At 46.1% G+C, this 72,089-nt stretch overlaps 3 protein-coding genes across 3 annotated transcripts in view; 2 read left to right on the forward strand and 1 right to left on the reverse strand.

The window, feature by feature from the left end:
• The first annotated feature begins 8,847 nt into the window (after positions 1-8,847).
• On the forward strand, positions 8,848-22,032 carry LOC120924617 (gamma-crystallin 1-like). The gene is made up of 3 exons (XM_040335611.1): positions 8,848-8,938; positions 19,541-19,783; positions 21,712-22,032. The coding sequence occupies exons 1-3, from the start codon at positions 8,930-8,932 to the stop codon at positions 21,976-21,978; spliced, it is 519 nt and encodes a 172-aa protein (XP_040191545.1). The 5' UTR covers positions 8,848-8,929; the 3' UTR covers positions 21,979-22,032.
• An 18,214-nt stretch (positions 22,033-40,246) lies between these two features.
• LOC120924618 (gamma-crystallin 1-like) lies at positions 40,247-46,650 on the forward strand. Its single transcript, XM_040335613.1, has 2 exons — positions 40,247-40,355; positions 46,323-46,650. Exons 1-2 carry the CDS (start codon positions 40,305-40,307, stop codon positions 46,611-46,613), a joined length of 342 nt encoding a protein of 113 aa, XP_040191547.1. The 5' UTR covers positions 40,247-40,304; the 3' UTR covers positions 46,614-46,650.
• A 22,830-nt stretch (positions 46,651-69,480) lies between these two features.
• LOC120924612 (gamma-crystallin-3-like) overlaps positions 69,481-72,089 on the reverse strand; it is a 6,436-nt gene continuing 3,827 nt past the window's right edge. The window contains exon 3 of the mRNA XM_040335607.1: positions 69,481-69,808. Coding sequence (XP_040191541.1) covers positions 69,533-69,808 — 276 coding nt within the window. The 3' untranslated portion in view covers positions 69,481-69,532. The remainder of the gene's footprint in view (positions 69,809-72,089) is intronic.

Here is a 72,089-nt window from a genome sequence, read left to right on the forward strand (position 1 = left end):
AGAGTGCGAATCGGCAGCGGCAATACACAGTCACATTTAACCCTGTCTTCGACCACTAGCTGGGGTTTAAACCCCCCCCCCAGCAGCCGAATAGGATGGATGGTGTCAGTAGGGCAGTGGGCGGTGTCAGACGTTTTTTTATTTATTTTTTTACAAATTTATTTATTTTTACATTTTTTTATCAGTCTTGTTGGTGGGCTTTGGTGAAATATCAGGGGACTAAACAGACCCCTGATAGCTCACTTTTGAAAAATAGAAAGGGACTGAGTGTGAATTCTCCAGTTCCTTTCTCTGAGGCATAATAAACATAGTAAATTGGAACAAATATACTCTCTGTGTACCAAACTTTTGCTGATTCCCTCAATCTCTGTGACTGGTCCCCTGCAGCTTCTGTGAAAGTTGTGACAGGCTGTGGTGGCACTCCATCATCCTCATTGTACCATACAGGGTTAATGTTCCTGTATGGTATGCAATGATGCTGAGGCTTTGGGTTGAGGAGGAGAGCAGTGCGGATGGCTGGAACATGGAAACATAGAAGTACAAGTGGTAATATCCCCCCAGCAGTGCAAGGGTGGAATTTTCCCTTTCCTGGAGGTGGGCTGTATTCTGTATGTCTCTTTATACTCATGACAATGTCAGGAATATACTGGGACTTTTCAGGTTCTACATAGAAAGTATTCCACATTATTAAAAATAATAATTTTTAATAAGATATGGTGTGTGTGTGTGGAATGCATCCATGTGGAGCCTGAAAAGTGCAGTCCACTCTGACTTCCAGGGGGGGGCAATTGACCCCCCTTGCCCTATGGAGCGGATGCCCATGCTTGTGAACTCTATAACTTTCACACAGACCAAATAATATACACTAATATGGGTTACTTTTACCAAAGATATGTAGCAGTATAAATGTTGGCACAAATGTATGAACAATAACTTCTTATTTGCAAAATTTTATACTAGAAACAAAAAAAAACCTTTTTTTTTTTTTTTTCAAAATTTGTGCTCTTTTCTTACTTATATCGCAAAAAAATAAAAACCCTAGTGGTGATTAAATACAACGAAAAAGAGAGCTCCATTTGTGTGAAAAAAAATTATTGTTTGGGTACAGCGCCTAAATGCAGCCTATGTGCCCAGCTCCAGTCTATGTGCCCCTAAGTTTGATTTGCCTAGATGCAGCCTATGTGCCCATTTGCAGCCTCACCTTCTCTCGTGGAGTGAGGGAATCACCGAGCCGTCATCTCCTGTGAGTGAGGGAATCACCGAGCCGTCATCTCCTGTGAGTGAGGGAATCACCGAGCCGTCATCTCCTGTGAGTGAGGGAATCACCGAGCCGTCATCTCCTGTGAGTGAGGGAATCACCGAGCCGTCATCTCCTGTGAGAGAGGGAATCACCGAGCCGTCATCTCCTGTGAGTGAGGGAATCACCGAGCCGTCATCTCTGTTCATCTAGTTCATTCGGCGGCAGTCACATACACAGTCCCCCCTCCGCCATCGGCATTGGACCAGCTCCTGTGATTGATAAAACACTGGTCCAATGCCGGTGGCAGAAGCGGGACTGTGTGTGTGACGTTAGAGCCGAGTAAACAGGAGAGACGGCTCGTGAATTCCGGCGGCACTCGGCAGCGGTCGTCCCCCTTCTTCCCCTCCGAGCCTAAGGTACACTATCGGCGTATAGCGCGCACCCGTGATTTTCCCCCTATTTTCAGGGGGAAAAAGTGTGCGGTATACGCCGATAAATACGGTAATAATAATATAATATAATAAGTAATATAATATAATGCAATACAATATAATAATAATAATAGAAACTGCAGTTGTCACATACAAAGTGCAATAACCCATGCCACCAAAAAGTTGTATATCAGAGGTAAAATCCGATCCACATAAATGTACTAGTTTAGGAAAAACATTAATTATTGAATGGGGGAAAAAAAAATATGAATAAACAATAAAAAAGTATTACATAAAAAAATAAAGGGTTTTATACTAAACAAATTAAATTACAGAGGCAATAAATTATAAAAAATTAAAACAAATATATAAAACAATATACAATATATAATATAATATAATATCATATAATTATTGTGTAGGTTGGCCAATACCGACCATGTTGCTTCTTTTTCCATAATAAAGCGATAAACTTCTTTGTTCAATGTTAGACAGCCGTGACAATAATATTATTCTTGAAATCTTTCAATTACACCCCACTTTGTAGGCACATTTTGTCTCAATTTATTTTTTTTATAAAAAATATATAGCTAACCTCATGTCACTGTTTATAGAAGTCAAATACTACTTAAATTGTGGGTTCCTTTTTTTTCCCAAAGTTCATCTAATGCAAAATTAAAACATTACAGTTGCACATCTTTTTTGTTTCATAGTGAGGTAAAAATATTTTTTTAGTAGAGTTATTCATATAGTTACAAGATTTAAGAATTTCCTTTACAATTATCAATCGATATTTATCAGACGTTCATTCGCCAACTAATTTGCCAAGTAAAGCTAATTTTTTTTTGAGAAAACAAAAACAATCCCCTCTGGGTGATCTTTGTACTATGCAAGAATATTAATACTGTATATGGATGATTTAAAGTGGAACGTTCGTCAAGAAATGAAGTCCTGTTACAGTAGGTCACTTCATGCTGCCCCCTTTTGAAGGTATAGGTATGTAACACATTATGCCGCGTACACACCATCGTTTTCTGCGATGGAAAAAAACGTCATTTTCAAAAACGTCAATTTAATTGACCGTGTGTGGGCAAAAACGTCGTTTTATGTCTTCTAAAAAACGACAGAAAAAAATTGAAGCATGCTTCAATTTTATGTGTCGTTTTTGGCCGACGTCGTTTTCTGTGTTCTAAACATTGACCGTGTGTACGTAAAAACGTCGATTTAAGCCCGCGCATGCTCAGAAGCAAGTTAGGAGACGGCAGCGCTCATTCATGTAAAACGACTGTTCAGAATGGAATCAGCACATTCGTTAAGGTGTTTTTCAGCTTATAGACAAGAAAACGAAATTTAAAGCACAGTCACTGAAAATCACGAATCGTATCTCACCAAACTTTTACTAACACGCAGCAACACGATATCAGCAAAAGAGGCCGTCTTCCGCATGGAAACGACCCTTTATAGTGACGTCGTGCGTGATTGACGGAACTGCGCTGTGCTAGAGCGTTGTGAAAAAGCGATGGTGTGTATGCTACGTCGTTGTTCAAATTGAAGTTTGAAAAATGACGTTTTTTTAAAGCACATAAAGCGTCGCATTTTTCCATCGCAGAAAACGATGGTGTGTACGCGGCATTAGAGATAAGTGCCTATACTGTTTACAATCCAGTAATGCACTGTCTCACTCTGCTCTGCACATGCTCAGTTGCTCCCAATTCTCGGCACTGTGCCAAAAATCTGAGCTATCAGAGGCTGATCAGCTGAGAGCTTTAAGACTTACTGTTGCTGTAAGGGAAATAAATCAACAGGAATGCCAGGGACTGTGCTGAGGGAACACAGATTAACCATTTCCCATCCGCTGTATGCAGAATGACGGGCCGCAGGGTGGTTCTATTATCCTGACTGGGTATCATATGACGTCCAGCAGGATAAGGTGCAGCAATAGATGTGTGCGCTCTGACACACTGCACCTCCGATCTTGGTAAAGCACCTATGACGTAGGCTCTTTACCATGTAATCAGCTGTGTCCAATCACATCTGGTCATATCATAACCAGGAAGTGCCATTTATTGGCTTTTCCTCTATTCGCGCTGACAAGGCGTGAGTAGAGGAGAGACGATCAGCGACTCTCCTGAAAGGGGGGGGGGGTCTGTGCTTATAATCAGTGAATTGATTATCAGTGCAGACTCATCAAGGATGCCCACTAGAGCCCACCAGGAAAGCCCATTGGAGACCACCAGGCATGCCAACCTGTGCCCACCATCGATTCCTCTCAGTGCCCTTTAAGGATGCCAATCAGTACCCAACAGTAATGCCTGTCAATGCCTCCTCATCAGTGCTGCCTATCAGTGCCCATCAGTGCCACCTACAGTAGCAGTGCCACCCATGAGTGCCCATCAGTGCCATCTATCAGTGCCCTTCGGTGCTGCATACTAGTGCCTCATCATTGGTGCCCATCAGTGTCCGTCAGTGAAGGAGAAAACATACTTATTTATAAAATGTTATAACAGAAACAAAGAAAAAATATTTTTTTCTAAATTATCTGTATTTTTTTATAAAAAAAAACAAGTGGAGATTAACCACTTGCTGACGGCCGTACGACTTTGTACGGCCTCAGCGCGGCTCCCAATTTCTAACAGGCCGTGTTTTTACGGCCTCTCCTTTACACGTTCCCCGCGCGCGCTCCCGAGCGCGCGGCGGGGAACTTCTGTACTGGCCGTGTCCCTTGGACACAGCCAGTCACAGATCGCCGTGAACGGCCAATCGGAGCGGCCGTTTCCTAGGCGATCTGTGCGGCCAATGAGAGATGATCTCATATGTTTACATATGAGATCATCTCTCATTCCCGGCTCTCGCAGACAGCGGTGCTGTCAGGGGAGAGAGGAGACGGATCTGTGTCTCTTGTACATAGAGACATAGATCGGTCACCCCCCCAGTCACCCCCCCTTCCCCCACAGTTAGAACACTAATTAGGGTACACATTTAGCCCCTCCCTCACCCCCTAGTGTTAACCCTTCCCTGCCAGTCACATTTATACAGTAATTTGTGCATATTTATAGCACTGATTGCAGTATAAATGTGAATGGCGCCAAAAATGTGTCAAAAGTGTCCGATGTGTCCGCCATAACGTCGCAGTCCCAATAAAAATCGCAGATCGCCGCCATTTCTAGTAAAAAAAAAAATTTATACAGTAATTAGTGCATATTTATAGCACTGATTGCAGTATAAATGTGAATGGCGCCAAAAATGTGTCAAAAGTGTCCGATGTGTCCGCCATAACGTCGCAGTCCCAATAAAAATCGCAGATCGCCGCCATTTCTAGTAAAAAAAAAAAAAAAAAAATAATAATAATTCTGTCCCTTATTTTGTAGGCGCTATAACTTTTGCGCAAACCAGTCGTTTATTGCGATTTTTTTTTTTTTTACTAAAAATATGTAGAATACGTATCGGCCTAGACTGAGGATAAAAAAAAAAACGTAAAAAAAAAAATTGAGCTATTTATTATAGCAACAAAGTAAAAATATTTTATTTTTTTTCAAAATTGTCGCTCTATTTTTGTTTATAGCGCAAAAAATAAAAACCGCAGAGGTGATCAAATACCACCAAAAGAAAGCTCTATTTGTGGGGAAAAAAGGACGTTAATTTTGTTTGGGAGCCACGTCGCACGACCGCGCAATTGTCAGTTAAAGCGACGCAGTGCCGAATCGCAAAAAGTCCTCTGGTCAGGAAGGGGTTTAAGTGCCCAGTAAGGAAGTGGTTAAATACCACTTAAAATAAATCTCTATTTGTGGGGGGAAAAAAAGCATTATAAAAATTCTGTTTGGGGACAGTGTTGCATGACCGCGCAATTGTCATTCAAAATATGACAGCGCTGAAAGCTGATATTGGCCTGGGCGGCAAGGGGGTGAAAGAGCTTTGTATTGAAGTGGTTAAAGCAGAGTTCCACCCAGAAATGGAACTTCCACTAATCAGAATCCTCCCCCCCTTTTCCGGGGGGAGGGGGAGCTGATACTTGTTAAATCCAGGTATTTGCTCCCACTTCCGGCAAAAGATCACTGCACATTCTGCAGCAAACTACGCCATGTCCGCCCCTCCTCCCCCCCCCCCCCCATCTTCCGGGAGACACATAGGTCCCAGAAGACAGCAGGAATCTCTCAGGATGCGCAGTAGGGAACCATGAGTGAAGCCGAAAGTCTTCACTGCATTGTGCCCCTTACAAGGAATGGCGGCGGCAGCACCCGTGATTTGATCTGAAGATCGACTTCGGGTGCCGACATCGCGGCCTCCCTAGACAGGCAAGTATTTGTAGCTGCTGACTTTGAATTTTTTTTCCAGGCAAAACTCCACTTTAAGGAAGGAGAAAAAAGTAGGAGAGGGGAAAAAGGACAAACTCTGCTGCCGGGAGACACAGAAGAGTTAAACTTACCGGGACAATTTTTTTTAAGGCACTTAAAAAAGCAATAAGTGATCATTTGATAAACAAAACTGTGGGGACGGTGACACACTGCATCCGATCACAGCCTCAATGAGGAGGAGAGCTGGCTGGAGCAGACAGAGAGAGGATATATCACTGCTTGGAGCTGCGATGTCGGTGTCTTCATGCTACAACGTCCCACCTTCTGGATCTGCTTCTATGATAGACTTCACAATGGTCCAATTTCCCGGAATTTGACTATTTTGCTGTCTATCATAGGAGCCGATCCAGGAGGCAGTATTTTGTTTGGCAGTGGCCATTGTAGCACCAGCCACCAGATCTGAGCCCCCCTCCCCCTGTCAATGAGTATGGGGTACATAGTACCTCTAAGCATTCACCAAAAAAGTGTCAAAAAGAAATAAAAACACACACACACACAGTTTTTAAAGATTCCTTTAATAAAATAAAAAAAAATGTCCCCCAATGTAGATCCATTACCGCTGAATCCCCCCAAAAAAGCTCCACCGCGATAAAGGCTAATCACCATCTACCTGCTCCGCCATCTGACAGTTCTTAAATAGGCAAGGAGTGGAGCCACCGGGCGACATCACCTGGTTGGAACCGTTCCATGTTACGTAACCAATCTGTGCATGCAGGGTCTGTGACATCACATGGGGGCAATGCCACCAAGTGGCCCCACCACTTACCTATTTAAGAACTGTCAGATGGCGGAGCAGGCAGTTGGCCCTTAGCCTTAACCGCAAGCTGTTTTTCTTTTTCTGTGTCTGGCGGGGTGGCGAGTGTAGCGGATTGCTGAGAGGCTGAGTCGGGCATCAGTCCAGGCACCTGGCGGATCCAGACTTTATTGTCGCGATGACGCTGTGCCTGGACTGTTTTCTGTAACGTTAGAAGAGAGCGGACTTCAGACCATTCTCTGCTGAAAACCAGTCAAAGGAGTGCAAAACGAATTGCACTCTTGTGACCCGTAGAAGAAGCCCAGCCAAATGAGCTCAGGCTGGACTTTGCCTTTAACCACTTAAGCCCCGGACCATTATGCAGGTAAAGGACATGGCCCCTTTTTGCAAATCGTGACTGCGTCGCTTTAACTGACAATTGCGCGGTCGTGCGACGTGGCTCCCAAACAAAATTGCTGTCCTTTTTTCCCCACAAATAGAGATTTCTTTTGGTGGTATTTGATCACCTCTGCGGTTTTTATCAACCCTATATCAACACTAGGGGGCGATCAAGGGGTTAATCGTCTTCCCTCTGCATGTTCAAACTGAAGGGGGGATGGGACTGACTAGGGGAAATGACAGATCGCTTTCATACTTTGTATGAACACACAATCAGTCATTTCTCCCCTGAAAGAACCAGGATCTGTGTGTTTACACACACAGATCCCGGTTCCCGCTGTATCACAATCGATCGCGGGTGCCCGGCGGTCATTGTGCCCGCCGGGCACTCGCATCGGCTCTAGGGACGAGCAGCAAGCGCGCGCGTGCCTCTGGTGGCGTGCGCGCGCCCCTAGTGGCCACAGGGCAAAGCGACGCAATATAAGGTTGTTTCGCCCAGCCGAGCCATGTTGCTGCAGTAAAACTGCGGCGGCTGGTCAGCAAGTGGTTAATGTGTTGGGTTATTTTGAGGGGACGGCAAATTTACACTGTAATACAAGCTGTACACTCACTACTTTACATTGTAGCAAAGTGTCATTTCTTCAGTGTTCTCACATGAAAAGATAGAAGTTTATATTTACAAAAATGTGAGGGGTGTACTTACTTTTGTTAGATACTATGGGCTAGATTCAGCAAGCTTTTACGGTGGCGTATCTCCAGATACGCCGCCGTAATTTCAAATCTGCGTCGGCGTATCGTTACGCCGATTCTCCAAGGCAGATACGTCTAAAAAATAGGCTTCCTCCGCCGACGTAACTTGAATGCGGCGGCGTATAATTGTGTGCATTCTTACGCTGGCCACTAGGGGCGCTTCCGTTGTTTTCGGCGTAGAGTATGCAAATTACCTAGTTACGCCGATTCACAAACGTACGTGCGCCCGGTGGTAGTTTTTTACGTCGTTTGCGTAAGGCTTTTTCGGCATAACATTGCTCCTGCTATTAGGTGGCGCAGCCAATGTTAAATATGGACGTTCCCGCTTCGAAATTTGAATTTTTTACGTCGTTTGCGTAAGTCGTTCGCGAATAGGGCTGGACGTAATTTACGTTCACGTCGAAAGCAATGACGATTTGCATCGGAATTTCGAGCATGCGCACTGGGATTCTTTCACGAACGGCGCATGCGGCGTTCGTAAAAAAACGTCAAAAACGCGGGGTCACCATAATTTAAATAAAACACGCCCCCTCATCATCTTTTGAATTACGCGCGCTTACGCCGGCCCCATTTACGCTACGCCGCCGTAAGTTACGAGGCAAGTGCTTTGTGAATACAGCACTTGCCTCTCAAACTTACAGCGGCGCAGCATAAATACGATACGCTGCGCCGCCGTAAGAAGGGGCGCAGCTACGTGAATCTAGCCCTGTATATATATATATATATATATATATATATATTACACACACATGCACAAAAACATACATATACACATTCTAGTCCATGTGTGTCAGCATTGTCTCTGTTCATGTATGGCAAATTTGAATGCTGATTCACCCAGAAAGGTTCAAACAATAGAAACCAACTAAAGTTCAACACAGTAAAGTGGAAAAAGCCATTCATTCGGCACACAATGCTCAATGTCAGCATGTGAGTGTGTAGGCAGCAAAGGACATATATAAGGACCAGTTTCAATGAGGCCGTTACTGGTGCAGTGTGGAGCACGTTGACAAATCAAAGCAAAATGGGAAAGGTAAGAGACTTAGGGCCCCAATGAGTAAGTGGAGGACGGGTATTACCGCATAGTTACTCCACATTTTTATGTTTCATTTATAAAAGATACCTCTTGCAGCCATTTCCAGCTCTCTCCGGCCGTGTGTTCCGCGTGGAAATTTTTTTCTGGTTTGTACTTTGAGCTGTGGATTCAGCGTCGGCATGAGTTTGCCACTCAACCCAAAACCATTCCTTAATGGCCTTACCGGTAAGCCAGTAATGGTGAAACTGAAGTGGGGTATGGAGTACAAGGGATACCTGGTCTCTGTGGATGGCTACTACTTTCGTCCGAATTTTGGGTATTTTCGTTATCGTTTTAACAAACGAAAACGAACGCGCAGAATCTGAAATCCAAAAGATCCGACATAAAAAAATGCATTATTTTCGTTGCTACAACAGTTCGATATAGATAGGAGTTTCGACATGACGATGACAATAGCAATCTGTGTCCATTGAATCTGTGGTCCAACGTGGAGAGGCGTGAGAGTCTTGGCTTCCCGGAAGAAGAGAATAGATGCCGAGAGAGGACTCGAGTGTAACTAGGCGGTTACCTTGGTGCAGCCTTCTCTCTTTTGGGTTACACTATGGAGATTGAGTGGTCTGATCTGTGAAAGTGAAAAACGTACCCTGGAGATCCTGGAAACTGTCTCGGTGGTTTTACTTGGCTACATGCTTAATTATTTCAATTATCTGGTAAGCAGCTAGGTTATACTGGTGGAGGACACTATCATCTGTCTTACAGATTCACGGGATACTGCCAGGATACTTTTCACCCATTTGGAGAATTTTCTTCCTTCTTTTTGATTTTCTCTGCGATTTCTCCACTCATATGGACTTTGCACTATTCATTGGTTTTTCTCAGATTTCACTAGTGTTTTGTGCATGTAGCACCTATTTATATTTGAACGTCACGTTGATATTGTTTCACATTTTGTAGCGCAGCTCTTTTCACAACCATTTGTATTTATGTCCATCTAACATATGAGTTGCAGCAGCTTGTTTTTTTGTTTTTCACTAGTTATTTTTATTTTGTTATTTTTTCATGTTTTTTATTCATTCGTGGCTGGTCTCATACCATTTATGTTTGAATTGACCAGCGCAGTATTTATTCCTATACACGTCCAATGTGCCCAACCTTAACTCTATGGGCTAGATTCACAGAGAGATACGACGGTGTATCTCCTGATACGCCGTCGTATCAATGACTTTGGCCCCGTACACACGAGAGGATATCCGCTGGAAACGGTCCGCCGGACCGTTTCCAGCGGATAAATCCTCTGGCGGATTTGGATCTAATGGCTGTACACACCATCAGATCGAAATCCGTGCGGAATACATCCGCAGTGACGTGTCGCGCGGTCGCCGCGACGATGACGCGGCGCCGTGCGCGACGCTGGAAGGTAAATACTTCCACGCATGCGTCGAATCATTACGACGCATGCGAGGGAGGGGAGCAGACGGACTTATCCGGTGAGTTTGTACAGACGACCGGATCAGTCCGCTGGACTGGATTCCAGCGGATAGATTTCTTAGCATGCTAAGAAATTTGTATCCGCTGGGAATCCGTCGGCTGGATTTTTATCCGCCGGGAAATGTCCGCTCGGACGTACACACGACCGGATCTATCTGCTGGAACTGATCCCCGAATCAATCCCAGCGGATAGATCCGGTCGTCTGTACGAGGCCTTAGGCTTTAGGCCTTAGGCTGGTCGTATCTATGCGCCTGATTCATAGAATCAGTTACGCATAGATATGCCTAGGATCCGACAGGTGTTACGCTCGCGCCGAAACCACTGACGTCCTAGCGACGTCAGTGGGAGCAATGCACGCTGGGAAATTTCACGGACGGCACATGCTCATTTAAATTGGCGCGGGGACGTGCCTGATTTAAATAGTACACTCCCTCTAGCCGCGGAATTTGAATTCCGCCGGGGGTTTTACGATCCGCCGCCGCCTTTTTGGAGGTAAATGGTTTGTGAATTACCCACTTGCCTCTCAAACTTGCGGCAGTGGATCTTAAATCACATAGATCACGTGGATCTAAAGATCCGCTGATCTATGTGAATCTAGCCCTATTAGTCCAAGATTATTCTACATAGAGAGGAAAGATTCAACATAGAGAGAAAGGATTTGACATTATAGAGACAGTGTTGGGGTAGACCAGGGGTCTCAAAACTGGGGCAAGAGGGCCAGATGTGGCCCTTTTCTAGCTTCTATCTGGCCCTTGGGGCACTATTCCTTCCACTGACGCCAACAATGGAGCACTCTTTCTTCCACTGATACCAATGATGGGATACTATTCCTCCTACTAATAGGGGCACCACCCCTATTGACCACCAATCCTGAGGCCATATTTATTCTCACTGATGTCAACATTTTTTGCCCCTGCTGGCCACAATGTTTAAAAATGTTGGAGACCCCTGAGGTAGACCATTCAACATGAACGGCGAAGATTCGATGAAGCAGCGAAAAACATACAAACGTTGAATCTGTCGTTGAAGGCTTATGGTGTCCGTCGAAAGTTCTAAGAAGATTCGACAAGCAGCTAAACTGTACGACGCCGCAATCGTACATTTCCGGTCAAATGTTCGGCCCATAGACTATAGAAGAATTCTAATGTTGGTTGACTACTACTAATAATTTATAAATATAATTATTACTAGTGTCATACAACATTAGAATTCTACTATAGCTTGTAGTTGGAACATTTGACCGGAAATGTACACTTGCGGCGATGTACAGTTTAGCTGCTCCGTCGAATCTTCTTAGAACATTCGACAGACACCATAAGCCTTCAACGACAGATTCGACTTTAATTCATTCGGATTTTCGGACGAATGCATTTTTTAACAAAACAAAATAAATAAAAACGAGTTTCAGGAGTAATTAAATAAATGTATTTTTTGGACGAAAACAAAATATTTCAGTGTGCACATGTCTAATGGCTACATGCACATGCAGCTCGCCAATACAGAAGAGTATATTGATGGGGCATTGTCCAGACATCTTGGAGGAGTTCTAATAAGGTGCAATAATGTATTGTATACAGGGCCGGCGCTAGGCCTAGGGCGCCAGGGTAGGGGGAGCAGCAAAATCCGGATCCCGATCATTAAAATACCTTGTGGACCGGCCTTTTTTAAAACCATTCCTAGTTTGCGCCAGCCGCTAGGCTAGGGGGCGAGTTGCGCCTGTGGAGACATTCACATCACCCTTACCAGTCTATTCCCAGCCGGCAGTAAGGGGAGAGAGCCGGGACAGCAGCTGGCCGGAAGTGCTGCATGATGGTGGAAACGGCGGGTGAGATAGTGACTAAAGGCTGAAGCCGACCTGGCCCCTACATGCAAGTCCTGGCTTGCCTCCACGATGTCCGATCCCCCCACCCCCCTTCAGGCCACTTGGGGATCTGTTGTGACTTGAGAAGAGGAGAGACGGGCAGCAGCAGAAGCGCAGTTCTTCAGAAAAGCCTTCACTGCCGCTGGATTGATCAGGTACATTAGTGGATACACAGGCAGGAGGACGATCAGTGCTACAGCTTTCACCAAGTCACAAGAAATAAAAAAAAACTCTGCTGTCACGTTTACAATGCACTGTGTACAGAGAGGAAACTGGTTTGTGTGTGTGTGTGTGTGGGGGGGGGTACAGATGTGTGTGTGGGGGGGGTACAGATGTGTGTGTGTGTAGGGTGGTACAGAGTGGGAACGTGTGTGTGTGGGGGGGGTACAGGTGTATGTGTGTGGGGGGGGGTACAGAGTGGGAACTGGTGTGTCTGTGGGGGGGCAGATGTGTGGGGGGGGTACAGAGTGGGAACTGGTTTGTGTGTGTGGGGGGGGAGACATATGTGTGTGTGTGTGGGAGGGGGGTTCAAAGTGGGAACTGGGGGGGTACAGAGTGGGAACTGGTGTGGGGGGACAGATGTGCAGGGGGTACAGAGTGAGAACTGGTGTGGGGGGGCACAGATGTGTGTGTGTGTGGGGGGGGGTACAGAGTGGGAAATGGTGTGGGGGGGGACAAATGTGTGTGTGTGTGGGGGGGTACAGATATGTGTGTGTGGGGGGGGTACAGATGTGTGTATGTGTGTGTGTGTATGTAGGGTGGTACAGAGTGGGAACGTGTGTGTGTGGGGGGGTACAGATGTGTGTATGTGTGTGTGTGTAGGGTGGTACAGAGTGGGAACGTGTGTGTGTGGGGGGGTACAGATGTGTGTGTGTGGGGGGGGGGTACAGGTGTGTTTGTGGGGGGGTACAGAGTGGGAACTGGTGTGTGTGTGGGGGACAGATGTGTGTGTGTGTGGGGGGGGTACAGAGTGGGAACTGGGGAGAGGGCAGAGTGGGAACTGGTGTACGGGGGGGCAGATGTGCATGGGGGTACAGAGTGGGAACGGGGGGGTACAGAGTGGGAACTGGTGTGGGGGGGGACAGATGTGCATGGGGGTACAGAGTGGGAACTGGTGTGGGGGGGAGAGAGGTGGGTTAGTGTGGGGTGTTACAGAGTGGGAACTGGTGTGGGAGAGAGGTGTGGGTGTGGGGGGTACAGAGTGGGAACTGGTGTGGGGGGGGAGAGGTGTGTGTGTGTGGGGGTACAGAGTGGGAACTGGTGTGGGAGGGGGAGAGGTGTGTGTGTGGGGGTACAGAGTGGGAACTGGTGTGGGGGGGAGAGAGGTGTGTTAGTGTGGGGTGTTACAGAGTGGGAACTGGTGTGGGAGAGAGGTGTGGGTGTGGGGGGTACAGAGTGGGAACTGGTGTGGGGGGGGGAGAGGTGTGTGTGTGTGGGGGTACAGAGTGGGAACTGGTGTGGGAGGGGGAGAGGTGTGTGTGTGGGGGTACAGAGTGGGAACTGGTGTGGGGGGGAGAGGTGTGGGGGGGGTTGTCTTTTGGCTGGGTCCAGAGGCACAGGTGCAGGCCTGTGGACCACGGCAGAAGAAATAACTGAAGAGGCACCGCAAAAATCTCAGTGAGGGGCGGAGCGAATGTCACGCGTGGGGGGGGGGGGGCGTCAAAATGAGGCTTCGCCTAGGGTGTCAAAAATCGTTGCACCAGCCCTGATTGTATATACGTAGAGTAGAAGAGGAGGAAGAAGACGGTGAGATGAGAGAATTTCCAAATGAGTTTTTTAAAAAAAAAATCTTGAAACTTCTCTTTCGAGGTTATTGTTGGAACCTCGAAAGAGAATCAGGTTCGGGCAATCAGGTTCCCCAGACGAAGAAACGAGACAGTTTCGTAACACATAGGGATTGGCCGTAGGACAAGACGTACACCAGGAGTGATGTGAGACAGCGCAGAGGACGCCACTGTTTGTTTACATGCTCGTTTTTATGGTTTTTATGTAAGCGCAACTTGTTTTCAATAAATGTCCTATTTTACTTTATACTGCACCATTGGAGGCCCTCTTTTGTCCCTCTTGTTTCCCTGGCTTGGGACCTTCCAGGTACTACATTCAGCCATCAGATTCACACCCGTTGGTATCAGGAGACATTGAGGAGACTGCCGTGAGGTGGAGTTTGATGTCTTCATATTGTTTATATATGAATGTTTTGCGCAATTACTGATGAAAGTCAGCTTCATCGGATATCTGATGAAAAAATTCATTGGATTAGATTCTATCAGATATCCGATCGTGTGTACAGGGCTTTAGAGGTGCCTCTCTTCTCTTTTATATCATGTAAAAACAATTCTTTGATATACAAGTGCTTTGGATTACAAGTATGTTTCTGGAACGAATTATGCTTGCAATCCAAGGTTTTACTGTATCTGTATTGCCGGGACCCGACAATTCATTATAACCTCGAGTAGTTTTAAAGTAGTACTTTTTTTCCTTTAGAAATGTCATTTTGTGCAAGGACTTTTCTAAATACGGGAAACATGCGCTACTTCACAGGCATATTATAGATACCCCCCAGGTACGAAATTTAAAGGGGTTGTAAAGACAAAAATATTTTCCTCTTAAATTAAAGTCTGACAGTAGCTGATAAAGTAAAAAGTAATGTTTTGCATTATAACTAGTTTGATACCTGTTGAAATCGAGCTGTTTTATTCACCTCCGTCACTCCTGAATCATTATTCTGACTGACTTCCTGGTTTGCGGTGCGCATTCATTCTTGCTACATCACGGCCTAATGGGAACTACAGTTCCCATTAGGCTTAGCCTCCATGCCTGTGAGGGATAAGAGAGCATCTTCACGCAGGGCTGTAGTCATAGGGAGGGGGTGAGCACATTCTGCTTTCCACCATGCAAAACGGCTCAGATGCTGGTGGAAAGCAAGAAGAGGAGTGACAGGAAATGGCATTTTCAAACCAGGATTACTGTATTTTGGAGGTTAAAAGGAAAAACTAGGTAAGTGATATTTAAATGCTCTTGCTTACAGCAATCAATTGATCTGAGTGAGTGAGAAACTTGTAAAGCGCAACACATGCGAACTGAATCGCCTCTGGGCGCTGTAGCCATTTCATGGGTGAGGGAAACCCCTTGACCTCAGAAGAGATGGGCTTTAATCCTTCTCCTGAAGGCCAAGTGGTCCGACTCCAGTCGGATGGTAGTTGGTAGCGCATTCCAATGCCGAGGTCCTTGGACTGCAAATCTTCGATCTCCTTTGGACTTGTATCTGGCTTTGGGTATCTGGACAAGGTTTTGATTGGTAGATCGCAGAATGCGATTGGGGTTATGGGCTTTTATTTTTTCGCATAGATATTGGGGGGCGTTGCCTTGAATACACTTATGCATTAGGCAGAGTGCATTGAAAGAGATTCTGTCTTTTACTGGCAACCAATGAAGGGATCTCAGTGAAGGTGAGATTGATTCCCATGTTTTTTTGCCAGTCACTAATCGAGCGGCCATGTTTTGAACGACTTGCAGACGAGTGATTTGGTATTTGGGGAGACCTAGATAGAGGGCATTTGCGTAGTCAAGTCCGGAATTGATAATTGTTCCCACCACGACTGCAATGTCCTCTTTCGGGAAAAAGGGCGTGAGTCTGCGTAATAAGCGCAGCAGATGGTGTGATCCGCTGACTACTGACCCTATTTGTGCATCCATTGTCATGTAGGTGTCAAAAATGACCCAGAGACTCTTGGCTTTGGTGCTAGGGGTGATAGTTTTACCCAGAATGGGCGGGGGAGTCCAGGTTGACGTGGGGTGACTTTTCCAGTTAGCGTGAAACAGGAGAAGTTCTGTTTTTGAACCGTTGAGTTTAAGACAACTGTTTGTCATCCAGTTATCTATTAGAGAGAGGCATTCCTCTAGTCCAAGAGAATGATCCTTTTTGTTGCAGATGAGAAATACAATTGTGTATCGTCTGCATAGGAGTGGTAAAGTAACTTGTGGTTACTGATGATTTCAAAGAGAGGGCGAAGATAGATATTGAACAGTACGGCGATAAGGGAGATCCCTGAGGGACTCCGCAGGATACCGTGCGTTGTTCAGAAATGAAGGACCCCAGTTTCACTGTTTGGGAACGGTTTTCCAAGAAGGAGGAGAACCAGGGTGAAACATCTTCTGCGACTCCGGCTACTTCAGCTAGCCTAGCCAGTAGTAGTCCGTGGTCTACAGTGTCAAAAGCCGCGCTTAGGTCCAGCAGTATCAGGAGAGAGGGTTCTCCTTCGTCTGCGGCCTCTAGAACGTCATCCCATATTTTGAGCAGTGCCGTTTCTGTTCCGTGACCCGGACGGAAACCTGATTGAAGCGGATCGAGTAATTTATGGGTGTCTAAATGCAGTTGTAGCTGTTGTACAACTTCTTTCTCCATTACCTTGGAAAAACATTTAGAGCTGTAATGGGCCTCTGTTTGTTTGGGTCTTTGGGGTCGAGGGTAGTTTTTTTTAGAATTGGTTTTATTGTACCTTGTTTCAGCAAGGTGGGCACCATGCCCTCCTTGAATGATTGGTTTATGAGCTGCGTGATAGCTGGTGCCAGTATATCGGCACATTGTTTCAGCAGTTTAGTGGGGATGATGTCATTGGGCGCTGTGCTGTTGCGCAGAGTCCCGATGATATTTTTAGTGGCATTGATGGAAATGGGTTTTAGAGTGAATTTTGGTGATTTCGGCAGATTTAAGTGGGTATTGGGTTTGTGATTTGACGAACCTTTAGTGTTCCTTTAAAGGAATATTTCACTTTTATTGTTTAACTAAAAGGTGAATATATGAGAGAGACTCATTATATCCAAAGCAAGATTGTTCAAGCCGTGATTTGTCATAATTGTGATGATTATGGCTTACAGCTCATGAAAAAAACAAATCTCAGAAAATTTGAATCTTACATGCAATCAATAAAACAAGGATTGTACATAGAACAATATCGGACCTCTGAAAAGTAGAAGCATGCATATGTACTCAGTACTTGGTTTGGGCCCCTCAATGTGGCGTGGCATGGAAGCGATCAGCCTGTGGCACTGCTGAGGTGTTATGGATGCTTCAATAGCGGCCTTCAGCTCTTCTGCATTGTTGGGTCTCATGTCTCTCATCTGTCTCTTGGAAATGCCCCATAGATTCTCTATTGGGTTCAGGTCAGACGAGTTTTCTGGCCAATCAAGCACAGTAATCCCACGGTCATTGAACCATGTTTTGGTGCTTTTGGCAGTGTGGGGGGAGGTGCCAAGTCCTGCTGGAAAATGAAGTCGGCATCCCCATAGAGCTCGTCTGTGGAAGGAAGCATGAAGTGCTCCAAAATCTCCTGGTAGACGGCTGTGTTGACCTCGGACTTAATGAAGCACAGTGGACCAACACCAGCAGATGACACGGCTCCCAGAATCAACACAGACTGTGGAAACTTCACACTGGACTTCAAGAATCTTGCATTGTGTGCCTCTCCATTCTTCCTCCATACTCTGGCTCCTTGGTTTCCAAATGAGATGCAAAATTTGCTCTTATCAAAAAAGAGGACTTTGGACCCCTGAGCACCAGACCAGGTGTGTTTTTCTTTAGCCCAGGAAAGACGCTTCTGATGTTGTTTGTTGTTCAGGAGACTTGACAAGAGGAATACGACATTTGAAGCCCATGTCCAGGATTCGTCTATGTGTGGTGCTCTTGTTGCACTGACTCCAGCCTCAGTCCACTCCTTGTGAAAGTCCCCAACACTTTTGAATAGACTTTTCCTGACGATCCTCTCCAGGCTGCGGTCATCCCTGCTGCTTGTGCACCTTTTTCTTCCACACTTTTCCCTGCCACATAACTTTCTATTAATGTGCTTTGATACAGCACTTTGGGAACATCCAACTTCTTTTTCAATTACCTTTTGAGGCTTTCCTTCCTTATGGAGGGTGTCGATGATGGTTTTCTACACAACTGTCAGGTCAACAGTCTTTCCCATGATTGTGATTCCTACTGAACCATACTGAGAGACCATTTAAAGGCTCAGGAACCATTTGCAGGTGTTATGGCTTAATTATCTGATTAGAGTGGGACACTTTGAGGCTAGAATATTCCACCTTTTCACAATATTCAAATTTTCTGAGATTGTGGATTTGGGGTTTTCATGAGCTGTAAGCCATAATTATCACAATTATGACAAATCACGGCTTGAACTATCTTGCTTGGCATGTAATGAGTCTATCTTATATATTAGTTTCACCTTTTACGTTGCATTAGTGAAATAAATGAACTTTGCACGTTATTCAATTTTTTTTCGAGTTTCACCTGTATATCCTTGAGAGCAGATTAGACCCCGCTGCTTAGATTTAACTCCTATCTTGGTCCCCATAAAGCCCCCCCCCTCCCCCCTCATTTTCTGTCCACATGATGGGATTCAAAATATAAAGTCACATGAGAGGTAACCAGTGGGTTCCACGCTTCTCCACTCTATTCAAAAGTAGAAAAAACTTTTGTCAACTTTTGTGAAGCCAGTTGGTTCTTTAAAGCGGTAGTTCACCCTCACTGGCCTGATTTTACCATCGAGACAGGCATTGTAGCGCGAGCTACAGTATGCCTGTCCCGATTTTTTTAACCCCGGACTCACCTTGTAATCGGACATCGTAGATTTCGGCTCCCGCGGGGAATGGGCGTGCCTATGGAGAGGGAGGATGATTGACGGCCGGCCCTGGCACGTCACTCTCCCCGAAGACAGCCGGAGTAGGTCTCGGCTCTTCACGGCGCCTGCGCACAGGCTATGCGCAGGCGTCGTGAAGAGCCAAGCCTATTTCTGCTATTTCCGGAGAAGCGTGACGCGCCAGAGCCGGCCGTCAATCATCCTCCGTCTCCATAGGCACGCCCATTCCCCGGTATCTTCGATCTACGAGTACAAGGTGAGTACGGGGGTAAAAAATTCGGGACAGGCATACTGTAGCTCGCGCTACAATGCCTGATTTTATGGTAAAAGAAAAAAAAAAAAAAAATTTTCGTTGATAGGGTGAACCCCCGCTTTAAGGGCCAACCACAACTTGAATTATTAACCAGGAATCAGATGAACGTCAAGCCATCTATTGGGACCTAACTTATCTGATTTTGGGCTTTATTTAACTCTGAGCCTTTATGTGTCCTTCTGACAGCTTTAGATATACAATATGCTGGGTATGGCAAATGTATCCAAGCAGTAAAACCAAGAAGCAGAATTCCTTTTGAAGCTCAAAAATACATTTCTATCCTTTTATTCCTCAGATCGTCTTCTACGAGGACAGGAACTTCCAGGGTCGCTCCTATGAGCGTAGCTCTGAATGTTCTGACCTGTCCTCAAACTTCAGACGCTGCAACTCCATCCGCGTGGAAAGTGGGACCTGGATCCTGTATGAGCTCCCCAACTACAGAGGACACCAGTACTTCCTCCATAGAGGAGAGTATCCTGACTTCCAGCAATGGATGGGCTACAATGATTCCATTAGATCTGGTCGTCTGAGCCCCCAGGTAATAACACACAGATTGACATCGTCAATATCCCTAGAATACATCTAGAACACTTCTTTATTACTTTTAATACATTTCAGTATGGATTAAAGAGTAAAATCATCTTGATGCCTGAAATCCACGCACATTGCTCAAACAACACAAATGGAAGCACATACACCAAGGAAAGAACTGGGATTGGAGGTAGGGGGCAGTTTACCAATCAAGCCAGTACCAATGAGATATCATAGGCTAGTGTCACAGGGCCATCCTAATAGCATCATGGGCCCCAGATATCCCCCAAGCACTCTGACCCCTCTACACCCCAGATGTCAGATATGGAGACTCCACTACATCCCTTATACCCCCTACACTGTGGTCTCTCTACATCCCTGATACCTCTAGCACTATAGCCACCCAAGATACTCCAAGCATTGCTACCCCCTATACACCCCAGATCCTCCCGCCCCACATTGTTTTCCCCCTATACTCCCCTCTAAACCCCAGATATCCCCCCCTGCACTCTGACTCCTCTACACCCCAGATATCCCCCCCAGCACTCTGACCCCTCTACACCCCAGATATCCCCCCAGCACTCTGATCCCTCTACACCCCAGATATTTTCCCCAGCACTCTGACTCCTCTACACCTCAGATATCCCCCCCCAGCACTCTGACCCCTCTACACCCCAGATATCCCCCCAGAACTGTTACAATATACCATAAGATACCCCTTGTATTGTGACCCCACTACATCCCTGATACCCCCTACACTGTGGTCGCTCTACATCCCTGATACCTCTAGCACTATAGCCACCCAAGATACCCCAAGCATTGCTACCCCCTATACACCCCAGATCCTCCCGCCCCACATTGTTTTCCCCCTATACTCCCCTCTAAACCCCAGATATCCCCCCCTGCACTCTGAGCCCTCTACACCCCAGATATACCCCCAGAACTGTTACAATATACCATAAGATACTCCTTGTATTGTGACCCCACTACATCCCTGATAACCCTACAATGTGGACTCTCTACATCCCTGATACCTCTAGCACTATAGCCACCCAAGATACCCCAAGCATTGCTACCCCCTATACACCCCAGATCCTCCCCCTCTGAATGGTTTCCCCCCATACACCCTTGATATCCCCCAGCACCATTATTCCATCCATGTAGTACCCCTTTTCCAGTGGAGATACAGTGCATGTAAACTTTTGGCTATGTGGCCACCTTCAGCACTGGACTCACCTATACCAATCAAGCAGGCAGAAGGAGGGGCGGAGGAGGGAGCATCCCTCCGGGTATTCCAAGCCCTTCGGTGCAAACAGTGCTGGACAGCTGAGCTCATTATGAGACCAAGATAACCATCCACAATGCTACTTCCGCAGGCAGCTCCCACTCCAGCTCCTACCCCACAGCCTTTGAGTCCCGAGCATTCAAGCTGCATTAGGCGGGGTCAGAGCATCACTGGCGCTCCAGCCCTGCCCCTCCGCGCTGGCTGTAAAATAATAGGTATCGTTCTGCACAGTACAGCGCACCGCTGCCAGCCTTCCTCCTCTGTGTATCCGTCACTCTCAGTGCCATCATGGGGCCCCCAATTTTGGGGCAGCATGGGCTCAAGGATCAGATGCTTTGGGGAAAGTGCAGGGCCCCCCATGCAGCTGAGGCCCCTGGGCAGTGCCCAGGTGTGCCCACTCATTAAGACAGCCCTATTTATACATTGATAACAGCAGGACACACAGTCAGTATTTGGATCTGCAAACACCACTTGGGTTCAAGGACAGCAATAAAGATGTGGGAGGCACTGAATTATTCCCTAGTCCAAAAATCCAAAACTCTTCTTTAAAATGATCTTGTTTGGTGTTTCAGTATACAGTATGACCACTTTGCCTCTGTTATTAATACTCTTTTTTTTTTGTTTTATTATGGTGTAACCTATTTTAATAGCACGAAGGATCATTCAGAATCAGGATCTACGAGAAAGAAGAGTTCAGAGGTCAGATGATGGAGTTCACTGAGGATTGTCCTCATGTCTATGAGAGATTCCGCTACAATGACATCCACTCCGTCCATGTCCAAGAAGGCTACTGGATGTTCTATGAGGAGCCCAACTACAGAGGACGTCAGTATTACCTAAGACCTGGAGAGTACAGGAGATACAGCGACTGGGGAGCCACAAGCCCCAGAATTGGGTCCTACAGACGTCTCCCTTAACATTTTTAAGTTATAGTAAGGTCACTTCCCTACAATAAACATGTAAAATAATAATGAGGTGTGTAAGTATGATGTATGTACCTATTCAGCTTGCTTCCATAAAGAAGAATTCTAATAAGCAAGGATGACCTGTATATCTTTGGCTTGGGGAACAAATCAAACCATGAAAATAAAACATTTTCTGTGGACTAAAGAAAGTGTACCATGGGGCCGCTCTGATTGGTGGACATGGTGAAAGGTGAGCATTACTAAAGGACATGGTATATTGGGACACAACTTTTCAAATCTTCAGTATCAGACCTCTTTGTGGATGGCATTCATTCACATGACATCTCAGCAGGGCCGATCCTGGGCTGGTGCATGGGGTGCAGCGCACCCAGGAGCCGTAGAGGTGGGGCCGCCAAAGCTCCAGAGTGCTCCCCTCCCTCCTCCTCTCCTTGTCTGTGTCCAGAGGCAGAGCGCATGTAGCAGGTGCTGCAGATCCTCATCCCGCTTGCTCTCTCCACTGGCAACTGACAGGAGCATATCAGAGGAGGAGAGACTGTGCCGCCGCCGCTGTTATCAAAGAGGGCGCTTTGTGTTTTCTGCCCATCCCCCCTCTCTCCTCCTGTCAGAGGAGGAGCGCGAAGCAGCCAGAGATCAGAGCGTTCGCGTTTTGGAGTGGAGAGAGAGCAGCTGCAGGCTTTTCTTTCCCCCTCCCTCTCCTCCTCACGCTGCTGTACTTTACTAATTGTAAAGGGGAGGAGTTAGTAAGATGACCACTCCCATGTGGGGGGGGGGCAGAAATATTTCTGCACCCAGGCATCTGTGACCCCAGGATTGGCCCTAAGGAAGCTAGTATTCAGAGTGTAGAAAGGTAGTATAATGTGTACTGAAGCACTGATATGAAAAAAAATTAATATTAAAAGATGAATAAATGATTAAAGCTGCAGCTATTCAAAAACATAATGCTATGTGAATAAAGTAATATTGCGCTAAAATTAACCTTCCAATATTGCACGAAACTGTATATTTCCCAATGGCACAAAAAGCAGTGAATGTAAAAATAAATACAATACTAATGAGTAACAACCGTGAAATAATAAGTGAACAAATAACCACCAAAAAGTAAATTTCCTGCCCATCTAGAGTTAAAATGGTGAATGCCAAGAGAGGAAAAGACACACCTATCTTGATTGAAAATGAGTCCACGGGGTGGTATCACGATTGTAGCTTCACATAAATAACTGGTAATCTTTATATAGGAATAGGTGATTCTATCTGAACTTCTCCTTATGCTTTGGTTCTCAAAAAAATGTAAACATCATCATTGCGCAAGATTGCTATGATAAAAATGAATCAAAAAGGCTTGGATAGCTACACTCACATCCTATAACGCATATAAAGCGGTCAGTTGCAAACAGCAGGATCCTCCTCACTCCACATCCAGCACTAACAAGCACCGTGGGTGATGTCACTGGGTCCTCCCGACGCGTTGCATCACATGATCACGTGACTTTCTCAAGGGACCCAATATTACTTTATTAACATAGTATTCAGAGACTCCTATATGGCAGATGCTATAGTACTGGCCCAGAGAAAACAAATGCCCCCCAATTCCAGAGTCAAGTCCTTTACTGTTAATAAGTAAAGTGAAGTAACACATGCAACACCTCAGAAGTCCTTCTTCCAGAAGAGCATTTGTGAGGTCAGGCACTAATATTGGACAAGAAGGCCTGACCCACAGTCTCCACTCTAATTCATCCCAAAGGTGTTCTATTGGGTTGGAGCAGGTCTGTCAAGTTCCTCCACCCCAAATTCACTCATCCATGTCTTTATGGACCTTGCTTTGTGCACTGGTGAGCAGTCATGTTGGAACAGGAAGGGGCCGTCCCCCAAACTGTTCCCACAAAGTTGGGAGCATGAAATTGTCCAAAATGTCTTGATATACGGATGCTTTAGGAGTTCTCTTCACTGGAAATAAGGGGTCAAGCCCAACCCCTGAAAAACAACCCAGTGCACAAGGCAATGTCCATAAAGAAATGGATGAGCGAGTTTTGGGTGGAGGAACGTGATTGGTCTGCACAGAGTCCTGACCTCAACCCGATAGAACACCTTTGGGATGAATTCGAGCGGAGACTGTGAGCCAGGCCTTCTCGACCAACATAAGTGCCTGACCTCACAAATGCGCTTCTGGAAGAATGGTCAAACATTCCCATAGATACACTCCTAAACCTTGTGGACGGCCTTCCCAGAAGAGCTGAAGCTGTTATAGCTGCAAAGGGCGGGGCCAACTAAATTTTGAACCCTACGGACTAAGACTGGTATGTCATTAAAGGTAATGTGCGTGCAAGGCCAGGCGTCACAATACTTGTGACAATATAATGGGCATCTAGATAACAATTGCTTTACTGTTGTTAAGCAACAAACACTGGGGTGGATTCAGTAAGCAATTGCGTCTGCGTATCCATAGATACGCAGCGCAATTGCTTAGTTGCGCCGGCGTATCGACTTTTCTGTATTCAGAAAGCTCGATACGCCGACTGCAGCCTAAGATATGACTGGCATAAGGCTCTTATGCCGTCGTATCGCAGGCTGCATTCTTACGCTGGCCACCAGGTGGCGTTCCCGTAGTGGTCAGAGTAGAGTATGCAAATTGCATACTCACGCCGATTCACAACCGTACGCGCGCCCTGCGTACGCATTTTACGTAGTTTTAAAAATGACGTCGTTTGCGTAAGTGAATCGTGAATGGCGCTGGACGCCATTTACGTTCACGTTGAAGCAAATGACGTCCTTGCGACGTCATTTACTGCAATGCACGTCGGGAAAGTTTCCCGACGGAGCATGCGCACTACGTTCGGCGCGGGAACGCGCCTAATTTAAATGATCCACGCCCCCTACTGTCTCTGTTGTGTGTCATAAGTTCTTTCTATGGAAACAAAAACATCCTATTCTACATGTTTAGATAATGGAACTTAACCACTTCCCGACCGCCGCACGACGATATACGTCGGCAGAATGGCACGGGCAGGCAAATGGGGGTACATGTACGTCCCTTTGAATTTGCCGCCGTGTGCGCATGCGCGTGCCCACCGTGTGCCTCGGCAGTGTGTAGGCGGGTCCTGGGAACTCAATGTTCGCCAGCGGCCCTCGATCATGAGACCGAGAGGCAGAATGGGGAGATGCCTATGTAAAAAAGCATTTCCCTGTTTCGCCTAGTGGCAGGACACTGATCTACTGCTCCCTATCATCGGGAGCAGTGGTCGCTGTCATGTCACTGGTAGCCCAGCCCCCCCCCACAGTTAGAATCACTCCCTAGGACACACTTAACCCCTTGATCGCCCCCTATGGTTTAACTCCTTCCCTGCCAGTGTCTTTTACACAGTAATCAGTGCATTTTTATAGCACTGATCGCTGTATTAATGCCAATGGTCCCAAAAATGTGTTAAAAGTGTCCGATGCGTCCGCCATAATGTCGCAGTCACGATAAAAAAAAAAAAAAAAACACTGATCGCTGCCATTACTAATAAAAAAAAATAATAAAAATGCTAAAAATCTATCCCCTATTTTGTAAACACTATGGGCTAGATTCATGTAGAATTAGGCGGGCGTAGCGTATCTCAGATACACTATGCCGCCGTAAGTTTGAGCCGCAAGTCCTGTATTCACAAAGAACTTGCGCTGAAACTTACGGCGGCGCAGTGTAACTGGGCCGGCGTAAGCCCGCCTAATTCAAAATAGGCTGATTGGGGGCGTGTTCTATGTAAAATACTAGTGACCGCACGTATTTGACGTTTTTAATGAACGGCGCATGCGCCGTCCGTGGACGTATCCCAGTGCGCATGCTCCAAATGACGTTGGCAAATCGTCATGCTTTCGACGTGATCGTAAATTGCGGCCAGCCCCATTCACGGACGAGTTACACAAACAACGTAACATTTTCAAATTTCGACGCGGGAACGATGGCCATACTTAACATTGGCTGCGCCATGTTTTTGGTGGTTTATCTTTACGCCTGAAAACCCCTTATATAAACGGCGTATCTTTACTGCGACGGCCGGGGGTACGTTCGTGAATCGGCGTATCTAGCTGATTTACATATTCTAGGTGTAAATCAGCGTACACGACCCTAGCAGCCAGCGTAAATATGCAGTTAAGATACGACGGCGTAGGAGACTTACGCCGGTCGTATCTTAGCAACATTTAAGCGTATCTCAGTTTGAGCATACACTTAAAGTTGCGACGGCGGGGATTCGGACTTACGACGGCGTATCTACTGATACGCCCATCGTAAGTCTACCTGAATCTAGCCCTATAACTTTTGCGCACGAATACGTATCGGCCTAAACTGAGGAAAAAAATTGTGTTTTTTTTTTTTAAATTGGGATATTTATTATAGCAAAAAGTACAAAATATTGTGTTTTTTTTTTCAAAATTGTCGCTCTTCTTTTGTTTAAAGCACAGACAAATTAAAACCGCAGAGGTGATAAAATACCACCAAAAGAAAGCTCTATTTGTAGGAAAAAAAGGACGTCAATTTTGTTTGGGTACAAAGTGGCACGACCGCGCAATTGTCAGTTATAGCGGCGCAGTGCCGAATCGCAAAAAATGGCCCAGTGTAGTGTTTTTCTGGTTGTCAGAGAAGCCTTCATTAACAACTAGTAAATGAACAAATAAAAAATAAAAAAAAACGATTTTCCTGTTGGTGGGCAATAAACATCTTGTGTATTACATTTTCTTTAACCACTTAAGGACCTAGCCTGTTTTTCAGACTCAGGCCCAGATTCTCATACATCCGCGCTGCTCCTGGGCAGCGTAATGTATGAGCTCTACGTTTCACCGCCGCAGGTCTACAGGTTTAAATCCTGATTCTCAGAACACTTACCTGTAAACTTGCGGCGGTGTATCGTTAGATTGCTCGGCGCAAGCCCGCCCAATTCAAATGGGGCGGGCACCATTTAAATTAGGCGCGCTCCCGCGCCGAGCGTACTGCGCATGCTCCGTCGGGTAAATTACCCGACGTGCATTGCGCTAAATGACGTCTCCCCGACGTCATTTGCCTAGATGTATACGTAAATGGCGTCCAGCGCCATTCACGGACGTCTTACGCAAACGACGTAATTTTGATTCAATTCGACGCGGGAACGACGGCCATAGTTAACATTGGTTGCCCCTGCTAATAGCAGGGGCAACCTTACGCGTCGGGTACGCTACGCAAACGACGTTAATTCGCTGCGTCGACCTCGCGTATGTTCGGGAATCGCCGTACTTACCTCATTTGCATAGACGACGGGGAAAAGCGACGATGCGACACCTAGCGGCGGGAAAAAAAATTACTTTTAAGATCTGACAGCGTAACAGCCTTACGCTTGTCAGATCTAATGGGTACCTATGCGCAACTGATTCTAGGAATCAGTCGCATAGATACCCGGGGCCAGATGAGGAGTTACGACGGCGCTAATGGTGTTGCGCCGTCGTAACGCCTTCGAGAATCTGGGCCTCAGTGTTTACAAGTTAAAAACAGTTTTTTTTTTTGCCAGAAAATTACTTAGAACCCCCAAACATTATATATATATATATATATATATATATATATATATATATACACACAGTATATTTTCTAACACCCTAGAGAATAAAATGGCGGTCATTGCAATACTTTTTTTCACACCGTATTTGCGCAGCGGTCTTACAAGCGCATTTTTTTTTTATTAAAAAATCAGACAACAGTAAAGTTAGCCCAATTTTTTCTTATATTGTGAAAGATGATGTTTTACGCCGAGTAAAATGATACCCAACATGTCACGCTTCAAAATTGCGCCCGCTCGTGGAATGGCGTCAAACTTTTACCCTTAAAAATCTCCCTAGGCGACGTTTAAAAAATTCTATAGGTTTCATCTTTTGAGTTAAAGAGTAGGTCTAGGGTTGGAATTATTGCTCTCGCTCCAACGATCGCGGCGATACCTCACTTGTGCGGTTTGAGCATCGTTTTCATATGCGGGCACTACTCACATATGCGTCCGATTCTGCGCGCGAGCTCGTCAGGACGGGGCGCTTGAAAAAAAAATTTTTTTGTTTTCTTATATTATTTTCATTGATTTTATTTATTTTTACACTGTTTAAAAAATAAATAAAAAAATGGGTCACTTTTATTCTTATTACAAGGAATGTAAACATCCCTTGTAATAGAAAAGAGCATGACAGGTCCTCTTAAATATGAGATCTGGGGGTCAAAAAGACCTCACATGTCATATTTACACTAAAATGCAAAAAAAAAAAAAATGTAATTTGAAAAAAATGACAACAAAAAAAGTGCCTTTAAGAAGCATGGGCGGAAGTGACATTTTGACGTCGCTTCCGCCCTGCTATGCTATGGAGATGGGTGAGGGCCATCTTCCCCTCACTCGTATCCATGGCAAGCTGTGTGAAGGACCCGATCGCCTCCGCCGCTGCTGACGGCTCTGGTAAGCGGCGGAAGGCGCGGGAGAGCGGCAGGAGGGGGGGGCCCTCTCCCACCGCCAATAACGGTGATCTCACAGTAATTCCACCGCAGAGACCATTGTTATCGTTTACAGGACCGGCCTAGGTAAAGATGAATATCTCGGTTGTTGCAGCAGCTGCTGCCGTTACCGAGATATTCATCTTTAAAGTGATGACGTATATATACGAGAGCCGGTCTTTAAGTGGTTAAAATTGTCCTGCAAAAATAAAATATTCTATGCCACACATTGCTATGCCACGGGGTAGCAGAGGCTGATTTTTTTCTACAGATACTAAAGGGCATGTATGTTAGACATGTGCAATTCGTTTAGTTCCGAAGTCGTTTTTTAACGAATTTCAACAAATTTGTTCATTCGAAAATATCCGAATTTCTGAATTTCCGAATTTCTGAATTTTCAAATTTAAAAATTTAGAAAATTCGAAATGAAAAAAATCGGAGATTTGGAAATTCAAAGTTTTGGAAATTCCGAATTTTGAAAATTTGGAAATTCTGAAAATACGGACATTCTGAAATCCGAACGCCCCCCCCTTCCACATTTGAATTACGCGGGCTTACAACGGCCCCATTTACGCTACGCCGCTGCAACTTACGGAGCAAGTGCTTTGTGAATACAGCACTTGCTCCTGTAAGTTGCGGCGGCGTAGCGTAAATACGATACGCTGCGCCGCCGTAAGAAGGGGCGCAGCTACGTGAATCTAGCCCGGCGTATCTATTGATACGGCGCGTAAGTGCTACGAATCTCCGGCGTATCTTCTTTCTGTATTTATAAAGCTAGATACGCCAGAATTTCCCTGAGATCCGACCGGTGTAAGTGTCTTACACCGTCGTATCTTAGGCTGCATATTTACGCTGGCCGCTAGGTGGCGCTTCCGTATAGTTACGCAATGAATATGCTAATTAGGTAGATACGCCGATTCAGAAACGTACGTCCGGCCGGCGCATTTTTTTACGTCGTTTACGTTAGGCTTTTTCCGGCATAAAGTTACCCCTGCTATATGAGGCGTAGCCAATGTTAAGTATGGACGTCGTTCCCGCGTCGAGTTTTGAAAATTTTACGTCGTTTGCGTAAGTCGTTCGCGAATAGGGCTGTACGTAAGTTACGTTCACGTCTAAAGCAATGACGATTTGCGGCGTAATTTCGAGCATGCGCACTGGGATTTTTTTTCACGAACGACGCATGCGCCGTTAGTAAAATACGTCAAATTCGCGGGGTCACCATTCATTTAAATAAAACACGCCCACATCATCCCCATTTGAATTAGGCGGGGCTTACGCCGGACAACATACGTTACGCCACCGTAACTAAGGGCGCAAGTTCTTTCTGAATACGGAACTTGCGCCCTAATTTACGGCGGCTTAACGTATCTGAGATACGTTACGCCCCACCTAAAGATGCTCCAAAGTATCTGAAACCGGCCCAACATATCCTTCTCTTAACAAGCGCTGTGCAAACTGTTGGCGCCATATAAATCCTGTTTAATAAGAATAATGATGTTATTTACCATTAGAACATACAAAAAGGCGGAGCAATGGAAGGTCTCAATGGGTGAACTGAGGTTAATTACACACAACATATTTGCACAACATTGTTTATTTACCAGATTTTGGCATCGTTTTAGAACATGCAAGTAACTGACTCATCTGGTAAGATCGTGTTTCGATCATAAATACAGGAACAGTTACAGGAGACTTCATATAAACTTCCTGCTGTTACTATAAATGTGAAGTTCCACGAGATCTACAATCTTACATCCTTCTGATCCCGTCTGAAAGACTGAAGACTTAAAGCGGGAGTTCACCCATTTAAAAAAAAAAAAAAAATCTCCCCTTAGCTTCCTGCTCGTTCGGTCTAGGGGAATCGGCTATTTATATTAAAATATGATCCGTACTTACCCGTTTTCGAGCTGTATCTTCTTCCGTCGCTTCCGGGTATGGGTCTTCGGGAGCGGGCGTTCCTTCTTGATTGACATTCTTCCGAGAGGCTTCCGACGGTCGCATCCATCGCGTCACTCGTAGCCGAAAGAAGCCGAACGTCGGTGCGGCTCTATACTGCGCCTGCGCACCGACGTTCGGCTTCTTTCGGAAAATCGTGACGCGATGGATGCGACCGTCGGAAGCCTCTCGGAAACCTGTCAATCAAGAAGGACCGCCCATTCCCGAAGCCCATACCCGGAAGCGACGGAGAGGATGCGTCTCGTAAACGGGTAAGTACTGCACATATTTTAAAATAAATTGCCGATTCCCCTAGTAATAACGAGCAGGAAGCGAAGGGGGAAAAGTGCCCTCTAAGGGTGAACCCCCGCTTTAACCGGTAGGAGCCTTTGACATGGTATTGGTTTGTTTGGAGAAATTATAGTTATTGCTAAATATTGGGTTACATTTGTTTTTTATTTTTTTTCTTCAAGAAATTACAAAGTAAGACCCGGTTCACACTGCTGCGCTGTGAATTTGTTCCGTGTTTTTGGGCCATATTCTCAAAGATATCCGGCGGCGTAACGTATCTCGTTTACGTTACTCCGCCGCAAGTTTAACGGGCAAGTGCCTGATTCCCAAACCACTTACCTGTAAACTTGCGGCGGCGTAGCGTAAAGTCCACCCGCGGAAGCACTCCTAATTCAAATGATCCTGGTAGGGGGCGTAGATCATTTAAATTAGGCGCGCTCGCGCGCCGATCGTACTGCGCATGCTCCGTCGGGTAAATTACCCGACGTGCATTGCGCTAAATGACGTCGCACGGACGTCATTTGTTTTGACGGTAACGTAAATGGCGTCCAGCGCCATTCACAGACGACTTACGCAAACAACGTTAAATTTTCAAATTGCGACGCGGGAACGGCGGCCATACTTAACATTGAGTACGCCACCTAGAGGGCATGTTTATCTTTACGCCGCGTATCGCTTACGGAAACGACGTAAAAACACTACGACGGGCAAGCGTACGTTCGTGAATCGGCGTGACTAGTCATTTGCATATTCTATGCTGACCGCAAAGGAAACGCCACCTAGCGGTCAGCGTAGATATTGCAGCCTAAGATACAACGGCGATTAATGTAAAAAAAAAAAAAAGTGTTAACTTCCTGTGTACTTCAAAAGTTTAGTTAGGACTGCAGAACGCAGAGAGCCTTGTCGCTGGCTCTGCAGCTTACTCATGTACTTGCAAATGCGTGCAACCAATCCTCTGCTTTTAACATATACAGTTAGTTAGACAGTTGAATTTGGCTTGCTGTGTGGGTGGTAAGTATGAGCCTGGTTATACAGGTAGTGCAGAATTATTAGGCAAGTTGTATTTTTGAGGATTAATTTTATTATTGAACAACAACCATGTTCTCAATGAACCCAAAAAACTCATTAATATCAAAGCTGAATATTTTTGGAAGTAGTTCTTTGTTTTTTTTTTAATTTTAGCTATTTTAGGGGGATATCTGTGTGTGCAGGTGACTACTATTACTGTGCATAATTATTAGGCAACTTAACAAAAAAATATATATATACCCATTTCAATTATTTATTTTTACCAGTGAAACCAATATAACATCTCAACATTCACAAATATACATTTCTGACATTCAAAAACAAAACAAAAACAAATCAGTGACCAATATAGCTACCTTTCTTTGCAAGGACACTCAAAAGCCTGCCATCCATGGATTCTGTCAGTGTTTTGATCTGTTCACCATGAACATTGCGTGCAGCAGCAACCACAGCCTCCCAGACACTGTTCAGAGAGGTGTACTGTTTTCCCTCCTTGTAAATCTCACATTTGATGGACCACAGGTTCTCAATGGGGTTCAGATCAGGTGAACAAGGAGGCCATGTCATTAGTTTTTCTTCTTTTATACCCTTTCTTGTCAGCCACGCTGTGGAGTACTTGGACGCGTGTGATGGAGCATTGTCCTGCATGAAAATCATGTTTTTCTTGAAGGATGCAGACTTCTTCCTGTACCACTGCTTGAAGAAAGTGTCTTCCAGAAACTGGCAGTAGGACTGGGAGTTGAGCTTGACTCCATCCTCAATCCGAAAAGGCCCCACAAGCTCATCTTTGATGATACCAGCCCAAACCAGTACTCCACCTCCACCTTGCTGGCGTCTGAGTCGGACTGGAGCTCTCTGCCCTTTACCAATCCAGCCACGGGCCCATCCATCTGGCCCATCAAGACTCACTCTCATTTCATCAGTCCATAAAACCTTAGAAAAATCAGTCTTGAGATATTTCTTGGCCCAGTCTTGACGTTTCAGCTTGTGTGTCTTGTTCAGTGGTCGTCGTCTTTCAGCCTTTTTTACCTTGGCCATGTCTCTGAGTATTGCACACCTTGTGCTTTTGGGCACTCCAGTGATGTTGCAGCTCTGAAATATGGCCAAACTGGTGGCAAGTGGCATCTTGGCAGCTGCACGCTTGACTTTTCTCAGTTCATGGGCAGTTATTTTGCGCCTTGGTTTTTCCACACACTTCTTGCGACCCTGTTGACTATTTTGAATGAAACGATTGATTGTTCGATGATCACACTTCAGAAGCTTTGCAATTTTAAGAGTGCTGCATCCCTCTGAAAGATATCTCACTATTTTGGACTTTTCTGAGCCTGTTAAGTCCTTCTTTTGACCCATTTTGCCAAAGGAAAGGAAGTTGCCTAATAATTATGCACACCTGATATAGGGTGTTGATGTCATTAGACCACACCCCTTCTCATTACAGAGATGCACATCACCGAATATGCTTAATTGGTAGTAGGCTTTCGAGCCTATACAGCTTGGAGTGAGACAACATGCATAAAGAGGATGATGTGGTCAAAATACTCATTTGCCTAATAATTCTGCACTCCCTGTAAACGTTTACTATTTTACTTATACTACTGTTTGTTTTAAAAACACATCTCATTTAAAGTCCCAAAAAAAACTTTTTTTTTTGTGTCCAATAGGGATGGAGGCGTGCGTTTTTCATACGCCTCATTTAAAGTCCCAACCCCATTTTTCTTTGTACCATATAGGGATGGAGATGTGTTTTGCTGATACCCTTATACTACTATGCATTTTTTTTCCAGTGCTCTTCACCACAATACCAAGCATAGGTGGAGGCGGGGACACACCCCTAGTCACCTGTCCTCCATCTACCCATCAGTCTTTACATGCCTCCATTGAGAAGACTTCAAAAGTTTAGTGAGGACTGCAGATCGCAGAGAGCCTTGTCGCTGGCTCTGCAGCTTACTCATGTACTTGCAAATGCGTGCAACCAATCCTCTGCTTTTAACATATACAGTTAGACAGTTGAATTTGACTTGCTGTTTGGGTGGTAAGTATGAGCCTGGTTATAAACGTTTACTATTTTACTTATACCACTGTTTGTTTAAAAATGCATCTCATTTAAAGTCCCAAAAAACCCTTTTTTTTTGTAACTTCCTGTGTACTTTCTGTTTTTTGTGGAGAGTAGTGTGGTGAAATTCGCACATATGTGAACCATCAATGCGATTCCAGAACAATTTACATTGATGTCTATGAAGACTAAAATCGCAACGCAATGCAGTAAACTCGCACAAAACCCTTTGTTATCCATTTTATCGCATCGCATTCGTAGAGGAATTGCAACGCATGTATGTGAACGACCATCTTTGAAAACAATGGCCCGGATTCAAAGAGATTTGCGCATTTGTTACGGAGGCGCAGGGCAGCGTTTTTGCCCTGCGCCCCCGCAAATTATCTGCGCTGCGCGCGATTCACGAAGCAGTAGCTCCGTAAATTGCGTGTGCGCTCTTTAAAATTGCCCTGCGTAAGGGCGCCTAATGTAAATGATCCCGTAGGGGGCGGGAATCATTTAAATTAGGCGCGCTCCCGCGCCGAGCGTAAAGCGCATGCTCCGTCGGGAAACTTTCCCGACGTGCATTGCGGCAAATGACGTCGCAAGGACGTCATTTGCTTCCAAGTGAACGTGAATGGCGTCCAGCGCCATTCACGAATCACTTACGCAAACGACGTGAAATTCAAATTTGGCGACGCGGGAACGATGGGTATTCTTTAGCATTGGCTGCCCCTACTATTAGAAGGGGCAGCCTTATGCTAAACACGCCGTACGGAAACGACGTAACTTGCGTACGCAGGGCTTGCACAACATTGTGAATCGGTGTTAGTATGCAATTTGCATACTATACACTGAGCACAATGGGAGCGCCCCCTAGCGGCCATCGCAAGAATGCAGCCTAAAATATGCGTGGCATAAGAGCCTTATGCCACGCAGATTTTAGGCTGCAGTCGGCGTTACGATGTTCCTGAATCAGGAGCATTCGTAACGCCGGAGCAAGTAAGCAATTGCGCTGCGTAACTATGGTTACGCAGGCGCAATTGCTCTCTGAATCCGGGCCAATGACTTTATGGATGACATGCGAATTCAGAATGGTTTTGACGCATCACATTCGGTATGAACTCGCAGGCCCGGTTCACACTGCTGCGTCTTCAAAATCGTGCGATTTTACCGCAATTTCGCCGCAATTTCAGGAAATGCCAAACTCGCACAGGACCCTTTTTTTAAACGCAGCTTAGATTCGCAACACATTGATGTCAACGGCACTTATAGAAAACTTTGCTAGTAAAATGACTTGCGAATTTGAGCGATCGCAATGGATCAAATTCGCAATTGAATTTGCAGCAGTGTGAACCGGGCCTCAATGGGCAACTTTTTGTGACATTAAGGCTGGGTTCACACTGTTCTTTCTGTCTTACTTTTTCCATCGGAAATTCCGATCGTGTGTACATATAATGCAGTGGCGGCCCGTCCATAGGGACGCACGGGCGCCCCCCCCCCCCCCCCCACAGTCACAAAAAAAAAAAAAAAAAAAAAAAACGGGCCCTTTAAGAACTTTTATTCGGCTAAAATGTCATTTTGACATTTTAGCCGCAGTTCTGGCGGCCGTCTATAGAGGGCGCTGCAGCGCCACCCCCTCTCGCAAATAACACACATTCGTGCATAAATGCACAAATGTATGTTATTGTTGGTTGCCAGCGCTGCCTGGTCTATTCAGATAACCGGATGCGGGACGCCGGTTACCCGAATAGCGGCAGCTGGTTGGCTGAGGGGAACTGCCTATCAAAGCCAGCGGCTCTGATAGGCTTTTCTCCAGCTCTCAGCTGTCTATACTCTGAGCGCAGGCAATCTGCGCTCATTGTATAAGACAAACGGCCGTTTCAGCCAATCAGGTTCCCGGATTCTGGTTATCAGGAACCTGATTGGCTGAAGCTTCACCACAGCGGCAGAAGACATCGAGGGAGCACATGGAATCTTCAGGTAAGTGCTTTTTACAGGGAAAGGGGCACAGTGACATCATGGGGCACAGTGTTGACAAAGGGCACAGAGGTGACAATTGGCACAGTGGCATCATGGGGCACAGTGGTGACAAAGGGCACAGAGGTGACAATGGGCACAGTGGCATCATGGGGCACAGTGGTGAGTGACAATGGGCACAGTGGCATCATGGGGCACAGTGGTGACAATGGGCACAGTGGCATCATGGGGCACAGTGGTGACAATGGGCACAGTGGCATCATGGGGCACAGTGGTGACAATGGGCACAGTGGCATCATGGGGCACAGTGGTGACAATTAAAGGGCACAGTGGTGACAATTGGCACAGTGGCAACAGTTGAGGGGCACAGTGGCTGCGTTTGATGGCATGGCACAGTGGTGACAATTGATGGCACAGTGACTGCGTTTGATGGTATGGCACAGTGGTGACAATTGATGGCACAGTGGCTGCGTTTGATGGCATGGCACAGTGGTGACAATTGATGGCACAGTTGCTGTGTTGCATGGCACAGTGGTGACAATTGATGGCACAGTGGCTGCGTTTGATGGCATGGCACAGTGGTGACAATTGATGGCACAGTGGTTGCGTTTGATGGCATGGCACAGTGGTGACAATTGATGGCACAGTGGCTGCGTTTGATGGCATGGCACAGTGGTGACAATTGATGGCACAGTGGCTGCGTTTGATGGAATGGCACAGTGGTGACAATTGATGGCACAGTTGCTGTTTGATGGCATGGCACAGTGGTGACAATTGATGGCACAGTTGCTGTGTTTGATGGCATGGCACAGTGGTGACAATTGATGGCACAGTGGCTGCGTTTGATGGCATGGCACAGTGGTGACAATTGATGGCCCAGTTGCTGTGTTTGATGGCATGGCACAGTGGTGACAATTGATGGCACAGTGGCTGCGTTTGATGGCATGGCACAGTGGTGACAATTGATGGCACAGTGGCTGCGTTTGATGGCATGGCACAGTGGTGACAATTGATGGCACAGTTGCTGTTTGATGGCATGGCACAGTGGTGACAATTGATGGCACAGTGGCTGTGTTTGATGGCATGGCACAGTGGTGACAATTGATGGCACAGTTGCTGTTTGATGGCATGGCACAGTGGTGACAATTGATGGCACAGTGGCTGCATTTGGTGGCATGGCACAGTGGCTGCGTTTGATGGCACAGTGGCTGCATGTGATGGGCACAGTGAGGCTGCAATTTTTTTACAATGTATGATATCATGAATCCTGTATGTATATTAGGGATGGGCCGAACACCCCCCCGGTTCGGTTCGCATCCAGAACATGCGAACAGGCAAAAAAATAATTCGAACACGCAAACACCGTTAAAGTCTATGGGACACGAACATGAAAAATCAAAAGTGCTAATTTTAAAGGTTAAATGCAAGTTATTGTCATAAAAAGTGTTTGGGGACCCGGGTCCTGCCCCAGGGGACATTTATAAACACAGTTTTTTGGGGAGCAGTGATTTTAATAATGCTTAAAGTGAAACAATAAAAGTGAAATATTCCTTTAAATTTCGTACCTGGGCGGTGTCTATAGTATGCCTATAAAGTAGCACATGTCTCCCGTGTTTATAACAGTCTCTGCACAAAATGTAATTTCTAAAGGTAAAAAAGTAATTTAACCACTTAAGACCCGAACCAAATTGCAGGTCAAGGACCCGGCCAGTTTTTGCGATTCGGCACTGCGTTGATTTAACTGACAATTGCGCGGTCGTGCGAAGTGGCTCCCAAACAAAATTGGCGTCCTTGTTTTCCCACAAATAGAGCTTTCTTTTGGTGGTATTTGATCACCTCTGCGGTTTTTATTTTTTGCGCTATAAACAAAAATAGAGCGACAATTTTGAAAAAAATTCAATATTTTTTCCTTTTTGCTATAATAGATATCCCCCCGAAAAAAAAAAAATTATCAGTTTAGGCCGATACGTATTCTTCTACATATTTTTGGTAAAAAAATCGCAATAAGCGTATAGTGACTGGTTTGCGCAAAAGTTATAGCGCCTACAATATAGGGGACATAATTATGATTTATTTTTTATAATTTATTTTTTTACTAGGAATGGCGGCGATCTGCGATTTTTATTGGGACTGCGACATTATAGCGGACTCATCGGACACTTTTGACACATTTTTGGGACCATTCACATTTATACTGTGACCAGTGCTATAAATATGCACTGATTACTGTATACATGTGACTGTCAGGGAAGGGGTTAACACTAGGGGGCGAGGAAGGGATTAAATGTGTAGCCTAGTGAGTGATTCTAACTGTAGGGGGAGGGGACTGACTGGGGAGGTGACAGATCTGTGTCCCTATGTACAAGGGAGACAGCATCAGTCTCCTCTCCCTGACAGGACGTGGATCTCTGTGTTCACACACAGAGATCCACGGTCCTGCTCAGTTACTGGTAAATTGCGGGTGCCCAGCGGCCATCGCGGCCGCCGTGCGCGCGCATCGTGTTCCCAGTAACGCGGCGGGTGCGCGAGCGCCCCCTAGCGGCTTTAAAAGACGAGGATGTCATATGATTGAGCGGCCGGTAGTAAGGTGGTTAAGGGGAACCCCGCACCAACATTAAAAAAAAATAGCATGGGGTTCCCCCAAAAATCCATACCAGACCCTTATCCGAGCACACAACCTGGCAGGCCGCACAAAAAGAGGGGAGGTGAGAGAGCCCCCCCCTCCCTTGAACCGTACCAGGCCACATGCCTCAACATGGGTAGGATATCCCCATTTTGATATGTTGATGGGGACAAGGGCCTCATCCCAACAACCCTTGCCTGGTGGTTGTGGGAGTCTGCGGGCGGGGGGCTTATCGGAATCTGGAAGCCCCCTTTGGGGGCCTCCAGATCCCGCCCCCCTATGTGAATTGGTAAGGGGTACATTGTACCCCTACTATTTCACAAAAAAAGTGTCAAAATGTTAAAAACCACAGGAGACGGCTTGGGACAAGTCCTTTTTTAAAAATAAAAAAATAAAAAAGAGATTCCAGCAATGTAATCCGATAAATCTATTCCTCGATCTCCAGCGATGTAATCCAATTCTTGATCTCTATCGATGGATGATCTCCAGCTACTCCAGGGAGGAACATGCACACGATCCTATATGAAACTAAATCCTGAATATGAATGAAACAATTGTCAGCACCCGGGGCGAGGCAAGTACAGTATATACTCGAGTATAAGCCAAGTTTTTTAGGACATTTTTTTGTGCTGAAAATGCCCCCCTCGGCTTGTACTCGAGTCACCTTTTTGCGCCTGATCTCCCGAAATTTGGGGACCCAGTACCAGCCGGCTGTAGGTCCCCTTGACCCAAAACTTGGCTCACATGTAGCTCCACTCTTCCCCTACAAGTGAGCAAAGTTTGTTGTTCCGGGAGACCTACAGCTGGGGAGCACCGATTTTTTTCAAAGCTGGGCACCCCTTCCTTAGACTCGTTAAAATGGTAATTTCTCCAGTGAATTTGGGGACCAGGTGCCGGTCATAGGTCCCCTGGACCCGGAACTTGGCACACATGTAGCCCATGTAGCACATGTATTTCTCCTCTACAAGTGTGCAAAGTTTGTTGTCTGGGGGACCTATGGCTGGGGAGCACCGATTTTTCAAAGCCGGGCACCCCTTCCATAGACTCCTATATTAAACGTCAGTCAAGTCATGGGCACGCACAGTGAGGCAAAGTGAGGCATGGACACAGTGAGGCATGGACACAGTGAGGCATGGACACAGTGAGGCATGGACACAGTGTTTATTTATTAATATATTTGCACAAGTGTGTGTTTTTGCAGCACTGGTGATTTGGATTCACTGAGAGAGAGGCAGAGAGAGACATTGGAATCAGAGAGATGGTGGAGCTGAGGGAAAGGGGAGGGGCTGAGGGAGTGAGAGGGGCCTGAGGGGGAGATGAGAATTTTGTGCCCGGGACGGTGGCCCCCCTCGCACCCCCCACACTACGCCACTGAGTTGGCCCACCCTTTGCAGCTATAACAGCTTCAACTCTTCTGGGAAGGCTGTCCACAAGGTTTAGGAGTGTGTCTATGGGGGTGTTTGACCATTCTTCCAGAAGCGCATTTGTGAGGTCAGGCACTGATGTTGGACGAGAAGCACTGGCTCGGAGTCTCCGCTCGAATTCATCCAAAAGGTGTTCTATCGGGATGAGGCCAACTCTGTGCAGGCCAGTCAAGTTCCTCCACCCCGAACTGGATTATCTATGTCTTTATGGACTTTGCTTTGCCTGACCTCACTAATGCGCTTCTGGAAGAATGGTCAAACATTCCCATAGACACACTCCTAAACCTTGTGGACGGCCTTCCCAGAAGAGTTGAAGGTGTTATAGCTGCAAAGGGTGGACCAACTCAATATTGAACCCTACGGAGTAAGACTGGGATGCCATAAAAGTTCATGTGTGTGAAAAGGGTGTCCCAATACTTTTGGTAATATAGTGTATGTTTACAAGCCTTTTCTGTCATATAACCATGTTTAAAGTATACCAAAACTAGTAACAAAAATACAAAATGTGTTACAGGACTGTTGAAGACCACGATGATTTCCATTCTCTGCCTTTTGGTCCTAATGGCTCACACCTCTGCAATGGTATGTAATTCATATGATCAGTTTATATTCTCTGTGCAGTAATGAATACATTTACTTTTGACCAAACTTCAGTCCAATTTGCCTCTATCCTTCTCGTGCTACATTATAGAAACTGTATACCGTAAGAGAAATATCAGATTAAATATATATGCTAAAGCCAGCCATACATTATACAATTTTCATGGTTGCTAGAAAGAAAATCACTTGATACCCCCATCAACACAGTGGGCCAGATTCAGATAGGTTAGCGGATCTTTCGATCCCCGTAACCTATCTGATTTACGTTACGCCGCCGCTAGTTTTTGAGGCAAGTGCTTTATTCAGAAAGCACTTGCCAGTAAAGTTGCGGCGGCGTATTGTACATCCCCCGGCCAAATTAAAATTTGGCGGGTAGGGGGCGTATATTATTTAAACCAGGCGCGTCCCCGTGCCGAACGAACTGCGCATGAGCAGTCCGCAAAATTTCCCAGCGTGCATTGCTCCAAATGACGTCGCAAGGACGTCATTGGTTTCAATGTTAACGTAACGTTACGTCTGGCCGTATTCGCCAACGACTTACGCAAACAATGTAAAAATTTCAAAACTCGGTGCGGGAACGACGGCCATACTTAACATAGGATACGCCGCACATACCCCTCATATAGCATGGGTAACTATACGTCGGAAAAAGCCGAACGCAAACGACGTAAAAAAAAAAAACGCCGGGCGCTCGTTCGTTTCTGAATCGGCGTAACTCCTCATTTGCATATTCGACGCGTAAAAGATACGGAAGCGCCACCTAGCGGCCGGCCTGGAATTGCAGTTGACGGTGTAACACAGTTACACCTGTCGGATCTTAGGAATATCTATGCGTAACTGATTCTCCGAATCAGTCGCATAGATACGACCGGCCGGCCTTAGAGATACGACGGCGTATCAGGAGATACGCCGTCGTATCTCCTATCTGAATCTGGCCCAGTCAGTGTTGATGAGGGATTCCCTCTTGCAGCACTATTGTGTTCTGCTGGTAGGGAGCCTTCCCTACCGGCAGAACACCATGATCACTACAGTCGGGTATGGGTAGCTGCCGGCAGTGATCGGGGAAAAAAAACGACAGGCTGGTTGTACTGAAATTAACCGATGGATTGACTTCAGTATAATCAGCCCGCTAATAGATGGATAAAAGCTTTGCCAGTCCTTGCTGAACCAGCTAAGATTTAATCTATCTTTGACTGGCTTTAGGGGCTCATGTATAATGGATTTTAAAATGGATTGCTCTTTAATTAGGCAAATTAAGGAGAGAGTAAACCACACTGTTATCTTGGAGTTTGCGTTTCACTTCCACATTAAGGGCCAGATTCACAGCGGAGATACTCCGTCGTATCTCTCAGAGTATCTATGCGACTGATTCATAGAATCAGTTACGCATAGATATCCATAAGATCCGACAGGTGTAATTGTTTTACACTGTCGGATCTTAGGATGCAGTACCGCGGCCGCCGCTGGGGGGAGTTCGCGTCGTAAACCAGCGTCGGGTATGCAAATTAGGAGTTACGGCGATCCACAACGGTTTTTCGCGTTCGCTACGTCGCTGCTAGTCTAGTTTCCCGTCGCAAAGTTAGTCGTCGTTTTTGGTTCCCTAACTTTACACAGCACACATATGGCCGTCGTTCCCGCGTTGAAATTTGAAAATGTTTCCTTCTTGCGTAAGACGTCCGGGAATACGGAAGTACGCTACGCACGTCGCCGTTCGAAAAAATTACGTCACTTCGCGCAAAGCACGGCGGGAATTTCGAAACGGAGCATGCGCAGTAGGTCCGGCGCGGGAGCGCGCCTAATTTAAATGGCACGCGCCCATTTGAATTACGCGGGCTTGCGCCGGAGGCCGCCAGCGTAGGTTTTCATTGCAAGTGCTTTGTGAATCAGGCACTTGCGATGAAAACTTGCGGCGGTGTAACGTATCTACGATACGTTACGCCGCCGCACTTCTACGTCAATCTGGCCCCAAAGTCCTTTGCTTTTGCAACTTTAATGAAAAATCTGAAAAAAAAAAATCTGAAAAACTGACACAGCCACATTTTCATAATTTATGGTGCCCTTCTGTCTGGTCTTCTTTAGGACTAGGTCTGTGTCTTTGCAGTTAAAGTGATGGCAAAGGATCTTTTTTAAATAACAATTACATTTTTAAAAGTTTCTACGAGCTGTCAGAAAAAAAGGGGGTGGGGAGCTGAAGTTACATTCTGCAAAGCTCAGTGGGGAGAGCTCTGAAAGATGATTGGAGGGAAGGGACACACCCAGGAGCGGACTGACAACTCATGGGGCCCACGGGCAATAGAAGATTGGGGCTTACAGATGGCCACCAAGCCAGCTAAAATCTCGGGATTTTCACATCAAAAGCATGTCTTTTTTGGACATATCAGGGACAGATGTAAAAAAAAAATACAGGCCCAGATTCTCGTAGATGGGCGTAAAACTGCGGCGGCGTAACGTATGTCATTTACGTTACGCCGCCGCAAGTTTTACAGGCAAGTGCTTTATTCACAAAGCACTTGCCTGTAAAGCTGCGGCGGCGTAGCGTAAATCCCCCGGCGCAAGCCCGCCTAATTCAAATGAGCCAGGTAGGGGGCGTAGAGCATTTAAATTAGGCGCGTCCCCGCGCCGAACGTACTGCGCATGCGCCGTCCCTAAAATTTCCCGACGTGCATTGCGCTAAATGACGTCGCAAGGACGTCATTGGTTTCGACGTGAACGTAAATGGCGTCCAGCCCCATTCACGGACGACTTACGCAAACTACGTAAATTTTAAAATTTTGACGCGGGAACGACGGCCATACTTAACATTGGTTGCCCCTCATATAGCAGGGGCAACTTTACGCATCGCAAATCTAACGTAAACGTCGTAACTTCACTGCGTCGACCGCGCGTACGTTCGGGAATTTGCATACACGACGGGGAAAACGACGGAGGCGACACCTAGCGGCAAAAAAAAAATTGTATTTAAGATCCGACAGCGTAAGAGCCTTACGCCTGTCGGATCTAATGGTTATCTATGCGTAACTGATTCTAAGAATCAGGCGCATAGATACGACGGCCCAGATTAGGACTTACGACGGCGTACATTGCGTTGCGCCATCGTAAGCCCTTTCAGAATCTGGGCCACAGATTTTTACATACTGTCCCTGGTTTTACTGAGCCTGGCAACCCTGATGGGGTCCCCTAGTGGCATGGGGCCCTCGCCCGAGTGCCTCAATGGTCAGTCCGCCCCTGGACACACCCCCTTCACAAAGCACACAGGAGTAGAGCTGAGGTTGTCAATCAGAAGGCAGCCTCTCCCCTGTCACTATTTTTCTCTTGGTGTCGGGAAAATAGTCAGAAGCAATTCATGTTGATAGCAGTGGAACAAAGCAGCAGATAGAAATGACACTTGTGCTCTGGATTGATACAAGTACAGTGGTGTATTTAGGTTTTGTGCTGCCCTAGATCTGACTAAACTTGTGCACCCCCTAATTTAAATATGACCCACCCCTTCCTGTCAATACCACACCCCTTCCTGCTTAAGACCCGTCCTTCCATTTGTAAACCACATCCCTTCCTCTTTAACCACTTAAGGACAGAAGGTGTTTTTCAGAGTCGGTGTTTACAAGACTAAAACATTTTTTTTTGCTCGAAAATTACTTAAAACCCCCAAAAATTATATATATTTTTTTCTAACACCCTAGAGAATAAAATGGCGGTCATTGCAATACTTTTTGTCACACCGTATGTGCGCAGCGGTCTTACAAGCGCACTTTTTTTGGAAAAAAATCACTTTTTTTAATTAAAAAATAAGACAGCAATAAATTTGGCCCAATTGTTTTATATATTGTGAAAGATAATGTTACTCCGAGTAAAATGATACCCAACATGTCACGCTTAAAAATTGCGCCCGCTCGTGGCATGGCGTCAAACTTTTACCCTTAAAAATCTCGATAGGCGACGTTTAAAAAATTCTAAAGGTTGCATTTTTTGAGCTACAGAGGGCTAGAATTATTGCTCTCGCTCTAACGATCGTGGCGATACCTCACTTGTGTGGTTTGAACACCGTTTTGATATGCGGGCACTACTCGCGTATGCGTTCGCTTCTGCACGCGAGCTCGTCGGGACGGGGCGCTTTAAAATAATTTTTTTTTAAATAATTTTTTTTTTGTTTTCTTATTTATTATTATTGATTTTATCATTTTTTACACTGAAATAATAAAAAAAATGTATCACTTTTATTCCTATTACAAGGAATGTAAACATCCCTTGTAATAGAAAAAAGCATGACAGGTCCTCTTAAATATGAGATCTGGGGTCAAAAAGACCTCAGATCTCATATTTAGACTTAAATGCAAGAAAAAAAAAAATTGTCATTTAAAAAAATGACAACAAAAAAATTGTCTCTTTAAGACGCTGGACGGGACTGATGTTTTGACGCCCAGCAAAGCTATGGGGATGGGTGGGGGCCATCTTGCCCTCACTCGAGTCCTCACACACTAGCCAGCACCATCCGATCTCCTCCGCCGCTACCGACGGCTCCGGTAAGCAGCGGAGGGCGCGGAAGAGCGGCGGGAGGGGGGGGCCCTCTCCCACCACCGATAACGGCGATCTCGCGGCAAATGCGCCGCGGAGACCGCCGTTATCGTTTACACGGCCGCCCACTGAAAAGATGGATACCTCGGTTGTGGCAGCTGCTGCCGTTACCGAGATATCCATCTTTAAAAAGAGGACGTATATATACAGTGGGCCGTCGGCAAGTGGTTAAGGTCCACCTTTTCCTCTTAGAGCTCCACCTCTTCCTCTCTGTACATTAAGCCCCGGTTTACATTAGGGTGGGTTTGAAATCGTGCGTGTTCAGCTGAACTAGCACCTAGCACCAAGAACACACAGGGTTAATTACCTGAGAGTCCATATTTCAGATAACAGGGAGAAACAAAGTGGGAAAGCTGTAGCACAGATAAGCCATGGCATGAAGCCACAATCCAACGGCTCCATGTGCTTCTGGGGTCACAACACAGGAGGAGAAACTGACCAACTATCTCTCTGCTCTCCTCTCTGTGTGGAGGGGAAGGGGAGGGAGGAACTGTCACCATAAGCTCTTTGAGAGAGAAACTCTCCGAACGCTAAAGCCAGCAACCCTGGCAGTGAATGGGCTGACTCAGGAGCAGGGCTTAAGGCTTTTTGGGTGCAAGGGGGGGCAGCTTTTTTTTACTGCACCCCGCAAAGTGCATACCTCGCAACCGTCCCGGATTCCGCGGGATCCTCCCGCAATTCTAATTGTGTCCCGGGGTCCCGCAGACTAGACTCGAGTCCCGGAAAACAGGGCCCGGTCAGCGACATTTAGGGGGGCGACATTCCGTGTCTCCACATTCGGTTTCCCCTGCCATGTTTGATGTCCGGTGCTATGATTGGACGTATGGGGGTCATGTGCGGCGTGTGGCTGGCCTGTCTGTGAGCGTCTAGAAGTCCTGCCTCCGCACATGACTGCACATGACTGCTATACGCCCAATCACAGTGCGACGGTTCCCCTCTGCCTGTCTCTCTGCTCTGGATGACGGACGGAGGTGGGTGACTGGATGACGGAGCGGGCTGCAGGTGGATGGCGCAGGCGGGGAGTCGGGACAGAGGTAGGAGACAACAGCAACCTCCCCCCCGCAACAACTACAATCTTAGAAACAATCACCCCCCCCCCGCTCAACAACTGCGATCCGCGCAACCCCCCCCCGCTCAACAATTTTGTCCCTCCCCACCAACAATGCTTCTCCCCCCCCCCCCCCGCTCAACAAGATGTCCCGCATTGGATTTTTTAAATGTTGGGAGGTATGAAAGTGCCACCCTAGACCTAAGCCTTGTCGGCCTAGGCCAAGACACAGCACCGGACAAGTATGCATGTGTGCTCATATTTCATGTCTGAGGTTTACAACCACTTTCATACTCTTTTTTTTATTGTGGTGTAACTTATTTTAACAGAAACAAGGATCCTTCAGAATCAGGATCTACGAGAGAGAAGACTTCCATGGTCAGATGATGGAGTTCACTGAGGATTCTCCTCATGTCTTTGAGAGATTCCACCACCATGAGATCCATTCTGCAGATGCCCAAAATGGCGACTGGGTATTCTACGAGGGGCCCAACTACAGAGGACGTCAGTATTACCTGAGACCTGGAAAATACAGGAGACACAGTAACTGGGGAGCCACAAGCCCAAGAATTGGGTCCATTAGGGCCAATGTCACTTATACTAAAGCGACAAAACCATAACTAATGTGCTTCACAATAAACTTGATTTAAACAATAACTTGTGGTTATTATATATATTTTTTTATATACATTTAGTTATGCGTAAAGTAGACCTAAACCCCTGTGACATGGTGAAAACTAAAAACAGCGTTGCTGGCGCACATTGTGAAAACATTGCCCTTGATTGTCGCTACTCAGAAGCTGGTCCCAAGTGCTGATGTGCAGCCAACACTAGGGTAAGTTCACGATAAGTGAAAAGAAAGGCCGATGTGAGCGATGTGTGTAGGCTCCATCGGACTTTTGCCGTCGGAATTTCCGCCAACAAAAGATTGAGAGCTGGTTCTCAAATTTTCAGAACCTGTGGCAATTCCAACGTGCAAAATTCTGATGCATGCTCAGAAACAATTCAACGCATGCTCAGAGGCATTGAACTTCATTTTCTTGGCTTGTCGTAGTGTTGTACATCACCACGTTCTTGACTAGTGTTGAGCAGAATATGCCATATTCGATTTCGCGATATATCTCGAATATATATTCGAATATTCGAGATATATTCGCTAAATTCGAATATTCGTGATATTTTATCGAAATTAATTGAATGCGATTTTTCGCTATTGCGAATGCGAAAATAATTGCGATTTTTTAATAACTGCGGTAGGAGCGCTCTGATTGGCTTAGAATATTCGTGATATTTTATCGAAATATCGCAACATGCGAATGCGATATTTATTGCGCAATTTCGAGATATGCTGGAGGAGCGCTCTGATTGGCTCAGAATATTCGTGATATTTTATCGAAATATCGCAACATGCGAATGCGATATTTATTGCGCAATTTCGAGATATGCTGGAGGAGCGCTCTGATTGGCTCAGAATATTCGTGATATTTTATCGAAATATCGCAACATGCGATTGCGATATTTATTGCGCAATTTCGAGATATGCTGGAGGAGCGCTCTGATTGGCTCAGAATATTCCTGATATTTTATCGAAATATCGCAACATGCGAATGCGATATTTATTGCGCAATTTCGAGATATGCTGGAGGAGCGCTCTGATTGGCTCAGAATATTCCTGATATTTTATCGAAATATCGCAACATGCGAATGCGAAATTTATTGCAGATATTTCGAAAACTGCTGTAGCAGCACTCTGAAATCGAATATGTATGATATTTTAACCAAAATACATATTGCGATTGCGATTTTTCGATCGCGCATGCGCAATTGCGCGAACAACACGCGACCATTTCCTGGAGCCTTGCCAGTTTCCCAATATTACAGCAACATGGTGGGAAGCAATTTCTCAAAGTCTGAGGAAAAGTTGCTGATTTGTGTAAGTATTTTGACCACTGTTATTTCATCATCTTCAACTGCATTTAAGTCTAGTTTAAAAGTTAGTATATATGATCAGATATTAGTATTTAACCAAAAATGTGTCTCCTGCTTTTACAAAACTACAAGTCCCAGCATGCCTGGACAGCTGCAGACACCCTGGTTGGCAAATGTGTATTTAGGCACTTTTCCTTGTTATTTAGCATAATGAATTTAAAATTTTTTTGGACATAGGACGTATGCGAACGTCCTGACTTCAGTGTCCTCAAGGCCCAAGGACGTTCGAATACATATTGCCCTTTAGATGTTGCAGAACTACAACTTCCAGCATGCCTGGGAATGCTGGCACTTCTAGTATTGTAAGTTCTGCAGGCCCACATTTTTCAGGCCTTTATGCACGGGTCTCTAAACTGTGGCACCCTAGATGCAGCAAAAGTAAAATTCTTAGCATGCACTGACAGACCGTGGCTGATGGGAGTAGTAGTTTTGCAACAGCTGGAGGTGGACTGGTCTTGAAACCCAGAGTTAGGTAACAAACCCGTAGTGTTTTGCAACCATTCTGCCTCCAGCTGGTTATTTTCTGTTGAAAAGCCTGTGGCGTGCAAAACACAACCCAAAAACTCCACCCGGTGCAAGGAAAAATTTGCACACACCTAAAGAGTGACATCACAAAAAACTGCGACGGTTGCATACGTCAGTGGTCCTCCGAAAAGGTCCCGTCTCTGACCCCCCGGGGCGTTAGGCTCCTGACAGGGAAAAGAGTTACTGTGGTCCATACAGCCGAAGCCATATGGACCCATCTCGGTCCAAGCAGCGCAATCAACACGCGAACAACACGCGACCATTTCCTGGACCCTTGCCAGTTTCCAACTTTATGATCGCAACGCAATCGCAGAGCAAGATGGTTGGAAGTAATTTCACTGTATCTGAGGAAAAGTTGCTGATTTGTGTAAGTATTTTGACCACTGTTATTTCATTATCTTCAACTGCATTTTAGTCTAGTTTAAAAGTTAGTATATATTCATAATTATGCAAATGATAATGGCTGCTATATTTATGTAAAAAAGGTGGCGACGGAAATGGCAGTATATAAAATCTGTCATGTTACCCCTGTCATTGATTAATAAGGCGAGAATGCTTCCAATTGTTGAATAGCATACATTTATGTCATATATCCATAAGGCTGTCAACAAAAGTATTACAATATACTTTGTTCTTCATCTTGCAGAAGTTCCTGGAAACAGGATACGATGAGCTGCGGAGGCAGCAAGAAAAACAGGGAGTTATAAGCTCCCTGATTGAGGAACTAGGCGAAGAACACACTCGCATGGCGATCCTCAAAAAGTGGTCCGACCTGAAGAGGCGCCAGATGAACCGGGTCAGGCGTATCCGGAATAAATATCATCCTGGTAAGTTATTGGTCACAGTTATGTTTTTTTTTCCCTAAAGTGTATTTTGTGCGTGTACTCGAGAGAGGAGCCGGACTGCAGGAGTTGGGAGTAGGCAGGCCTCCCCCAGAGGTAATCTGCCACCTTTCTCCATGCCCCGGGTGGCAATGGCGGGTGTGAGGGGGTCCTCCCACACAGACCGTCCTACCTGCTCCGCTTCGAAGCCCCACGGGGCAGAGGGACTCCCTATAAGGGAGTGAGAGGATTTGCCCGCTCAACCAGCCCCGTTAGTCCTTCGCCTCTCTTTTTAGAGACCGCATGGTCAGAGTGCGTGCATGTTAACCCAATTGCGAGTGCGTGTGTAAGTGTGGTGGTTTTTGTGGGAGGGAGGTGGGCATACTAAGCGCAGGCTTACCTCGCATAGCACACCCACCGGGGGCCGAGCTGAGACCACCAAACTCAATTCACATGTAGCCGAGAGCGGGATCCGAACCCCTAGCTGCAGAGGTGAATGGCTTGTCAGCGCAGTGGCAATCGCGTTGAGCCAGCCCGGGTCCCTTGGGGACAGTTATGGAAGGTCATATGTAATTAATGTAAGGTCAGATGTTGTTAACCAAGACGCCATGTTGTTGTAACATATATCACCACCAGCCAAGGTATTCATAGTACTGTTGGAAAAAAACATGGGACAGCAGACAGGAACACAGAAGTTATGTGGGAACATACTTTTCCCATTGCTTTGCATGGGACTTTAAACAAAAAGCCCGACCCTCACCAATGGGGTTAGTTAAGGGATAAATTAACGATCCTATACTTTAAGTGGACGTATAGATAACATGTGACCAAGTGTTATCGAAATATCTACAGCTGTTATGAAATAACATGTATTTCCCATAGAGTTGAATGGGACTTTAAAGAAAAACCCTGACCAAGGCAAATGGGGGTGGGTATGGGTTAAACCACCAATCCTATATTTGTGGCTGACATATAAGTAACCTGTGTGCCAAGTTTCATGTAAATATCTTTAGCCGTTTGGACGTGATGGTGGAACATACATACATACATGCACACACACGTTGAGTTTTATATATATAGATTCCCACTAAATTCCTGTGTTAGGCGTGGGGTTGTTATAGTAATCCTGTGTACTCCATCAAGTACTTTTTTTTAACATGAGATCGTCTGAACAAAACAAAGGAGACAAAAACAGCTCATTTTACCATGGTGGCAGCCCAGCTCACGCTCAGTCCCCTGTAGTGCCCACAAGACCCTTTAATATAACATTGTCCCATTGGTTAACTGTCTATATAAATTAATTTGTATTCATATACAATACAGTAGAGTACACAGAATTTGCATACGTCATTAGAAAACATTTTTATAATATATGAACATTGTGTTATTATAGGAGCTCCGCTACCAACTGTGCGCCCCAAGCGCACAAGGCGACAGGCCGCAGAGGAGGAGCAGGAGGAGGATGTGGAAGAGGAGGAGAGGGATGAGGAGGAGCAGCCAGGGCCATCCACATCACCACCCCCAGTTCCTGTGGAGGAGCAAGAGGAGGAGCTGCACCCCCCCCCCGAAACTTCTGGTGGAGTAGTGGGTGACGAGGAAGAGGAGCAGGATGAGACGGTTAATTATACCGTCAATCAGGAGGGTAAATATGTGCACATATATTAATAAAATTTCAACAATAAAATGTAGCTCTAAAAATGGACAGCATTTAAAGCAGGGCTGTGGAGTCGGTAGATAAATTTTTCGACTCCGACTCCTCAGTTTTATGTACTTCAGACTCCGACTCCCCGACTCCCCGACTCCGACTCCTCTGTATTAATATGCGAATGTATTTTATAGATTCCTTGAGGGAAAGAAACGCAAACTACCACAGGACTACTGGCTGGGAAGCCAACAGTCTACTGTATTGCACAGTTTAAGCAAAAGACAAACACAATGAAAACAATCAAGTGACTGGATAGTAGCAGCAGGCTTAAACATCAGGAACATGATCTTTAACAGTTCAAAAATACAGACCACATTATTTGGCTGTTTTAGAACCAAAACAAAGCTTATCTATAATGAACCCAAAAAAAAAAATATGAAAAACCTAGAAATGGTTTATATTAATCTTGAAATGTAGTTCTAGGCTTAGCAAATGCAAATAAATGCAATGTAGAGTTCTAAGGAAGAGAATTGCCTCTGCCAGATCCTCTTTCATAGAGTCTCTTAAGTCAGACTTTATTATTTTTATGGCTGAAAATAATCTTTCGTAACGGTCTTTGAAATCCAAATGTTTTTTTCTTATATCCTAACAGTTCTAAAAAAGCTAGAGGTGAAGCAAGCTGCCATGAAAAACCTCACGAAGAGAGTAATGGCAAATGAGCAGCAGATACTGTTTTTGATGCGCCAAAATCAACAACTGGTGCAACAACTGGCGAAAAACATGGATGAGGTGACAGAGCTTCAGAAGTTAATGTCCTAATTTTTTTTTTTTTTTTTTAATAAAAAATGTTATATTTTGCAAAGGTTTCATTTCTTATTGAAATTGTTAGTTTTTTAAACACATCTAACTTCACATCTAACTTCACATCTAACACATCAACATCAACATCAACACATCTAGCTTAATAATAACCGAAAACATTTTATACTATTACTAGCTGAATACCCGGCGTTGCCCGGTCTTCCTATCTTAACCTTTTGGGGAGGAAAATCATAGTAATATAAATATACCCATCTTTTATATAAGGGTGTTGGTAAGGGTTAATTTAACTGTTATATATTTTTATTTGGCATATAAGTAATATGTATAGCGGGTATTATTGAAATATCTCCAGGCGTACAGAAGTTATGTGGGAACATACATTTTCCATTGATTTGCATGGGACTTTAAAGGAAAACCCCGACCCTCACAAATGGGGGTAGTTAAGGGATAAATTAACTATCAGTGGTATCAGTGAACAGCAGTGGTAATAGGAGTATATATAGAGTGGGAATTAACTTTTTACATAGGTGTCTTGACAGAGCAGCAGCAGCAGCAGTAGTAGTAGTAGTAGTAGATACAGAGTCATATCACTTGGGCAGGAGGTGCCATGATGAACAGCAGTGGTAATAGGAGTATATAGAGTGGGAAATTACTTTTGACATAGTTGTCTTGACTGAGCAGCAGCAGCAGCAGCAGCAGCAGTAGTAGTATTAGCAGTAGTAGTTGATACAGAGTCATATCACTTGGGCAGGAGTTGCCATGATGAACAGCAGTAGGAATAAGAGTATATAGAGTGTGAAACAACTGCTGACATAGGTGTATTGACTGGGCGGCAGCAGCAACAGCAGAAGCAGCAGTAGTAGTATTAACAGTAGTAGTTGATACAGAGTCATATCACATGGGCAGGAGTTGCCATGATGTACAGCAGTCTTAATAAGAGTATATAGAGTGTGAAATAACTGCTGACATAGGTGTATTGACTGGGCGGCAGCAGCAGCAGAAGCAGCAGTAGTAGTATTAACAGTAGTAGTTGATACAGAGTCATATCACATGGGCAGGAGTTGCCATGATGTACAGCAGTCTTAATAAGAGTATATAGAGTGTGAAATAACTGCTGACATAGGTGTATTGACTGGGCGGCAGCAGCAGCAGCAGAAGCAGCAGTAGTAGTATTAACAGTAGTAGTTGATACAGAGTCATATCACATGGGCAGGAGTTGCCATGATGTACAGCAGTCTTAATAAGAGTATATAGAGTGTGAAATAACTGCTGACATAGGTGTATTGACTGGGCGGCAGCAGCAGCAGAAGCATCAGTAGTAGTATTAACAGTAGTAGTTGATACAGAGTCATATCACATGGGCAGGAGTTGCCATGATGTACAGCAGTCTTAATAAGAGTATATAGAGTGTGAAATAACTGCTGACATAGGTGTATTGACTGGGCGGCAGCAGCAGCAGAAGCAGCAGTAGTAGTATTAACAGTAGTAGTTGATACAGAGTCATATCACATGGGCAGGAGTTGCCATGATGTACAGCAGTCTTAATAAGAGTATATAGAGTGTGAAATAACTGCTGACATAGGTGTATTGACTGGGCGGCAGCAGCAGCAGCAGAAGCAGCAGTAGTAGTATTAACAGTAGTAGTTGATACAGAGTCATATCACATGGGCAGGAGTTGCCATGATGTACAGCAGTCTTAATAAGAGTATATAGAGTGTGAAATAACTGCTGACATAGGTGTATTGACTGGGCGGCAGCAGCAGCAGCAGAAGCAGCAGTAGTAGTATTAACAGTAGTAGTTGATACAGAGTCATATCACATGGGCAGGAGTTGCCATGATGTACAGCAGTAGGAATAGGAGTATATAGAGTGTCAAATAACTGCTGACATAGGTGTCTTGACTGGGCAGCAGCAGCAGCAGAAGCAGCAGCAGTAGTATTAACAGTAGTAGTTGATACAGAGTCATATCACATGGGCAGGAGGTGCCATGATGAACAGCAGTAGGAATAGGAGTATATAGAGTGTCAAATAACTGCTGACATAGGTGTATTGACTGGGCAGCAGCAGCAGAAGCAGCAGTAGTATTAACAGTAGTAGTTGATACAGAGTCATATCACATGGGCAGGAGGTGCCATCATGAACAGCAGTAGGAATAGGAGTATATAGAGTGTCAAATAACTGCTGACATAGGTGTCTTGACTGGGCAGCAGCAGCAGCAGAAGCAGCAGCAGTAGTATTAACAGTAGTAGTTGATACAGAGTCATATCACATGGGCAGGAGGTGCCATCATGAACAGCAGTAGGAATAGGAGTATATAGAGTGTCAAATAACTGCTGACATAGGTGTCTTGACTGGGCAGCAGCAGCAGAAGCAGCAGTAGTATTAACAGTAGTAGTTGATACAGAGTCATATCACATGGGCAGGAGGTGCCATCATGAACAGCAGTAGGAATAGGAGTATATAGAGTGTCAAATAACTGCTGACATAGGTGTATTGACTGGGCAGCAGCAGCAGCAGAAGCAGCAGCAGTAGTATTAACAGTAGTAGTTGATACAGAGTCATATCACATGGGCAGGAGGTGCCATGATGAACAGCAGTAGGAATAGGAGTATATAGAGTGTCAAATAACTGCTGACATAGGTGTATTGACTGGGCAGCAGCAGCAGAAGCAGCAGTAGTATTAACAGTAGTAGTTGATACAGAGTCATATCACATGGGCAGGAGGTGCCATCATGAACAGCAGTAGGAATAGGAGTATATAGAGTGTCAAATAACTGCTGACATAGGTGTCTTGACTGGGCAGCAGCAGCAGCAGAAGCAGCAGCAGTAGTATTAACAGTAGTAGTTGATACAGAGTCATATCACATGGGCAGGAGGTGCCATCATGAACAGCAGTAGGAATAGGAGTATATAGAGTGTCAAATAACTGCTGACATAGGTGTCTTGACTGGGCAGCAGCAGCAGAAGCAGCAGTAGTATTAACAGTAGTAGTTGATACAGAGTCATATCACATGGGCAGGAGGTGCCATCATGAACAGCAGTAGGAATAGGAGTATATAGAGTGTCAAATAACTGCTGACATAGGTGTCTTGACTGGGCAGCAGCAGCAGCAGAAGCAGCAGCAGTAGTATTAACAGTAGTAGTTGATACAGAGTCATATCACATGGGCAGGAGGTGCCATCATGAACAGCAGTAGGAATAGGAGTATATAGAGTGTCAAATAACTGCTGACATAGGTGTCTTGACTGGGCAGCAGCAGCAGAAGCAGCAGTAGTATTAACAGTAGTAGTTGATACAGAGTCATATCACATGGGCAGGAGGTGCCATGATGAACAGCAGTAGGAATAGGAGTATATAGAGTGTCAAATAACTGCTGACATAGGTGTATTGACTGGGCAGCAGCAGCAGAAGCAGCAGTAGTATTAACAGTAGTAGTTGATACAGAGTCATATCACATGGGCAGGAGGTGCCATCATGAACAGCAGTAGGAATAGGAGTATATAGAGTGTCAAATAACTGCTGACATAGGTGTCTTGACTGGGCAGCAGCAGCAGCAGAAGCAGCAGCAGTAGTATTAACAGTAGTAGTTGATACAGAGTCATATCACATGGGCAGGAGGTGCCATGATGAACAGCAGTAGGAATAGGAGTATATAGAGTGTCAAATAACTGCTGACATAGGTGTATTGACTGGGCAGCAGCAGCAGAAGCAGCAGTAGTATTAACAGTAGTAGTTGATACAGAGTCATATCACATGGGCAGGAGGTGCCATCATGAACAGCAGTAGGAATAGGAGTATATAGAGTGTCAAATAACTGCTGACATAGGTGTCTTGACTGGGCAGCAGCAGCAGCAGAAGCAGCAGCAGTAGTATTAACAGTAGTAGTTGATACAGAGTCATATCACATGGGCAGGAGGTGCCATGATGAACAGCAGTAGGAATAGGAGTATATAGAGTGTCAAATAACTGCTGACATAGGTGTATTGACTGGGCAGCAGCAGCAGAAGCAGCAGTAGTATTAACAGTAGTAGTTGATACAGAGTCATATCACATGGGCAGGAGGTGCCATCATGAACAGCAGTAGGAATAGGAGTATATAGAGTGTCAAATAACTGCTGACATAGGTGTCTTGACTGGGCAGCAGCAGCAGCAGAAGCAGCAGCAGTAGTATTAACAGTAGTAGTTGATACAGAGTCATATCACATGGGCAGGAGGTGCCATGATGAACAGCAGTAGGAATAGGAGTATATAGAGTGTCAAATAACTGCTGACATAGGTGTCTTGACTGGGCAGCAGCAGCAGAAGCAGCAGTAGTATTAACAGTAGTAGTTGATACAGAGTCATATCACATGGGCAGGAGGTGCCATCATGAACAGCAGTAGGAATAGGAGTATATAGAGTGTCAAATAACTGCTGACATAGGTGTCTTGACTGGGCAGCAGCAGCAGCAGAAGCAGCAGCAGTAGTATTAACAGTAGTAGTTGATACAGAGTCATATCACATGGGCAGGAGGTGCCATGATGAACAGCAGTAGGAATAGGAGTATATAGAGTGTCAAATAACTGCTGACATAGGTGTCTTGACTGGGCAGCAGCAGCAGAAGCAGCAGTAGTATTAACAGTAGTAGTTGATACAGAGTCATATCACATGGGCAGGAGGTGCCATGATGAACAGCAGTAGGAATAGGAGTATATAGAGTGTCAAATAACTGCTGACATAGGTGTCTTGACTGGGCAGCAGCAGCAGCAGAAGCAGCAGTAGTAGTATTAACAGTAGTAGTTGATACAGAGTCATATCACATGGGCAGGAGTTGCCATGATGTACAGCAGTCTTAATAAGAGTATATAGGGTGTGAAATAACTGCTGACATAATTGTCTTGACTGATCCAAAGGAGTCATGGGAGAAAATCATGTGGTCAGATGAGACTATAATATAATTTTTTGATCATAATTTCACTAACCGTGTTCGGAGGAAGAATAATGATGAGTACCATGCCAAGAACGCCATCCCTAATGTGAAGCATGGGGGTGGTAGCATCATGCTTTGGTGGTGTTTTTCTGCACATGGGACAGGGTGACTGCACTGTATTAAGGAGAGGATGACCGGGGCCATGTATTGCAAGATTTTGGGCAACAACCTCCTTCCCTGAGTTAGAGCTTTGAAGATGGGTCGAGGCTGGGTCTTCCAACATGAGAATGACCCAAAGCACACAGCCAGGATAACCAAGGATTGGCTCTGTAAGGAGCATATCAAGGTTCTGGCGTGGCCTAGCCAGTCTCCAGACCTAAACCCAATAGAGAATCTTTGGAGGGAGCTCAAACTCCGTGTTTCTCAGCGATAGCCCAGAAACATGACTGATGTAGAGAAGATCTGTGTGGAGGAGTGGGCCAAAATCCCTCCTCCAGTGTGTGCAAAGCTGGTGTAAAAATAAAAGAAATTTTTGACCGCTGTAATTGCAAAGAAAGCCTACTGTACCAAATATTAACATTGATTTTCTCTGATGTTGAAATAGTTATATTCAGCACTGTAAATACATCAGGTCCGGGGCTTCATCAGGGAATGCATGGCAAGGGACCCTTCAGCGCCCTGAACCGACGACGGGTGCCAGAAAGTCACCGCCGATCCAGGACTCATTCATCTTTATGAATGTGAGTCTGTCCACGGACTCTGTGGACAGACGGGTCCTCTTGTCCGTGACCACCCCACCTGCCGCGCTGAATGTCCGCTCAGATAGTACGCTGGAGGGGGGGCAAGACAATAACTCCAGCGCATACTGAGCGAGCTCGCGGCAGGTGTCCAATCTGGCAACCCAGTACTCCATGGGGTCGTCGGTGCTCATACTGTCAGAAGCACCGACGGACGCCATGTAGTCTGCCACCATGTGGGCCAGCCGCTGGTGGTGACTGCTGCTGCTGCTGCTGGTGGTGGTACTGGGTCGCTCGGTTTGGAAGAACATCCTCATCTCTTCCATTAGGTCCCCTGCTCGGCTGCAGCTGGGTGCAGCCACCTGCTGGGTGAGATGAGGGGGGACAACTGGAGGCCGGGGAGTTGCCTGCTCCAACCGTCTGACAATGGCTGCCTGCAGTTCCTCCATCCGGTGCTGCCTCCGGCTGGCTGGGATGAACTGCTCCAGTTTCCCCTTGCACCTGGGATCCAAAAGGGTGGCCATCCAGAAATCATCCCTCGTCTTGATGGTCTTAACCCGGGGGTCCCTCCTGAGGCATCTGAGCATGTGGGCAGCCATGGGGAAGAGCACAGCCCGCTGTGACTCCTCAATGCTGGCCAGGTGAATGAGGTGCGACTCTTCTTCCCTGAGGCGCTGCTGGTCAAACTCAGACATGCCCAACCCCCGGACTATCGGTGCCCCCAACACCGGCTCTCCCTCCTGACCAGGCCCTGACTCCGGGACGACACCAGCAACCACCTCCTCCTCCTCTTCATCATCATCCTCCTCCTCCTCCTCCTGGTCCTGGCCCTGGTCTCGGTGGAGCATTGCTGACTCCTCCTGCTCCACCAAGGCACTCTCCCCAGCCTCGAGCAGGCGATCTAGTGTCCTCTCCAGCATGAACAGTATTGGCAGCACGCTATTGAGGCCAATTTGCTCACTGCTGACCATCTTGGTCGCCTGCTCGAAGGAGGACAACACTTGGCAGACCTGGTTTATCTGCCCCCACTGCGCACAGGCGATGAAAGGGAGTTGTGGTGAAGCCCTCTGAGTGCCTAGTTCCATCAGGTACTCCCTCACCGCCCTTTGCTGCTCCCACAACCTCTTCAGCATGTGGAGGGTGGAGTTCCACCGCGTCACACTGTCCACAATCAGCCTGTGAAGGGGCAGATTGTACTTCCGCTGCAATTTGGACAGGGACGCGGTAGCGGTTGGGGAGCGCCTGAAGTGGCTGGCAATCCTACGCGCCTTTGCCACAATGTCACTCAACCCTGGATAAGTGCGCAGGAACTTCTGCACCACCAGGTTGAGGACATGTGCCAGACAGGGCACGTGCGTCAGACTGCCAGCATGGAGGGCGGCGAGTAGGTTGCTGCCGTTATCGCAGACAACCATACCTGGCTGGAGCCTTCGGGGTGTCAGCCACTTCTGGACCTGAGCTTGAAGTGCTTTCAGCACTTCTTCTGCAGTGTGTCTCCGGTCCCCTAAACTAACAAGCTGGAGCACGGCCTGACAGCGCACGTGCCCCACACTTGAGTAGCTACGGGGGCGCTTGCTGGGAGGCTCAGCAGCTGCGGAGACAGTGGCTTGAGGGAGACCAGCAGTTCTCCCCTGGACACCCCGGGGCGGCACCACAAGATCGGTTGCCGACGATCCCTCACCGACGCCTCGGAGGGAAACCCAATGGGCCGTGAAGCTGATGTAGCGTCCCTGCCCATGCCTGCTGGTCCAGCCATCCATTGTCAGATGAACCCTGTCGCTGACAGCGTGATCCAGCGACAGGGTTACATTCTGAACAATGTGCTGGTGTAGGGCAGGGACACCAGTCCTGGCAAAGAAATGGCGGCTGGGGACACGCCATTGGGGTTGGGCCTGCTCCAACATCTGCCTGAAGGGGTTGCTGTCAACTATGTTGAAGGGCAGCAGATGTTGGGCAATAACCCTTGCCAGGAGCCCATTGAGGGAACGCACACGTCGGTCTCCAGGGGGGAAGGGAGTGGTGCGGTCAAAGGCGTCTGAAATCGACGCCTGGCGCCGGACGGCAGTGCGGGACACAGACGTGGAGGGTGCTGTGGAAGTAGAGGTCTGGCTGCCGGTACCAGTACCTCTACTAGAGGGAGCGGGGGGGCATGACCTGCTGGAAACAGATGAAGATGTGGCAGGGGCTGCTGTACCCTGCTCACTTGTGGTGGTGGCGCTGCTACCACCACCACGCTTCATCTCCTCATACAACGCCCAGTGGTTTATCCTGAGGTGCTGGTTCAGGGCTGTGGTACCCACCCGAGCCAAACACTTCCCTCTCTTCACCCTCACTTTACAAATCCGGCAGATGGCCACGGTAGGGTTGTCTGCCACCAGGGTAAAGAAATTCCAGACAGGTGACTTCAGCACCGCCCTCCTGTCAGATGGGGTGACGCTTACTTGCACCTGCTGGGATTCGGTGCGCACAGGTGGAGCTGCCTGCTGCTGCTGCTGCTGCTGCTGCTCCTCCTCCTGACACCTCCTGCTGCCATCACCAGTGGAGACCCTGACGATGGTCTCCCTGGTGGTGACCTGGCGCACCGTTTCACCAGGGTGCCTACCTTCCCCGTCGTCACTGACGTAGTGAGCCGACGCGTCAGATGGCAACCATGATGGGTCACCCTCTTCGCCCCCAGAGATGTCAGACCAAGGGCTGAGATGTGTTGGTCTGAGGGAACCACGTGACATGGAGCCTCTAGCCTGGCTCCGCTGTCCCCTCACCCACGCCTGGGTCTGACTAGGTGCTGCTGTTTCCTGCACCAAAACAGCAGCACCAGTTTGAAGGGATGTCTCTGGGATACTGCCAGCAGGTATCCCATCCTCCTCATCCATCCCTTCAAAAAGGTCCTGACCATCAGGACAGAGCTGGAGGTCTGCCTGATGCATGGCCTCCCCCAAGAGATCCCTATCACTGTCGCTGTCGAACAGTAAGATGCTGGACTCTTGGGGGCTGGGGGGGGGTAGTACAGGCAACGGTGTAATGGTGGTACTACTGTGAGTCGGGACCGACGACTCAGTGGCACTGCTGTGCCCCATGTAGTCCACCACTACTTGAGCCTGAGATGGCAATATCGGGCGGCTGCCCGATGGGAAGAACTCCCGGATCAGGCGTACTCCCCTTGCACCCGATCCTCTACCACTAGTAGGGGCACGAGAGGTACCCCGTGCTGGCAGCGATCCAGCACTGGGAGTAACTCCCCTACCCCTACTGCCACGGCCACGGATGCCGCTCATAATTGCTGATATGTGTGTGGGGGGGTTAAACTTTATTGGGGGGGAAAATGTGAACAAAATGTGTTTTTGTGTTTTTTTTACAAGACAGGCACGCAGACAGACGTACACAGACAGCTACTAAACTATAAGAAAAGTAGTACACCAGACAAGGACTACAAAATTAAAGAAAAAAAAAAAAAGCACTAAACAAACACTAACTTTTTTTTTTTTTTTTTTTTTAAACACAAAACACAGACACTAAACACACACTAAGCTAAGCTAGATGAAATAAATGTACACTAACAGTGTGTACACTTACTACACAAAATTTAACTAAACTGAACACAAAACTTAGCTTTTATAAAAGCTCTTTAGGGAAAACTAAACAAAATTTGAACTGAGATGCCTATCAAATATCACTGAACAGTGAACCTGCAAGATCTGACAGTAACACAAGATGAACAAAACTTAGCTTTTAGAAAAGCTCTTTTATAAAGCTCAGATCAATATGTGTTCTGAAATCTCTTGCAAATATAACTGAACAGGGAGGATTGCAGGATCAAACAGTAACACAAATGAAAAAAACAGCACAAAACAGCACAAAACGTAGCTTTGAAAAAAGCTCTTGGGTCTATTGCTTTGAAAAAAGCAGTTGATATACTGGAAAAGATCCACTGGAATCACTAAATAGCAATGCTGGTGATGATCTAAATCAATCAAGAACAAAGACACAGGAAACCAGGAAACCAGGAACACAGAAACAGCCTCCACACTCTATAGCAAGCTTCTGAATCTGCAATGAAATGGTGCTGGGAGTGAGCTTATATAATGTCCATGCAGGCAGGTTCCTATTGGTTGCTAACCTGTGACGAGTGTGGAAGGAGAACTCTGATTGGCTCTGATGCAAAAGGGCGGAGCAAATAATCGCGCAATATTCCTATTGCCGAATATTCGCATTGCGATTATTCGGCAATATAAAATGATCGCTTCAGCTACTCGGCCCAATGGCTCTAATCATACCAGCAATGCTTTCAGACGTCTATGGAGATCACTAGGATGTGATCTGTTTTAAAAATGAAACTGTAAAAATCGCTCTGATGCGGAAGATCGGGGCGAGGAAAATAATCGCGCGATATTGCGTTTGCCGAATAATCGCATTGCGATCTTTCTGGAAAATTCAATGAACGCTTCAGCTACTCGGCCCAGGGTCTCTAATTATACCAGCAATGCTTTTAGACGTCGATGGAGATATCTAGGATGTGATCTGATTCAAAAAAAAAATTGTAAAAAATCGAATATTCGGAATTGCGAATATTCACCGCGAATTTCGAAATATAGCGCGATTTCTCGAATATGCTATATTCGAGTCGAATATTCGCAATGCGAATATTCGTGAGCAACACTATTCTTGACGGTCGAAAAAATTCAGAGAACTTTTGTGTGACTGTGTGTATGCAAGCCAAGCTTGAGCAGAATTCCATTGGAAAAACCATCCAAGGTTTCTCCAATGGAAAATACGATCCTGTGTACGCGGCATAAGAGGCTTAAGGAGAGCAGCGCTCCAAAGATGTGACGAAGGCCTGAAAATGGTTAAAACGAAATTTAGAAATTTTAAGATTTTCTCACTGTCACTGGGCCAGATTCACATAGATTAGCGGATCTTTAGATCCGCGTAATCTATGTGATTTACGATCCGTCTGCGCACTTTTGCGAGGCTAGTGCTGTATTCACAAAGCACTTACCTCGAAACTTGCACCGGCGGATCGTAACTCCCCCGGCGGAATTCAAATTCCGCGGCTAGGGGGAGTGTAGTATTTAAATCAGGCACACCCATGCGCCGATTTAAATGCGCATGCGCCGCCGGCTAAATTTTCCGGCGTGCATTGCTCACACTGACGTCGCTAGGACGTCAGTGGTTTCGGCGTGAGCGTAACTTGCGTTGGGAAGAATTCTGAATCGGCGTACGCAAACGACGTTAAAATTTAAAACTCGGCGCGGGAACGACGGCCATACTAAACATAGGATACGCCGCAGTTACCCCTGCTATAGCAGGGGTAACTATCCGCCGGGAAAAGCAGAACGCAAACGACGTGAAAAAAAAGCGACGGGCGGGCGTTCGTTACTGAATCGGCGGTTCTCCTCATTTGCATATCCGACGCGTAAAAAACCAAGGCGACACCTAGCGGCCGGCGGGAGATTGCAGCCTAAGATCTAAGTCACTTACACCAGTCGGATCTAAGGGAGATCTATGCGGAACTGATTCTTATGAATCAGTCGCATAGATCCGTCCGTCGGATCTCAGAGATACGACGGCGGATCAGGAGATACGCCGTCGTATCTCTTTGTGAATCTGCCCCAGTGTGTTTATTTACTTTTTTTTCATGACTAATAACCAGGGGTACCATGTACCCCTTTTTCATTTAGATTGAGGGAGGAGTAAATGTAAGCCACTTTATTTTGAAGGGAGCTCCAGGAATTCTGATAAGCCCCTGCCTGCAGTCCCCACAACCACCAGCCAGAGTTGAGGGGAAGGGTCCCTTGTCCTCATCAATAGGGATGGGTGAGCGGTTCAGGCCTCGTACACACGGACGAGGAACTCGACGTGCCAAACACGTCGAGTTCTTTCGGCGAGTTCAGCCCTGAAGCCGCCGAGGAGCTCGGCGGGCCGAGAGCTCCCATAGAACAACGAGAAAATAGAGAACATGTTCTCTATTTTCTCGACGAGTTCCTCGGCGGCTCCATCGGGCCGAACGTGTACACACGACAGAGTTTCTCGGCAGAATCAGGCTCTGACCGAGTTTCTCGCCGAATTCTGCCGAGAAACTCTGTCGTGTGTACGAGGCCTTACATTGCAAGCCCTGATTGGCTGAAGCAGTGAAAGCTTCAGCCAATCAGGGAATCAGAATCATGATTGGACACTGTAATCATGGCTTATTCCCGCCCCACAGTAAAAAATGTTTTCTTTCAATGGCAGCCATTTTCAGTGTGATTTTGGCGTGGAGAGAGATAGAACAGGGCTCTGTTCAGTGCTATAGGTTCGTTAGTGTGCTATTTTGGTTCAATTGTCAGTGTAGAATATTAGTTTAGTGTCATTCTAGGGATAGTGTGAATGTAGTAAGGAGGAGGACCATCATTCAGCTTTGCATAGTGTGCAGATAGAGTAGGGACAGCTCAGATAGTTTCACTGTAGTTTAGTGAAACAGTATCATTAATCTTTACATTAGTGTATAGCTAGAGTAGGGACAGTTCAGAAAGCGTCAGTGCAGTGACCATTAAACACTGTCTATTTGATTGCATTACTGCCAGTTTAACAGCAATTACTTCTGTGTGCCTTACTGCCAGTTTAACGCCATAAAGTTCTGTGTGCGTTACTGCCAGTTTAACACCATCTAATTCTGTGTGCATTACTGCCAGTTTAACACCATTTACTTCTGTGTGCATTACTGCCAGTTTAACGCCATTTACTTCTGTATGTGTTACTGCCAGTTTAACACCATATCGTTTTGTGTGGCATTACTGCCAGTTTAACACCATATAGTTTTATGTGTGTTACTGCTTGTTTAACGCCATTTACTTCTGTGTGCATTACTGCCAGTTTAACGCCATTTACTTCTGTGTGCGTTACTGACAGTTTAACGCCATTTACCGGTACTTCTGTGTGCGTTACTATCAGTTTAAAACCATATAGTTTTGTGTGGCGTTACTGCTAGTTTAATGCCATATACCGTATTTTCCGGCGTATAAGACGACTTTTTGGATGCAAAAAAATGCATCCAAAGTCGGGGGTCATCTTATACGCCGGTGACAGTCTCCGTCTGCTGCGAGCGTCCATGATTTAAAAGCCGATCCTTCTCCTCAGCGTGTCCTGTGATAGGCGGAACACAAATCTTCCCAGCAGCGCCTCTGTTCTGTGTTCCTCCTATCACAGATGCCTTCTCATCCTCGGACGAGAGGACGTCCGTGATAAGTGGAACACAGAACAGAGGCACTGCTGGGAAAATTTGTGTTCCGCCTATCACAGGACAGTCTGAGGAGAAGGCGCAGCTTTCAAATCATGGACGCTCGCAGCAGACGGAAACTGTCACCGGCCTGGAAGTCAAATCAGCAAAACATGAGTGATGGCACTGTTGGCACAGTGGGGGAAAGTGATGGCACAGTGGGGGGAAAGTGATGGCACAGTGGGGGCAAAGTGATGGCACAGTGGGGGCAAGTGATGGCACAGTGGGGGCAAGTGATGGCACAGTGGGGGCATGTAATGTAATGGTACAGTGAGGCATGTAATGTAATGGCACAGTGAGATTTGAAAAAAGCCTGTTTCTGTCAGCGGTTCTGGCTACCCCTCAGCTTCCAGAAAGACTAGTAGGAAGGGGGTAGTCTTATATGGCGAGTATATCCCAAAACCAAATTTTTTCCTGGAAAATTAGGGGGTCGTCTTATACGCCCAGTCGTCTTATACGCCGGCAAATACAGTAGTTTTGTGTGTGCATTTTTTATTACATATATGTTTGTTAATTTTTGTTTTCTTCACATTGTTCACAATTGTGTGTGGCACACACTTTGTAGATGGTTAAGTTTTTTTGTGACAAGATTTATGTTTGCGTATGTATTTTATGGTCACTAATTAACAGTCACAGTTGTTTGGAACAGATTAATATAACACATGTATATTTTGAGACATACAGTGCCTTTAAAAAAATATTCATACCCCTTAAAAAAAATTCCACATTTTGTCATGTTACAACCAAAAACGTAAATTTATTTTAATGGGATTTTGTGTGATAGACCAACACAAAGTGGCACATAATTTTGAAGTGAAAGGAAAATGATAAATGGTTTTCAAGATTTTTTACAAATAAATATCTAAAAAGTGTGGCGTGCATTTGTATTCAGCCCCCTTTATTCTGATACCCCTAACTAAAAACTAGTGGAACCATTCTGAGGGTCCTGACCAATCCCCAAAAGATGGGTTGGCATGGGGCAGGCCCCCTCAAATACTCAGAGGAAGCCCAGCTGGAAGATGGAGATGGAGTGTTAGGCTTTTGGGGCCTTTGAGAGTAACCCCCTAGTCTAGGGGGTGAACGCAAGGCCTGGGCTCAGGTTTAGAAGGGACTCTTCTCATGACACATGGATGGATCCTGACCAGGAGGTACAGGAGCAAGGAAAGAACAGCAGAAGGATACATCTCCAGGGAGGAAGACAGCCAAGTGTGCTGGTGAGTGACACACAATCGGGAGGATTGAGAGGCAGCCTGAGAGGACTGGGTGAAAGCAGTCTAGGCTGGATGCAGAGTCAGTCAGGAGGACTTTAGTGGAATGGGCAGGAGAAAGGGACAGCTGCAGCCAAGTGGGCTAGCAGTGTCTGAAGAGGTGGTACTAGGAGCAATAGCCAGCTGTGCACAAAGACTTTCTTTGCTACACCAAAGGGGCCCGTGGTCCCTGCCCGTAAGGGGCATTTTCTACTGGTTTAATTGAGCCTTTATTAAACTATCCAAACAGTGCCAGATGGCCCTGGGTGTTGTAGTTCCACACGCAAGAGTTGTGCTGTTGGAGTTGAAGGAGATCTGCAAGCAAGTTTGTGCAGGAGGTAGAGAACTGTAAGTACTGTGTGTTTATATTTGTTCCTAAATACTTTTCTACACTGATCAAGTGGACATCCCATATTCCCTATTCAAGTTCATATCCATTAATAAGACACGAAAAAAAAACAAGCTGCTCGGACTGTTTCCTAACTCTGGCCCAGATTCAGGTAGATCCGAGCAATATTTGCGTGGGCAAAGAGCAAATATTTTTCTCTGCGCCCACGCAAATATTGCGTTTTGCCCGCGATTCACGGAGCAGTTGCTCCGTAAATTGCGCGGGCGATATGCTAAACAGCCGGGCGTAAGGCTGCCTAATGTAAATGATCCCGCCGGGGGCGGGAATCATTTAAATTAGGCGCGCTCCCGCGCCGAGCGAACAGCGCATGCTCCGTCGGGAAACTTTCCCGACGTGCATTGCGGCAAATGACGTCGCAAGGATGTCATTTGCTTCTAAGTGAACGTGAATGGCGTCCAGCGCCATTCACGGTTCACTTACGTAAACGACGTGAAATTTAAATTTCACGAGCGGGAAGCGCAGCTATACTTTAGCATTGGTTGCACCTGCTATTAGCAGGAGCAGCCTTATGCTAAAGTCGCCGTACGGAAACTCCGTACCTTGCGTGCGCAGGGCCCGCGCAACTTTTGTGAATCGGTGGTAGTATGCAATTTGCATACTATACGCCGATCACAATGGCCGCGCCCCCTAGCGGCCAACGCAAGAATGCAGCCTGGGATGTGAAGGCATAAGGAGGCTTATGTCTGTCACATCCTAGGCTGCAGTCGGTGTAACGAGGTTCCTGAATCAGGAGCACTCGTTACACTGGAGCAAGTAAGCCCTTGCGCCGCGCAACCTATGGTTGCGCGGGCGCAAGTGCTTCTTGAATCTGGCCCTCTGTGTGCTGTGGAAAATGCGGTGTGCCTGGTTGTGCAGGGTAGGGGATCCCGTTCACCAGCGGCTCCTGCAGGGGATAGCGCTACATTTACATTACATTATTGAATTATTATACACGATTTATATAGTGCCAACAGTTTAGTGCTTTACAATGTAGAGGGGGGGCAGCACAATTACAGTGCAGTTCAATACAGAAGGTATAGGAAGGCCCGGCTCATAGAGCTTACATTCTAAAGGAAGGGGGGGTGGCACAAAAGTTAATAGCTGCAGAGAATGATTTGATGGGGGTGGCTCGGGGACAAATGTTAGGTGGGTGTGGGATAGGCTTCCCTGAATAAATGAGTTTTCAGGGATCTCCTAAAGGTGGACAGGGAAGGGGCTGATCGGACTGTAACGGTATGGCCCGTGGGGCCCAGAGGCTCTTGAAGAGGCTCAGCTTCACCAATGACTCTTGTGTCTAGGGTCATCCTATGTCCACTAGGGGCATAGGATGACTGAGAAATGATATCTCGGATTACATGAGATGGGACAGTAATGATAATTCACAATGTATTGCAGGATATCTTGAAATATTACAGGTGGTTGATTCTGAAACCAACAGGTCAATAGAAGAGTGACTCATTCAATGTGGAACATAGACTGTTAATGGGGTAATTAAGTCTGCTACTGTCATGTAAACTAACCCTAGTCTGGCTTCTAAAGACCTTTTCATTGTGTGATGCTAATTAACACTGTATTGTGTGAAAGTCCTATTGATAAATGTGTATTGTATAGCAGGTGAGAAAAGCTGGAGTCTTGATGTCTGACTTGTCAGCTGTAGCTAATAAACTCATGTGGATTATATCGGTGCCAGAAAGTCTGACTAAAGATGTGTATTGGGCTCCTTGTGTCATGTTGTGGGTGGAGGTCCTGGGAGGAGCGGAGGCATGATTTGAACGATATCTGCAGGTTGGTGATGTAAATGGGGGCGATGTTGTGCATGGTTAGCATTTCGAATTTTACACAGTGGGGTAGGAGAAGCCAGTGAAGGGATTGGCAGAGAGGAGCAGCAGTCACGGATAGGTTAGTGAGGTGTATTAGTCTGGCAGGAGAATTCATAATAGACTGATGGGGGGATAGCCTGCGTAAGGGTAGGCCATTTAGGAGAGAGTTTCAGGCGGGAAATAATCAAGGAGTGAATAAGTTGCTTTGCGGTGTCATTAGTCAGGAAGGGTTGAATTCTGGAGATGTTGCAGAGGTTAGGGTGGCAGGATTTAGCCAGCGATTGTATGTGGGGACTGAAGGAGAGGTCAGAGTCAAGGATTACACCCAGCTCCCTGGCATGTATGGAGGGACCAATGGTTGTGTTGTTAATATTAATGGTAAAGTCATTGGGGGGGGGGGCCATAAAGGAGAACATTTAACAAGCTCAGTTTTAGAAAGATTGAGTTTGAGGAAGTGGTGTGACATCCATACCGATATGTCATTCAGTAAGTTTGAAATCCGTGAGGAGATCAAGGGGGTGAGTTGAGGAGTGGAGAGATAGATCTGGGTGTTGTCGGCATAGAAGTGGTATTGGAAGCCGTGGGAGGTTATCAACTGACCCAGGGAATAGGTATAAAGTGAGAATAGGAGAGAGCCTTGGGTTACCCCAACAACAATAGGTAGAGGAGCGGAGGAGATGGAGTTGTAAGTGACACTGAAAGTGTGCTGAGATAGGTAGGAGGAGAACCAGGATAACGAAAAATCACGGATGCCCAGGGAGTGTAGTTTTCTGAGGAGGAACAGGTGGTCAACTGTGTCAAAGGCAGCAGAGATGTCTAAGAGTATGAGTATGGAGTAATGGCCATTCGTTTTAGCAGTTCATTGGTGAGTTTTAGTAGGGCAGTGTCAGTAGAATGTTGTGGGCTGGGAAGCCAGACTGTAGGGGGTCGAGAAGGTTGTTGTCCGTGAGGTAGCGACTCATTCGGTCATGGACAAGGTGTTCGATGAGCTTGGAGGCAAATGGGAGCAGGCAGATGAGTCTTAAGTTATTCAAACAGGTGGGGTCTAGTTTTAAGTATGGGAGTAACCAGTGCATGTTTGAGCGGGGAAGGATAGGTGTCGGAGGAGAGGGAGAGGTTGAAGATGTGGGTTAGGGAGTTGAGGATAGAGCGGGAAGGTGGTCGAAGTAATTGAGAGGGGACAAGGTTCAGGGGACAGGGTTCAGGGGACAGGTAGTGAGGTGGGCCATGGAGAGGAGTTTATAAACTAAATCGATGGTAACTGGGCAAAAGGAGGAGAGAATTGAGTGTGGGGCCAAATAAATAAATCAATAAATATACAAACAGAAAAAATGTCTTTATCAAGTTTATTGTCAAGCATAAAACTTAAAATGTTTTTAAACATTTAATAGGAATGATGGAGACGTCTGAAGGACCCAATTCTGGGGCTTGTGGCTCCCCAGTCGCTGTATCGCCTGTACTCTCCAGGTCTCAGGTAATACTGACGTCCTCTGTAGTTGGGCTCCTCATAGAACATCCAGAAGCCATCTTGGACTTGGACGGAGTGGATGTCATTGAAGCGGAATCTCTCATTGACATGAGGGCAATCCTCAGTGAACTCCATCATCTGTCCTTTGAAGTCTTCTCTCTCGTAGATCCTGATTCTAAAGGATCCTTGGTGCTAGTAAAATAAGTTATAGAAGGGAAAAAAACTGAAATTAACCAAGAAGGCAAGCAGTCAAACCTGTAACATCAACCATTCAAAGTATAATGCAACCATGCCTCAGCTTTGTAGAGAGTGTAGAGAGGAAATAAAATCACTAGGTGTTTTTTTTTGCTGTCACTTTTATCATTTGGGAGTGTATTTTTTTCCCTCATTTCCAGTCGGGAAATGAAAGAAAAACTTCCCAACAAGGTGGAAGGTCATAATTAAAATTTAAAGAGGACATCACCCCCAACATTTCATATTTACGATATGTGTCTCTGGCATAATGCACTTGTATTAAAAAGTATCCTGTTCTGTTGTATTGCTTCCTTTGTGTGGATTACTTGGTGATCCTGCCAGTCCCTCTGCTGTCCTATTTCAAAATTACCACATTAGGACACTAACAGAGTTTTCACCCCTTCCTCACTCTCTCCGAAGCTAGAAACTTCCCCTCCATACCTTCTGCCCTACCATGAAAGCCATAATTATACTGTAATCTGAAAGCCCTGGTTTATCTGCAATGTTTTCTCCACACATTCCTATAGAGCAGTGGTTCTCAACCTTCCTATTGTCGTGACCCCTTGATAAATTTTCCCAAGTTGTGGGGACCCCCAACCATAAAAATCATTTGTGCCCCTAACCCATGAACATTTAGCACTCCCTGACTCCCTTCCACTCGTACAGTATTAAAACCCTTTATGGTACATTTTTGGATGTACCCAGTGTTGCCAACCGCCAGTATTTTTACTGGCAGCCAGTAAAAAATGGGCACTTTTCTCCTGCCAGTAAATGCCAGTGAAAGAAAAAGGTGGCTAGTAAAAAATATGGCTGTGACACTTGGCCGAGACCACCCGAAGGCCTGCTACAGTGTGTTGAGACTGTCGGCAGTGTGTTGAGTGAAGTCATGGTGCAAGGGAATGGAGCAGCCAGAGCCTGTGGAACAGGAGGAAGGCAAGCTGGGAGTGGACTGAAGGGACCACATGGCATTGAGAGAGAGGGTCACTGTGACTCAGAAGTATGAATGAGCCAAACACCCCCCCGTTCGGTTCGCACCAGAACCTTTGAACGGACCGAACGTTCGCGCGAACATTTAGAACCCCATTGACGTCTATGGGACTCGAACGTTCGAATTCAAAAGTGCTAATTTTAAAGCCTAATATGCAAGTTATTGTTGTAAAAAGTCTTTGAGAAACCGGGTCTTGCCCCAGGGAACATGTATCAATGGAAAAAACGTTTTTAAAAAAAGGACTCCTGAAAAAACAACAGTTTTCAAAACTTTTTTTCCATTGATACATGTTCCCTGGGGCAAGACCCGGGTTCTCAAAGACGTTTTCACAGGCATACTATAGACACCCAGCAGGTACAATATTTAAAGGAATTTTTCATTTTTTTATTTTTTTTTATTTAAGCATCATTAAAATCACTGCTCCTGAATCTTTAGATCACACGGGCAGTACACACCAAGTAGCTTAAGGTGCAAACTACAGAGGACACAGGCAATAAACCACGTAAGAATACTGCAGCTAGCACAATCACCTGCCTGCCAGTAAATTAGGAAGAACTGATCTAGCTAAACTATACAGTGTATAAATATATGTACAACACCTGGGATGTATATATATCCTCTACACACTGTAACATTAACTGACTAGCCTGCCTGCCTGCTCTATCTACCTGCAAAAAATTATACTCTCTCTGTCATCTCTTAACCACCGCAACACACTACACAAGGCCGACCTGCAGGTGGCCTTTTATAGTGTGGGGCGTGTACTAAACCCCCTGAGCCATAATTGGCCAAAGCCACCCTGGCTTTGGCCAATTATGGCTCTCTGTTTTTTTGCAAGCTGTGATTGTCCAAGCATGCGGGTGCCGGTACTCCTGGTCTCCTGAGAAGCTATTCATTGTCCAGCATACCCACCTGGAGTGGTAACTCCCCTTTCCCTGCAATGGGGGTAAAGGGCCCTAGGATCAATGAAAAAGACCCTGGTCTGGGAGGGAAGAGGGGGATCAGGGGGCCCTTTCGTGGATTCTTGCACCAGGCCCCTGAAGGTTCTAGTTACACCACGGCTATAATCAAAGCCTCATTGATCAAGTTAATATTTAAGGGCCCCTTCTACACAAGAGGTGTTTTTCTGGGTTTTTCAGGCAGACCTAATCGGATCCTCCATTCACCACCATGGATTGGTGGGTGTAAAGAGACTTGTGTCTGTTTACACCTGGATACCTCCAATCCATTCTGGTCCGTCCACGGTGAAGG

The sequence above is a fragment of the Rana temporaria genome, chromosome 1 (genome assembly GCF_905171775.1).
Source record: "Rana temporaria chromosome 1, aRanTem1.1, whole genome shotgun sequence".
NCBI classification, from domain to species: Eukaryota; Metazoa; Chordata; class Amphibia; order Anura; family Ranidae; genus Rana; species Rana temporaria.

Excerpts from the sequence above, each read along its gene's own strand:
- LOC120924617 (XM_040335611.1), top strand. Across the intron at positions 19,784-21,711 it reads CTGGTCGTCTGAGCCCCCAG|CACGAAGGATCATTCAGAAT; the intron begins GTAATAACACAC and ends CTATTTTAATAG.
- LOC120924618 (XM_040335613.1), top strand. The coding sequence starts at position 40,305 with ATGATTTCCATTCTCTGCCTTTTGGTCCTAATGGCTCACACCTCTGCA. Across the intron at positions 40,356-46,322 it reads TGGCTCACACCTCTGCAATG|AAACAAGGATCCTTCAGAAT; the intron begins GTATGTAATTCA and ends TTATTTTAACAG.